Source organism: Cebidichthys violaceus, unplaced genomic scaffold (genome assembly GCF_023349555.1).
Source record: "Cebidichthys violaceus isolate CVI_PGR_0920_01 unplaced genomic scaffold, fCebVio1.0.p SCAF_6, whole genome shotgun sequence".
NCBI classification, from domain to species: domain Eukaryota; kingdom Metazoa; phylum Chordata; class Actinopteri; order Perciformes; family Stichaeidae; genus Cebidichthys; species Cebidichthys violaceus.
In genome coordinates, this window is record NW_027176816.1 from 19,157,087 (window position 1) to 19,229,175 (window position 72,089).

The window sequence follows — 72,089 nt, forward strand, 5'->3', positions numbered from 1 at the left end:
ACTATGGCTGTTTTCGACAAGCTATACTAAGACTGTTTTTGGACTTTTTTCGACATGCTATACTATGACCGTTTTTCACTTTTTTCGACAAACTATACTGTGACCGTTTTTCACTTTTTTCGACAGGCTATACTATGGCTGTTTTCGACAGGCTATACTATGATCTTTTTCGACATGCTATACTATGACTGTTTTTTGACTTTTTTCGACATGCTATACTATGACCGTTTTTCACTTTTTTTGACAGGCTATACTATGGCTGTTTTCGACAGGCTATATTATGACTGTTTTTGACATGCTATACTATGATTTTTATACACATATTATGTCAGTGGTTCTCAACTAGTGTCCGTGGCTAAGTGGAGAGCAGGGCTGTCTTTCAAGCAGAGGGTTGTCGGTTCAATCCCCGGCTCCTGCTCTAATAGTCTCATGTCAATTTGTCCTAAAGCAAGACACTTAACCCCTAAATAGTATTACTATGACTTTTTTTAGACATACTATACTATGACTGTTTTTTCCATTTTTTTCGACATGCTATACTGTGACCGTTTTTCACTTTTTTCGACAGGCTATACTATGGTTGTTTTCGACAAGCTATACTATGACAGTTTTTTTACTTTTTTCGACATGCTATACTATGTCCGTTTTCATTTTTTTCAACATGCTATACTATGACCGTTTTTCACTTTTTTCGACAGGCTATATTATGACTGTTTTCGACATGCTATACTATGACTGTTTTTTGACTTTTTTCGACATGCTATACTATGACCGTTTTCACTTTTTCAACATGCTATACTATGACCGTTTTTCACTTTTATTGACAGGCTATACTAGGGCTGTTTTCAACAGGCTATATTATGACTGTTTTCGACATGCTATACTATGACTGTTTTTTTACTTTTTTCGACATGCTATACTATGACTGTTTTTTCATTTTTTCGACATACTATACTATGACTGTTTTCTACATGCTATACTATGATTTTTTATACAGATACTATGCCAGTGGTTTTAAACTGGTGTCCGTGGTAAAGTGGAGAGCAGGGCTGCCTTTCAAGCAGACGGTCATTGGTTCAATCCCCAGCTCCTGCTCTTCTAGTCTCATGTCAATTTGTCCTAAAGCAAGACACTTAACCCCTAAATACTATTACTATGACTTTTTTCGACATAATATACTATGACTGTTTTTTGACTTTTTTCGACAGGCTATACTATGGCTGTTTTCGACAGCCTATATTATGACTGTTTTTGACATGCTATACTATGATTTTTTTATACACATACTATGTCAGTGGTTCTCAACTAGTGTCCGTGGCTAAGTGGAGAGCAGGGCTGTCTTTCAAGCAGAGGGTTGTCGGTTCAATCCCCGGCTCCTGCTCTAATAGTCTCATGTCAATTTGTCCTAAAGCAAGACACTTAACCCCTAAATAGTATTACTATGACTTTTTTTAGACATACTATACTATGACTGTTTTTTCCATTTTTTTCGACATGTTATACTGTGACCGTTTTTCACTTTTTTCGACAGGCTATACTATGGTTGTTTTCGACAAGCTATACTATGACTGTTTTTTTACTTTTTTCGACATGCTATACTCTGTCCGTTTTCACTTTTTTCAACATGCTATACTATGACCGTTTTTCACTTTTTTCGACAGGCTATACTATGACTGTTTTCAACATGCTATACTATGACTGCTTTCGACAGGCTATACTATGGATGTTTTCGACAAGCTATACTATGACTGTTTTTTGACTTTTTTCGACATGCTATACTATGACTATTTTTTGACTTTTTTCGACATGCTATACTATGACCGTTTTTCACTTTTTTCGACATGCTATACTATGACTGCTTTCGACAGGCGATAATATGGTTGTTTTCGACAATCTATACTATGACTGTTTTTTGACTTTTTTCGACATGCTATACTATGACCGTTTTCACTTTTTTTAGACATACTATACTTTGGCTGTTTTCAACAGGCTATACTATGACCTTTTTCGACATGCTTTCCTATGACTGTTTTTTGACTGTTTTCGACATGACTGTTTTTCACTTTTTTTGACATGCTATACTGTGACCGTTTTTCACTTTTTTCGACAGGCTGGCTGTTTTCGACAGGCTATAGTATGACCTTTTTCGACATGCTATACTATGACTGTTTTTTGACTTTTTTCGACATGCTATACTATGACCGTTTTCACTTTTTTCAACATGCTATACTATGACCGTTTTTCACTTTTTTTGACAGGCTCTACTATGGCTGTTTTCGACAGGCTATATTATGACTGTTTTCGACATGCTATACTATGATTTTTTTATACACATACTATGTCAGTGGTTTTCAACTGGTGTCTGTGGTTAAGTGGCGAGCAGGGCTGTCTTTCAAGCAGAGGGTTGTCGGTTCAATCCCCGGCTCCTGCTCTAATAGTCTCATGTCAATTTGTCCTAAAGCAAGACACTTAACCCCTAAATAGTATTACTATGACTTTTTTTAGACATACTATACTATGACTGTTTTTTCCATTTTTTTCGACATGCTATACTGTGACCGTTTTTCACTTTTTTCGACAGGCTATACTATGGTTGTTTTCGACATGCTATACTATGACAGTTTTTTTACTTTTTTCGACATGCTATACTATGTCCGTTTTCACTTTTTTCAACATGCTATACTATGACCGTTTTTCACTTTTTTCGACAGGCTATACTATGACTGTTTTTGACATGCTATACTATGACTGTTTTTTGACTTTTTTCGACATGCTATACTTTGACCGTTTTTCACTTTTTCGACATGCTATACTATGACCTTTTTTCACTTTTTTTGACATGCTATGACTGCTTTCAACAGGCTATACTATGGATGTTTTCGACAAGCTATACTATGACTGTTTTTTGACTTTTTTCGACATGCTATACTCTGACTGTTTTTTAACTTTTTTCGACATGCTATACTATGACCTTTTTCACTTTTTTTAGACATACTATACAAGGCTGTTTTCGACAGGCTATACTATGACCTTTTTCGACATGCTATACTATGACTGTTTTTTTACTTTTTTCGACATGACTGTTTTTCACTTTTTTTGACATGCTATACTATGACCGTTTTTCACTTTTTTCGACATGCTATACTATGACTGCTTTCGACAGGCTATACTATGGTTGTTTTCGACAAGCTATACTATGACTGTTTTTTGACTTTTTTCGACATGCTATTCTATGACCGTTTTCACTTTTTTCAACATGCTATACTATGACCGTTTTTCACTTTTTTCGACATGCTATACTATGACCGTTTTCACTTTTTTCAACATGCTATACTATGACCGTTTTTCACTTTTTTCGACAGGCTATACTATGGCTGTTTTCGACAGGCTATACTATGACTGTTTTCGACATGCTATACTATGACTATTTTTTTACTTTTTTTGACATGCTATACTATGACCGTTTTTCACTTTTTTTCGACATGCTATACTATGACCGTTTTTCACTTTTTTCGACATGCTATACTATGACTGCTTTCGACAGGCGATACTATGGTTGTTTTCGACAAGCTATACTATGACTGTTTTTTGACTTTTTTCGACATGCTATACTATGACCATTTTCACTTTTTTTAGACATACTATACTATGGCTGTTTTCAACAGGCTATACTATGACCTTTTTCGACATGCTTTCCTATGACTGTTTTTTGACTGTTTTCGACATGACTGTTTTTCACTTTTTTGACATGCTATACTGTGACCGTTTTTCACTTTTTTTGACAGGCTATACTATGGCTGTTTTCGACAGGCTATACTATGACCTTTTTCGACATGCTATACTATGACTGTTTTTTGACTTTTTTCGACATGCTATACTATGACCGTTTTTCACTTTTTTTGACAGGCTATACTATGGCTGTTTTCGACAGGCTATACTATGACCTTTTTCGACATGCTATACTATGACTGTTTTTTGACTTTTTTCGACATGCTATACTATGACCGTTTTTCACTTTTTTCGACATGCTATACTATGACCGTTTTTCACTTTTTTCGACATGCTATACTATGACTGCTTTCGACAAGCTATACTATGGTTGTTTTCGACAAGCTATACTATGACTGTTTTTTGACTTTTTTTGACATGCTATACTATGACCGTTTTCACTTTTTTCGACATGCTATACTATGACTGTTTTTCACTTTTTTCGACAGGCTATACTATGGCTGTTTTTCACTTTTTTCGACAGGCTATACTATGGCTGTTTTTGACATGCTAAATTATGACTGTTTTCGACATGCTATACTTTGACTGTTTTTTGACTTTTTTCAACATGCTATACTATGACCGTTTTTCACTTTTTTTGACAGGCTATAATATGACTGTTTTCGACATGCTATACTATGACCGTTTTTTACTTTTTTCGACATGCTATACTATGACTGCTTTCGACAGGCTATACTATGGTTGTTTTCAACAAGCTATACTATGACTGTTTTTTGACTTTTTTCGACATGCTATACTATGACCGTTTTCACTTTTTTCGACATGCTATTCTATGACTGTTTTTCACTTTTTTCGACAGGTTATACTGTGGCTGTTTTTGACATGCTATATTATGACTGTTTTCGACATGCTATACTATGACTGTTTTTAGACTTTTTTCAACATGCTATACTATGACCGTTTTTGACTTTTTTTGACAGGCTATACTATGGCTGTTTTCGACAGGCTATACTATGACCTTTTTTCACTTTTTTTGACAGGCTATACTATGGCTGTTTTCGACATGCTATACTATGACCTTTTTTCACTTTTTTTAGACATACTATACTATGGCTGTTTTCAACAGGCTATACTATGACTTTTTTCGACAGGCTATACTATGACTTTTTTCGACATGCTATACTATGACCGTTTTTCACTTTTTTTGACAGGCTATACTATGGTTGTTTTCGACAGGCTATACTATGACCTTTTTTCACTTTTTTTGACAGGCTATACTATGGCTGTTTTCGACATGCTATACTATGACCTTTTTCACTTTTTTTAGACATACTATACTATGGCTGTTTTCAACAGGCTATACTATGACTTTTTTCGACATGCTATACTATGACCGTTTTTCACTTTTTTCGACAGGCTATACCATGGCTGTTTTCGACAGGCTATACTATGACCTTTTTCGACATGCTATACTATGACTTTTTTTGACTTTTTTTGACATGCTATACTATGACCGTTTTTCACTTTTTTCGACATGCTATACTATGACTGCTTTCGACAGGTTTTCCTATGGTTGCTTTCGACAAGCTATACTATGACTGTTTTCGACATGCTATACTATGACCGTTTTTCACTTTTTTCGACATGCTATACTATGACCGTTTTTCACTTTTTTCGACAAGCTATACTATGACTGTTTTCTACATGCTATACTATGATTTTTTATACACATACTATGTCAGTGATTTTCAACTGGTGTCTGTGGTTATGTGGAGAGCAGGGCTGCCTTTCAAGCAGAGGGTCGTCGGTTCAATCTCCTGCTCTGCTAGTCTCATGTCATTTTGTCCTAAAGCAAGACACTTAACCCCTAAATACTATTACTATGACTTTTTTTAGACATACTATGCGATGACTGTTTTTTCCACTTTTTTCGACATGCAATATTATGACCGTTTTTCACTTTTTTCGACATTCTATGCTATGGCTGTTTTCGACAGGTTATACTATGACTGTTTTCGACATGCTATACTATGACTGTTTTTTTACTTTTTTCGACATGCTATACTATGACCGTTTTCACTTTTTTCGACAGGCTATACTATGGCTGCTTTTCACTTTTTTTGACAGGCTATACTATGGCTGCTTTCAACAGTCTATATTATGGTTGTTTTCGACAAGCTATACTTTGACTGTTTTTTGAGTTTTTTTGACATGCTATACTATGACCGTTTTTCACTTTTTTTGACAGGCTATACTCTGGCTGTTTTCGACAGGCTATACTATGACCTTTTTCGACATGCTATACTATGACCGTTTTTCACTTTTTTCGACATGCTATACTCTGACTGTTTTCTACATGCTATACAATGATTTTTTTATGCACATACTATGCCATTGGTTCTGAACTGGTGTCTGTGGTTAAGTGGAGAGCAGGGCTTCCTTTAAAGCAAAGGGTTGTCGGTTCAATCCCCGGCTCCTGCTCTGCTAGTCTCATGTCAATATGTTCTTAAGCAAGACACTTAACCCCTAAATACTATTAATATGACTTTTTTTTCCACTTTTTTCGACATGCAATACTATCACCGTTTTTCACTTTTTTTGACAGGCTATACTATGACCGTTTTTCCCTTTTTTCGACAGGCTATACTATGGCTGTTTTTTTACTTTTTTCGACATGCTATACTATGACCGTTTTTCACTTTTTTCGACATGCTATACTATGACCATTTTTCACTTTTTTCGACAGGCTATACTACGGCTGTTTTCAACAGGCTATACTATGACTGTTTTCGACATGCTATACTTTGACTGTTTTTTGTCTTTTTTCGACATGCTATACTATGACTGTTTTTTCTTTTTTTCGACATACTATATTATGACTGTTTTCTACATGCTATATTATGATTTTTTATACACATACTATGCCAGTAGTTCTCAACTGGTGTCCGTAGTTAAGTGGAGAGCAGGGCTGCCTTTCAAGCAGAGGGTCCTCGGTTCAATGCTCTGCTTTTTCACTTTTTTTGACAGGCTATACTATGGCTGTTTTCGACAAGCTATACTATGACTGTTTTTTGACTTTTTTCGACATGCTATACTATGACCGTTTTTCACTTTTTTTGACATGCTGTACTGTGACCGTTTTTCACTTTTTTCGACAGGCTATACTATGGCTGTTTTCGACAGGCTATACTGTGACCTTTTTCGACATGCTATACTATGACTGTTTTTTGACTTTTTTTGACATGCTATACTATGACCGTTTTTCACTTTTTTTGACAGGCTATACTATGGCTGTTTTCGACAGGCTATATTATGACTGTTTTCGACATGCTATACTATGATTTTTTTATACACATACTATGTCAGTGGTTCTCAATTGGTGTCTGTGGTTAAGTGGCGAGCTGGGCTGTCTTTTAAGCAGAGGGTTGTCGGTTAAATCCCCGGCTCCTGCTCTAATAGTCTCATTTCAATTCGTCCTAAAGCAAGACACTTAACCCCTAAATAGTATTACTATGACTTTTTTTAGACATACTATACTATGACTGTTTTTCACTTTTTTCGACAGGCTATACTATGACTGTTTTCAACATGCTATACTATGACTGTTTTTTGACTTTTTTCGACATGCTATACTATGACTGTTTTTCACTTTTTTCGACATCCTATACGATGACCGTTTTTCACTTTTTTCGACATGCTATACTATGACTGCTTTCGACAGGCTATACTATGGTTGTTTTTGACAAGCTATACTATGACTGTTTTTTGACTTTTTTCGACATGCTATACTATGACCGTTTTTCACTTTTTTTGACAGGCTATACTATGGCTGTTTTCGACAGGCTATACTATGACCTTTTTCAACATGCTATACTATGACTGTTTTTTGACTTTTTTCGACATGCTATACTATGACCGTTTTTTACTTTTTTCGACATGCTATACTATGACCGTTTTCACTTTTTTCGACAGGCTATACTGTGGCTGTTTTTGACATGCTATATTGTCACTGTTTTCGACATGCTATACTATGACCGTTTTTCACTTTTTTCGACATGCTATACGATGACCGTTTTTCACTTTTTTCGACATGCTATACTATGACTGCTTTCGACAGGCTATACTATGGTTGTTTTCGACAAGCTATAATATGACTGTTTTTTGACTTTTTTCGACATGCTATACTATGACCGTTTTTCACTTTTTTCGACAGGCTATACAATGGCTTTTTTCGACAGGCTATACTATGACCTTTTTCGACATGCTATACTATGACTGTTTTTTGACTTTTTTCGACAGGCTATACTATGACTGTTTTTAACATGCTATACTATGACTGTTTTTTGACTTTTTTTGACATGCTATACTATGACCGTTTTTCACTTTTTTCGACATGCTATACTATGACTGCTTTCGACAGGTTATACTATGGTTGCTTTCGACAAGCTATACTATGACTGTTTTCGACATGCTATACTATGACCGTTTTTCACTTTTTTTGACATGCTATACTATGACTGTTTTTCACTTTTTTCGACATGCTATACTATGACCGTTTTTTGACTGTTTTCTACATGCTATACTATGATTTTTTATACACATACTATGTCAGTGATTTTCAACTGGTGTCTGTGGTTATGTGGAGAGCAGGGCTGCCTTTCAAGCAGAGGGTCGTCGGTTCAGTCTCCTGCTCTGCTAGTCTCATGTCATTTTGTCCTAAAGCAAGACACTTAACCCCTAAATACTATTACTATGACTTTTTTTAGACATACTATGCGATGACTGTTTTTTCCACTTTTTTCGACATGCAATATTATGACCGTTTTTCACTTTTTTCGACATTCTATACTATGGCTGTTTTCGACAGGCTATACTATGACTGTTTTCGACATGCTATACTATGACTGTTTTTTTACTTTTTTCGACATGCTATACTATGACCGTTTTCACTTTTTTCGACAGGCTATACTATGGCTGCTTTCAACAGTCTATATTATGGTTGTTTTCGACAAGCTATACTTTGACTGTTTTTTGAATTTTTTCGACATGCTATACTATGACCGTTTTTCACTTTTTTTGACAGGCTATACTCTGGCTGTTTTCGACAGGCTATACTATGACCTTTTTCGACATGCTATACTATGACCGTTTTTCACTTTTTTCGACATGCTATACTCTGACTGTTTTCTACATGCTATACAATGATTTTTTTATGCACATACTATGCCATTGGTTCTGAACTGGCGTCTGTGGTTAAGTGGAGAGCAGGGCTTCCTTTAAAGCAGAGGGTTGTCGGTTCAATCCCTGGCTCCTGCTCTGCTAGTCTCATGTCAATATGTTCTTAAGCAAGACACTTAACCCCTAAATACTATTACTATGATTTTTTTTTCCACTTTTTTCGACATGCAATACTATCACCGTTTTTCACTTTTTTTGACAGGCTATACTATGACCGTTTTTCACTTTTTTCGACAGGCTATACTATGGCTGTTTTCGACAGGCTATACTATGACTGTTTTTTTACTTTTTTCGACATGCTATACTATGACTGTTTTTCACTTTTTTCGACATGCTATACTATGACCATTTTTCACTTTTTTCGACAGGCTATACTACGGCTGTTTTCGACATGCTATACTATGACTGTTTTTTCTTTTTTTCGACATACTATATTATGACTGTTTTCTACATGCTATATTATGATTTTTTTATACACATACTATGCCAGTAGTTCTCAACTGGTGTCCGTAGTTAAGTGGAGAGTAGGGCTGCCTTTCAAGCAGAGGGTCCTCGGTTCAATCCTGCTCTGCTAGTCTCATGTCAATATGTCCTAAAGCAAGACGCTCAACCCATAAATACTATTACTATGACTTTTTTTTAGACATACTATACTATGACTGTTTTTTCCACTTTTTTCGACATGCTATACTTTGACCGTTTTTCACTTTTTTCGACAGGCTATATAATGACTGTTTTCGACATGCACTACTATGACTGTTTTTTCATTTTTTTGACATATTATACTATGACTGTTTTCTACATGCTATACTGTTATTTTTTATACACATACTATGCCAGTGGTTCTCAACTGGTGTCCGTGGTTAAGTGGAAAGCAGGGCTGCCTTTCAAGCAGTTCTTTGTTGTCGGTTCAATCCCCAGGCCCTGCTCTGCTAGTCTCATGTCAATATGTCCTAAAGCAAGACACTTAACCCCTAAATACTATTACTATGACTTTTTTTAGACGTACTATGACTTTTTTTTTCACACTATGACCGTTTTTCATTTTTTTCGACAGGCTATACTATGGCTGTTTTCGACATGCTATACTATGACCGTTTTTCACTTTTTTTGACAAAAAAAAAAAAAAAAATATATATATATATATATATATATATATATATATATATATATATATATATATATATATATATATATATGACTGTGATCAGAGCAGAACAGACTATAAATGCTAACATTTTTCACTGCTGTCAAGGACCTGTATAAGTTCTCACTACAGTGCCCTTCAGCCTGCTGGAGAGCAAAACGAAGGCTGCCAAGAAAAAAGAAGGAGCAACGAGGGCATCCTTCAGAGCTTACAGAAGGTAGAGGGAAGAAGAGCAGCACAAAGAACACGGTGGACATTCTCCGCTTCATGCTAAGAAATAAACAAACGATCACAAACACAAACCAAGACACAGTTTTCTACGTGGGAGAAACATTCTCCTCCTAGGAAATATGTCATAGTTTTGAACAATTGTTGTTTAATATTTTCTACATTCTATATAATAATATTCATATATACATATAAAACACAAGTTTTACTTGTATATTGTTGTGTTCAATAAAATGAACATTGTAAGACTTTTTAAAGAATTTTCTTTGATATTTGTTTATTTATTTGTTTCCAGTGAGGTATTAATACATAACTGTTGTAAACATTACTGTTGATACAATATTTAGTTATATCTAAATTATTATAATAAATGATTATAAATTATAAATAACTTCTAATCCTTTTCTAAATGCGTTTGTTTTTAAAATTCAATATATGTTTTCAAGAAGACCCGAGTATTGATAAGAGTAGCTCCTAGCAGTTATACAATCCTAAAGATAACTGTCCATACCTGCAGGCCACCGTAGTTTTCTGACTCGCTTGGACAGAAAGGGGTTTGCGGAGGGTCAAGTTGTTGCTCGCAATCTGCCCCCTCACCACCAGATGTCACTAAATCTCACACACTGTTGCTTCAAATCATGTTCTTAAAATAAGTGAACTGACAAAAATACGTAGATTCTAGAAAAATATAATGTATTTATATTGTGAAATTATATTGTATGCATGATAAACTGAATCAATTGAGTGAGTTTATGTTGACACTTGCAGGATTTCTGCTAAATTCCCCATCATATGTTTCCACAAAAGCCCCTTTGCGTGATGATCAATGCTTTATAATGGTCAATGAAGCGTGTTGGTGTTCCTCCCAGGTTAGAACTCAACCTGAGAGGCACATTGTAGGTCAATACTTAATAATTCTGAAGTACAATAGGCCTTTTAACAGCACACAACAGCATTCAGGCAACATCATGCAAGCATGTCACCCCCGTGACCACATGGGGGCACTGTCTCCATGTGTCAGAACACAACCTGCAGAGTTGAGCCTTCAGTCCAATGCACTGAGAGTCTCCCTGGAACTTTTCTCTTTCAATACATCAATAGATTATGAATAGCTTTGGAGTTTTGGATAAGTGATGGTGGAGAGAAAATTATTACTATATACAAAGATCATGCAACAGTTTAAAATTGTACAGAACTTCCACTGGGTGCACCGTCAGTGTTATGAAGGAAGACTTGTCAGGCTCAGGTTAAGTCTGGTGAATGTGGATTAATCCACCACGGAACTTCTACATCTGTGCGTCTTCCGTTTGAGCGACGTCTGCTGAAGACTAGAGTTTCCAGCTGTTTAAGGAAATTATTTAGCTTTTTAATTTAGTTTTATTTATTTAAGATTTACATCTTCTAAAGCTTAATTAACAAACAGGCTGGAGAGGTCGGCACATATTGAGAGAGGCAGTTCTTTTTCACAGCCGACTTGGTTTTAATTTTGAAATTACTGTTCTTTTTACATAGCTAGTTTCAGGTTCATGGTATTGTGCATGCTGGCCCCCCTGGCATGACTTATAAGGACAATTGATGGAACCTAGCCAGCATTTATGAAATTGTAATTGTGCTTTTCCTACTTTGACAACTTCAAATGTCTGCCGTGAAAAGGGCACGCTGTTGGTTTTGGTCTGGAATGGGATTTTGGGGCAATTTGGGGACAATAACAAAAATATAGAATATTGCCAAACTGAGAAAGTCTCAGAGACCTGATGCAAACCTACACACAGTTTATATCTGCCAAGGCCCCCCCTTTCATTTAACTTCTTTTAGTAGATGTTTGTAGCCTACCTTTAGGATAGATTTGATAAATTACTGCACGATTTCAATCAAGGCCAATGAATCCAAAAGCAGGCTTGTAGAACATTTGGTCATGGATGCCAATTAAAAATAAAAAAACATGAAGCAGGACTACAATTTCAACATTGTTCTTCTGAAGTGTTTTGCGGTATAATTTCTTATGTTTCCGAGCCTGTTCATGTCTGTGAGATTGGTTCTTTGGGGATCACAGAATGTGAGCAGTACAAATCTTTAAGAGAAACGGGCAAAAGTCCACAGGTTCACAGGATTTAACCAGTATTTCCTTTTCATAGAACAAAGAGAATGTTTTATGAAACAGAAACACAGGCTAGCTACAGCTGCTACAAGCAGTAGTGTTAAATTAGGTTGTACAATTTCGGGTGTGGAAACTTTCAATGGGAATTAACAAGAATCTATGGTAATATAGGCGTTGTTTGCACAGACTGTACCTCATATGCAGATAGAAAGAAACCACATCATGAACAGACATAATCCATGAATTTGCCAAATAAATCCATCCATTTGTCAAACACATACAATGTGAAATGGGCCATGTGGTTATATCCAACTACAATAAAGTACCGTATATTACCAGGTCACTTTCTGCAGGGCCTCTGAACAGGGCCTTGTGGTTGGATTCGGACTCTTACATCCCCAGGACAATTACATATGACACTATAATAACAGACTTGTTTTAACACACTCTTAATTTGTTTGCTTATTATATTTTACTGTAGATTTTCACATTTTTCATTTGTATTCCTGCTACTTACTTTAAAACCACTACCACGTACTTCTGGGGGTAACTGGACTGCTGGATTACGCCGCAGGGGGGTCTCATGGTAAAACTGAGCTGTTGGCTTCTATTGATTTGCCCACACATTCTTCCCACTCTATTTGCACTGTGCACAATATGTACCCTGCTGCTCTACTCACCAGGAGCCGTGCACGGCCGCACCACAAACAAGCAATAAACTTGGAGTACCTTGCTTGGGATTTCTGTGTTATTTTTGCCCAGTTGGTAATTTAGCCGTGGGAAATTCATGAATCTCCATGTCTCCTGGCTAAAGGGATAGGTTGACATCTTTAAACAATACTCACATGGCCATATAGCTGATGTGAGACTTTTCATCATGTCCACGTTACACACAAAAAGTAAAAGACAAGAAGAACACTTTATATTTAACGTAACATGTATTGGAAAAATGATAAGCTATATCCGATCCATGATGAGTGTATAATAGGGAGTGACATCAGTTGATTTTTTTTACAGTATCATCATTTTCCAAGATTCATTTTGCCTGTATACAATAAAAAAAAACCTGAATACATGAATATAACAATAAAGCCGCATGTTGACGGTGAAGACCAGTGTGATGGAAAGTGCTAATCTCAAAGCAAACGGAAATACAGCATGCCCTGATGTCAACAGATGAATCTTTGTTGTGGAAAACTGCTCTAAGATCTGTGATAATCTTTTGGAAGCCTGAGTGATGTGATGTTACTCATCTTCATTTCTCAGAAAGGTATGTACATCCTGATTGGAAAAACATTGTTAATTCTTAATGATAATGATAATGTGACCCTGAGAAATATGAATAACTTCCCTCTTCCTCAAGAAATACTTGGCAGGAAAACACAGAGCCGCAGGGCCAAAGATTATTTTTAGATTATTTTTTGGTTGTGGGCCATAAAGACAAGTTGATTACCTGAACTGGCTTACAGTAAACTGTAAAATTGGCCCTTGTAAGATTGTAAACCAACATTTCCCAGGTTAACCTGCTTTATTTTGTAAGTCCTGTCGAACATCACGAGTCAGTCCTCACTCTGACCCTGGTTCTCTTATTTCTAAGAAATAGGTCACTGGACCAAAATCTAATGTAGAGTCTCAAGTGTTTGTTTTACAAGGTATTAGCATTGTGGTTTATTGCAGTGTACTGTGTTGCAGTATTTGTAGCTGTGAGCTCATATTTTCTAGGATAAAAATATCCCATTTAGCCCTAAACTGAACTCTTCTCTCTTGTTCCACTGAAATGTATTCCAGCCCTCCACATCTCACGCTTAGCATTTATTGGATGTGGGCTTTTTTTATTTATGTTCAAAAGTGACCTTCTCTCAGCTCCGGCGCCTCGAATGTTGACAGTAAAGAGAGGACGCAGGGAGGAAGTGTAGACATGCTATCTGCAAGTTTCAAAATTCACAAAAAGACTCCCTGACTCATATTCTCATCACCTCCCCAGAAGCCCTTTACATCACCATGTACCCATCGAAACATTGCATCCTAAACATCATGTCCCCCCCTGTGTTCACATATTTAGTCGCCTATATAAATCTAATATTCTGTTTATAATGTATAAGTAAAGACACGTGTGAACAGATCACCGACTGAAATACTAATGGAAATATGAATGTCTTCCACTGAAAAGGAGATCAATGTTTTCATTTTTGCAAAATGAAATTGACACTATTGTGGGTTTTTAAAAGAAATCTGAGACAAATAAAAATAAATTTAAAGTTTTAGATCAAAAGTTCAACTCCGGCTGGGGACCTTCGCTGCATGTCATAAATGTCTCTCTTGGTCCTCACATTTATTCTGTGCTCCATCAGTTGAAGGCAAAATGTTTAAAAGTTAGACTAAAAAAAAGTTTGTCCTCAGGTCAATGCTGGAGAATAAGTCAGAGCGCGGTTAAAATCATAAAGATGCATCTTTAGAGCAAAGTTCATAAAAAGACGACTAATACATTTCGATATATTGTGTATAAAGTTGACAGACGATGCAAGTAAAAAAAAAAAAGAAAAAGAGGTTATAGAGTGTCCAAAATGGAAAGAGTTGCTTCTCTGAGAACATGGACGTGCTCCGTAGATTATCGTGACAATGTAATTCAAAAACCTGAGGAATGTCTGGTTTGTAACCTGCTTTAGCTCATCTTTGTTTCCAAGGAAGCCATGTACATCCCACATAGATTGATAATTCTTTCCAAAAAATGTCATGTTTATAATGTGACCCAGAGCATAATGAATTAAACTTCCTTCTTCCTCGATAAAGACTTGGCAAGAAAACACAGAGAGCACTACAGTCCCAGCCGCAAGGCCAAAGATAATTTCCAGAATGTGACTGTTTTGCGGTTGTGGGTCATAAAGATAAGTCCATGACCTAAACTGGTTTACAGTAAACTGTAAAATAGACTGCTCAGTAGATTGTAAACCAATATTTCCCGTGTTTACCTGCTTTGTTTTCAAGTCCTTTTTCACCTCAACAGACGTCACCATGACCTCTGTTCTCTAAGAAATAGGTGACTGAACTAAAACGTAATACGTTCTACATCGTTTATTTTACAATTTATTAACATTGGGATTTATTGCAGTGCACATCTCACATAGAGATGCTCAATATAAAAGTACAGACAAGAGACTTCACTTTTCTGTGAGCTCAATTTACAGCATCTGCTCGTATTTGCAGCTCTTATATTTAATATCCCATTTACCCCAAAATGAAACTCTTCACTCTTGTTCTACTGAAAGTATTCCAACTCTCCACATCTCACCAGTAGCATGTTTTGGAGTGGGCTTTTTATTTAAGTTCAACAGTGACCTTCTCTCAGCTCTGGCACCTCGGTTGTTGACAGTAAAGAGAGGACGCAGGCAGAAGTGTAGACATGCTGGGTGAAAATTCACAAAAAGACTCCTTTTCAGAGGTTTTCACATTGGAAAAAAATGTACGTTATACTGCTGGTGGCTGCTGAGGTGTAGAGAAGCAGATAGGTGTTGGAAGGTGGAAAAGTACCTTGAAAAGTGTCATGGTTTCCTCATCTCCTCCCCAGAAGCCCTGTATATCAGCTAACATGTCCGGCAACAGCTAGCTTTAGCGTTTCATGCATTGTCACCGTCTATTATCGAAGCATCCTAAACATCATGTCCCTCTATTATATTATCATATCACGACACATATTCAGCAGCTTATGTAAATCTACAATTCTAGTAAAGACACATGAACAAATCACTTACTGAAATATGGCAATTTGATTATGTCATATACTGAAAAGGAAATTCTTGCTGATTACAATTGACACTGTTAAGGGTTTTTTAAACATTACATCACAATACTTTGCATTTTCATTCAATACGAATGTGGTCCGTTATGGGACACTAAACAAAGCTTTAAGTGGTAATCATATAAAACGAGTCTACGGCCATGTTAGCAGCTCTGTGAGGCCGTATTTACATGAAGGCACAGTGTCTAATGTAAGCATGCTAGCATGTTCACATTGACAATGCCAACAAGCTAATAATGCTTTGCATTATCATGTTCACCATCTTAGCTTAGCGTGTTAGCATGCTAACATTTGCTAGCTAGCACTAAATACAAAGTATGAGGCTGATGGGTCATTGGTATTGCAGGTATTTGGTCATAAACCAAAGTGTTAGAAATGTTAGAGTTTTGTCCTGGTGGTGATAGAGGAAAAGTTAAGTGGTCACCAAAGTCTTTTTTTTGTGTACGAGCAACAAAAACAACCAAACGGCCAAGCAGGCCCAGCTATATTGTGGTAGCGTCATCGTAGAAGTGTTCCTCACGCCCCTTGCTAACGTAGTCATATCGTTAAATAGCTCTGGGAACTGGCTTACATCATTTTTCATTGGAGTTTGACTTAGATTTTTGGCGCATCACGCCCATCCTGTAGCAACAAGTATCAGGCATCAGTTTATAGCTTCATGACACCTGCTTCCTTGTGACTTGTAGAAGGTGTCACTTGTGGTGTCAACACACCTTGAGGGATTCATTCTTAGGGGAACATGAATGTCTCTATAAAATATCATGCTAGTCAAGACGCTTGCGTGGCAAAAAAACTACAACTACAGCATTGCGAATAATAACTAGCATTATAATAGGCCCTTTTCGCAGCAGCCATTTTGACATGACATAGCAGGGTAAACACAGGTGTAATTGATCCCATTGGTCCCATTCTATTTAGTGTGTCACAGCCATTCCAGAGAGCTTGCATGCTTAATACCAGGGCACTGGGCCACCAAAATGAAACAGGGCAATAATTCATGTTATTAATTACGCCAGTGTTTAAGCTACAGTGACATGTCAAAATGGCTGCTGTGAAGAGGGCCTATTAAAGGCACGAGCATTTGTTTAGACAGCTAGAATTGTACTGATCGGTTCATGAAAATGTGATCAATCAAGAAAACATCATATCAAACGTAGACAAACCCTTCTAGATATTACAGTAAACACAAGGCATCATCAAGCCAGTGTACACAAACCCTACCGCTCATCCCACCAGCTGCCCCAGATGTACTGTATGTTTTACCCTGAACAAATGCAGGAGCACAGGTTCTGCCCTTGGTGGTCTTGACAATGTCATCTTTGCTCTCTAGTGTTGGAATAACTATCAGGCAGAGGGGGGAGACAGTCAATATTGAGTCATTTTACAGCCTGCTCACACACACTTCCGCTCATGTGTTTCCCACCCCCGACCTCAGCAGCAGCTTCACCCAACCCTCCATCCCACAAGATATCTTAGTGTAGCGTATTACTTTCACCTAGCTAGACATTAGGTCTTTGATGTGTTTATTACAAAGCCAAGTTCACAGATTCCAGGAAGGGGAGTAAAACAGCTGTTGATTGTATACCTTCTCTCTCCTCAAAGCACTCACAGCTCAATGCCCCATAAATTACGGCAGTATTTGTGTTTGGGTTACTAAATAACCGAGTCAGTTAGACAGCTGTGATTGCAGAGACATCCTAATGGCCCAGAGCCATTAGTCATTACCATAAAAAAAAAAATGAGTAGTCATATAAAAAGTTATGCCCTTTCTGTCTTGAACATGTTATTGAGCAGGACCCTCTTCCTGGTGGATGGACATCTGTATTTAAATATTGTATAAAAAAAATCTCTTCTACTTGAAGGTGATCTCATCATCTAAGATTAAACATTGTTCTTGTCATTACTGTCGTTTAATTTAAATAAAAAGTTAATACTACTGGGGAACAGCCTGGCTAGTGCTGATGTGTCACGCTGGCCAGCAACACTGTATGCCAGTAAGGAAGTGGAACAACGGGCTATTCACAGAGAGCGGTGCTCCGGTGGGAAGATAGTACTCTACGGCCACCTGTTATCTTATCTCTCACTCAATGGAAATGAATCCTTTATATGTATTGTGCAGCTTCGTGTCTTTTGTGTGTAATGTCCAGTGCAGTGGCGTTACATCGGCTGTCTCATCGAGTTTGTATTTTGTCATAAATAGATGCAGCCTGTAGAGTTTGTTTTTTTAAGAGTGCAGATGGGAGAAATTGTTGCTAAGCAATTAAATGCCGCTGTCAGTTGATGTCTATCACCCGGAATGTGTTTGTATATTGGGCTGGAGTTTTAGGGGTATTTGCATAACGTGTGTGTTAATTGTGAGGGTGGGGGGCACAGGAAGAAAGAGGTGAGGGGGAAAAGAGAAAGAGACACGAGGGGTTGGTGAAATGGCAATAATGTGTATTACTCACCTTGATGACTTCAGTCTTCCTCCTTCCTCCCCTCCTCCCTTCCTCCTCACCGCCTCAAGGCCGAGGCACTGCCTAAACTCATTTGCATAAAGTGCTAAAAAAGGGAACTGCCAGAGCAGGGCAGGTGATACCGGCCAACAGTCGCAGAGGAAGGAGGACTCAGAGCTGACACTCTCACAGCAAGCTATTACACAGCCTCTGAACAACCCCACACACACACACACACACACACACACACACACACACACACTTGAACACACCTGCGACTCCAGCAGAGTACTCAGAGCAGCAACAGAGGAGGACCTTGGCTCAGAAGGCAGTTGACTTTGTTGCCAGGGAAATGCATTTTAGAGTGCAAAGCGAGTGAGCTGAGCCCGGCCGAGCTGCGAGAGGTCCATCTGATATCTTCTTCAGTTGACAGGTAAACTGAACCTTTACTCTCAAGCCTTTGTGCCTTTTTTGCACCAGTTTGTGGCTTTCTGTTAGTTTTCATTGAAGCAGTTTATTTTAAAGTGGAGACCATAAATGACAAATTTATGACAAATTTTTCAAAAAACAACAAAACTTAACTCCTGACTGTTGCATTCATCCATAATAAATTGTGTATTTTCTTATTATTCCTTTACCTTTATTCAGTTACAAATAAATACGACTGTGCACATTAATTGCCACTGAACCCACAGAACCCCCGGTGGCAGCTGCTCCAGTCAGTAGTCACATTTCATGAGTAGCTTTCTTTATATGCAGTTAAGGATTGCCCGTGCCGTTTCCTGCTTTGTCTGTCTGTGTTTGCACATGTGCTATGCTCACGTTCAGTTAAACTGTCAGCAGCAGTTTAACCCCCCCTCCACCCCCCCCACCGCAGTTCAAACAGCAGGTAGATCATGTTTCATTTACTTTTCAAACTGAGAACAGGTAGGGCAGCATTGTGGATGACAGTTGAGCTAAAGATACACACAGCTGACACAAAGGGGTTAAAAAAGAAAAAAAAGAAGAAAAAAAAAGAAAAAAAAGCAATGTTACATGAAGCTTGAAAATAGTTCTTCAGTTTGGTGACCGACAAGCTGAGGTTTGTATTCCAATGGGTCAGTAGGACAGGTGAGGAAAACGTGCCGCTGATAGCGACGCAGGGCCATAAATGGAAGCACAACGCAGAATGCAGTCAAAGTATTTTGAGGACATAAGTCTTGAGTTAATATTTGACTCAGCTCTACATTTAGGGTTAGGGCTAACCCTTTAGTTTGGGCCCGAAGCCAGATGACCTGACAATCCCCTATCTTTGTTGTTGTTTTTTTAATGACAGCATTACTTCAATGTGCTTTTTTTTCATCTCACTTTAAAACAGTCTGTGGTTGCATAAGCAATTAGACCCACTCCACCTTATAGTGAGACTACATATGATAATTATGATGAATGCTAAAACATGCCGCAGCAGCTGCACTCGTTTGAAAATACAACAACTGCCAAGTCAGTGGACTAAATCAAGCTGAACTTTCTTTTAACAGGAGCCAACATTAGCTTGCATAAACTACTGGTCACACCAGTTCCATGTAAGGCTGTAGCAGCAAAACCCCCCCGAGCGTACTGAGCGGAGCAGGGTTTGCATTTCATTTCTCATGAATTCAACTTTTTCATTTTTAAAAACAAGAATGAGTTATTTCTTCTTTAAAAACGTACATAGGACCACAGGAGTTCGAGCTGTGGAACGTCTGTGGCGCGTTCCTTCTGAACAACCAGCTGATGAACAAACGGTGAACTTTTATATAAAATAGAAGTGAAATTTCTTACAAACAGAGATCTACATTTGACTTCACAATAGAGAGGTTGGACTGTGTTGTTGTTCAGTGCTGGTTGATTGACTTAGTGCTCATTCTACAGGTAACACGGCCTGGGGCTTTGGGAAACCATCGCTCCCGTTTAAAGGTGCAATGCGTAAATTATGGCTGGAATTTTTTGTTTAAAGCGTTAAAAAAAACGAAGTGATATTTTCAACAGAATGTGAAGAGGTTACGGCGTCGACGATGTGTCAATGTGTGTAGAAATATCTACTGAAATGAGCATGCTAACCAGCTAGCCCCGAACCCATCCTGTCTTGTAATACCACGTCTTCCTCTAGAGGCGACAGTGAGTTACTGTAGCTTTCAGTCTTGCCCTCAGTCAAACATAAGACGTTGTCAATTACTCACCCATGGCCCGTGTGCGTTTTGATAGTTTGTATTGGATTAAATCCAAAGTGGCGTCCATCTCAACTGAAGTAAAATGCAAAGTAGTGGATTTCAATTGCACTTGTTATAAGAGACTTTATTGATAACCATTTCAGATATCCAATTTAGGTATTTATTTGCTTGCATTTACTAGCAGCTGTACTTAGCACACTTCAGCAGCCTCATTTCAAAGGGATGTGAAACTGTATCAATATTTGAATCCTCAGACTTCTTCCGATTGTATCTGGATACACGATAGGAGGCTCCATGAAATGACAACACCAGATAACATAATTTCAATTTGAGCAATAAGGAAGTTTAGTGTGGATCAGTGATTAGCGGAGGCTTAAAACTGATAAAAATAGATGTCATTTTGCAGAACAAGCTGTCCTCATCCCGCTAAAGCATGTTTGGATTCAGAAGAGACGAAGAGAGAGAGAGAGAGTTGACGGAGCAGGAATTTCAAGGGTAGATGGAGCGATTAGACGGAGAACAAGTAGTGACTTTGTCTCGAGGCGAGTACTGGGGCAGGACTAGCCCTAGGGGCATACAGAGGAGAGCACCTGTGTTCTGACTATCCATCATCCCTAACACACACGGTCTACTTCACTTTATCGACCGCATACACCCGACCCACAGCTCGAGTAAGCAGGTTATCAACACGCAATATTATCATCGTAGATCTAGAAGAATTAGACAAGGAGACCATTCTCAGAAGAAAGTCGTAATTTGGCCCCAGAGACTTAACGGTCCAGGTGACCTGCAGTGACCCAAAACCTGGTCTAATGACGTCTGTAATGTCCCTGTGCTGTGCTGTCTTGACACACGGTACAGATTTGAACTCATGCTCAAAAAGTCACAATAACAAAGCAGCCTATTCTGTTCTGTTCTGTTCCGTCCCAGGTAAGCCTATTGGCTCATACTGACTCACCCAAAACAAGCTTTCATCAGCTGTGCGATGCGAGAAGGGTCCAAGGACTCCCTGACCCAGCTGGCTGTAGCTGACTACCACTATAGACAAACTAGACGAAAAATCCTAATATTAAAAGGTGGATTAATTCACAAAAGTATGGGGGCGGATAAGCCCCCAAAACAATGCATTGTACAGACTGTATCATTCCTCATCAATGACACAATGTACTGTGAAGACCAGAGAGCCCCCAGTGTCAACAACGTTTACAACGACCAGCTCGTTATTACTCGGCTCAATCGGCTGACCCATTTTAAACATCAGTGACATGACACTCAGCAAATGACTAGATGCAGCAGGGCCATTCACTGGTCAAACATTACAACACTAAACCAATGCCAGCAGGGTCTTATTCCTCAGAAATCCATGTTGCCAACACAACATACGGGGTGGACGTTTGTCCTTTACCTTCCCGTCTTGACATGTCATTGACTATTTGTGTTTGTTGGTGTTGCTTTACTAAATCCACAGAATAACTGGACTCCTTTTTCCCCGTTTTGCATCACCTTGTACCTTTTCCCAATTACTCATTGACAGACCAAAATCCTGTTAGCCCTGCAATATAATCTGTGCTCTGTGTGGGTCAAAACAGTTGAAAGGTTAACATTCCACTTGGCTGTATAAAACTGTTCACTGATTGACTGAAATCCTGTTAACTTGTTGTCATTATGGTCGTACGGTTTGTTTGTACCATCAGTAATATCTAAGCCGTACTTGTCGTTCTCTTTTCAGAACAATTCAGAAGTTAAGGACAGACCAAGAAGAGGAAAGAAAGGGCTTACGAGTCCACGGGAGACTGAAACAAAGAAGAGCTTCCATTTCTGAAGATGGAACAGTCTTCGCAGATTTGGCACATGCAGTTCGCCCCCCAGGACACTGCTGGAGAGCTGAAGAAGAAGGTGTCAGTCGCGAACCAGCCGGAGTGCTCCATCTGCTACAACACCTACGACAATGTCTTCAAAACACCCAAGTTGCTCGAGTGCACCCATACCTTCTGCCTGGAGTGCCTCTCCCGCCTCATGGCTGTCTCGCAGGACGAGCAGGACGGGAACGGCGCCAGCAAACGCCTCTCGTGTCCCTTCTGCCGCCACCCCACCACGCTGCCCGAGGACGGACCTCCGGCCTTGACGACCAGCCGCGAGGTTCTCTGCAAGCTGCCCAGCCACCAGCAGCAGGAGGAGCCAGTGTGGCTGGAGGGGGAGAAGCTGTGCTATAAAAGCTCCGTGCACGACATCGACACGGGCGCCCCCGAGAGTCCCATGGCCCTCTGCGTCTGCATAGACATTGGGGCCAACAAGACAGTGGACGCTCCGATCCAGACGCAGCCCCAAACGTTTGGCCTGCTGGACCGGCTGGCGGACTGGAAGAGGATGACGCTCTTCGTCGTGCTCATGGTGCTGCTTGTTGCAGTCGTGCTGTGGCCGTTGCAGTGCGTGTTCAGCACCGGGAACATGCGCTGCATGCGAGAACAGGTCGAACCCCAGTCCACCACGATACCTACCACTGCTTTCAGCCTGTTGACCAGACCACCTGGTCTGAAAGGGTAAATGTACAGGCTGACTGGACTTCACTGTAACTGTACATACTTTGTGCATACTCTTGTTTTTTTCTATAAAAGGTACATTGTAATTACCACACACAACTGTCAACACCTCCTATTTTAAGATTTAAAAAAAAAGACCCCACCAGGGGGCCGAGATGAAAGGGCTGAAGGAAAGAAACACTGCTCCAATTTTTCACTTTGTGTTAATGTGTCATATGGCTTGTCAAAAATCCACCACTGCATCCAAACCAAACTGATTTGATCTCTGCTTTGAAAGTATCTGGTTGGGTAAAAAAAATTGTTTGTATGTAAACCCAATGTGCCAACCACAAACTCAGCCTGATATGGTACATGAGATTTGTGCATTTTGATACGTCCTCGTTTACAGCACCATAATAAAAAAAAAAGTGAGGTACTGGCTCAGATCACGTTTCTGGGAAATAACAAAACATTTGTGCATGACAGCCTCATTATTTTGATTGATATCATTTTATTGTGATCCGTCACATTCGTGAATTTGTCTGCGTCTTAAAATCTAAATTTACTGCAGCATCAGTTAGCGGTTTAATCTCTGCGAACAGCAGGTGCATTAAATTCACCTCGAATAACACACAGCTCCTGACGTGCTTCAACGGAAATTAAAAAGCGGCGGTTGCGGCGGTCAACTTGCAAAGCGGTCGACCGCTGTTTGTTATTTCCTCCCCCATCTGACCCTTAAACCCATCACGACGAAACGGAAGCCCTCCTTCTCCTTGACGGGAACGTCGCCTTTATCTGTTCCTGGATTAGGTGATAAAAGATAAAGGAAACGTTTGGATGCAGGGTTTTCCAAGTAGCTCACATATGACACATATTTGACATTTACGCTAAATTCTAACAGTCATCCAGGAGTGGCCATAACTAAAGAGCTACTTCCTGGAGCACCACTGCCAGTAAACATGGTTTAGTTAACCAATAGAAGAAAAAGGCCCAGTAATGGCTTCAAACTGGGTCGCCCTATATTAATAAAAGTAATACATATTGTATGTAAAAGAATGAATAAAAGCATTTTGTTAGTTGGCCTCATTTCGCTCTAGGGAATTTAAATTCTCCATTTTCAAAATAGATGGTCGTGATGAAGTTGTCTCTTTAAGTTCTTCCTTCACTCGACTATAGCAGAATAAACAGCAACATAAAACGCTTTTATTCAAAACTTAATGTGGCTTGTGTTCAAATTTGAAAAATAACAGACAGACCCGCACCAACTTCAAACTCACTCTTGTTTTTACCCTTTTTTAACTTTATTGCGACCTCTGAAGCACAAGTTCGACAGGCCCCTTGAGCCATGAAACAATCCGTCGTTATCCTTTAAATTGGTGTTTTTCCGGAATGCATTTCCTGCCTCGCTTTTCAATTTTAATACTAGTTCACTTTTGTTCGTTGAGCAATATTCTCGGGTCGTCATTCAGTGCGGTACTTTTACTTCCAACGGAAGAGACAACCGTAGTGGATACGATGGAGTATCTTCATACCACACTGTCCCGTGTTATATATAAAATATATATATATATATAAATAAATAAATGTATAAATAAATAAATAAATGTATATATATATATATATATATATATATATTTGTGGATTTGTCTTCAACGAGTAGAAAATAAACTGTCCCAGGTTCACAAGCAAACTCAACAGAAACAAGCAAAATCCATGTGTAACTTAACATAGTGCCGTCGTAGATTTTTATTAAACTATATGATAATAAACCATTTTAATGCCATTTCTGGCAGCTCATTGCATCAGCAGTTGTAGCCTATACAGCAGAAGAAGGCGTCTGGGCAGAGCCAGTGCAAGAAGAGGGAAAAGGGGAAGAGTCTCCTGGACAACATGGGAGCACTCAGTACACCACTACTCACTTCAGGCATACTGCAAACCAACAGAGAAACAAGTCATCGAAAAACAAAAAGACATTATGTTCAAGTAAATGTAAGAGGACAAGCAGAGAGAAAATACCGTGTTACTACTGCATACCTCCAAGTATGCCGTTCAACTCCGAGCCAAAATGTACTTATCAATGGTGAGATTACACCAATAATAATAATAATAATAATAATTCAGACACAATACAAAATGCAAGAGTGGATAAAACATTCAATTAGAAAAAACTATTTTAAATGAAAGAAAAAAAACAAAAAAAAACATGAAAAGTCTAGTGCACTACCAAAAATACTCCCACAGCCAATGGACATCCAAACATAGCCTGAGGCCAAAGATTCAGCAGTTTCACACTTTCAAGTATTGATGTTTCATCATCATATCATGAAAAAAAAAACTAAAATTTGACCCATAGAGGCAAAGTGAAATACAGTAAAAATCTAAAATTATCTACAGCGCAAGATGGTTCAGAAACACAGAAACAGAACTACAAAAGTCATCCGTCATTCCTCGGACAAAGATCACAGTTCAGACAGGAAAAGGACAAAAACAAAAACAAAAACCAAAAAAAACGAACCTGAAGGATCCACACATCTCCACCGTCCAAATTCAACTGAAGTACATCAAGTGGTGCGGCACATATTTCCTTCACTGACACGGGGCATCAAGTCCTCACACTTCATAAAACAGCTTCTATTCACACAAGGAATCGACCATTAAAACACATTGGTAACAGTCCATACGGGGGGAACTCTGCTGACAGACAACGTGACAAAACCTCCACTGTGAGCCGAATAGAAATGACTGTGTGCCTTTAAACAGGGCGATATGGCTGCTGCAGGTTACACCATTGCTCTATATTAGTATCCCCCGCAGGGTCAACAGTATCAAACAACTGTTTATTAGAGTGCAACGACTGAGTACTGTTATTCCAGTACATTTTTGATTACACTTAGCGAGTCCTTGACCCGGTTAGTCAAACATTTCTGAGGAATGGTCTGAGCACAAAAACCACTAACAGGTGCTCCTTCATGCTTTAAAGGAGAAATGACATCTTCCTATTGTGAGAGACATTGTACATTTTAGGGACTTGAGGATATTACGTCATTACGTTTTTTTTTTTGTTTTTTTTAAAAGAGCTGGGTCAGATTTCACCGACACGTGTGCAATTGTATTCGAGTAGGATATTTTGGTGCTGATCCTGGAGGCTAAAAATAGCAAACAATCTGCCAGACAGTGCAAAGGGCTCAGCGCTCCGCCGTCTTCGTTATCGCATCAATGACGTGGGCTTACTCGCCCCACTATCGTCAAGCCTGGATTATGGCCATCTTCTAAATTACTTTTTGGAGTCAAATCTATTCTTCAATCTCAGGCAGATGGCCATCTGGCCCACTGTAATCGCCCCCGTTTCCCCCTTGTCTCCTTGTCTCCTTGTGACGATCTCCTCCCGACAGATGTTGAACTGCATCAGACCTGCTGATTAACGAGGACGGCCGGTCCAACGAGGCCGAGGGACGGCCGGTCCAACGAGGCCGAGGGACGGCTGTAAGCCACGCTAAACTCCAAACATCCATTCAGGAATCCTCTCCACCTGCTCCCTGTCAAACGTGAACTTGAAGCTACTTTTACAAATCTATCGGTAAATCAAACTGTGCTTTAACATGATCTTTTCCAATTTAGAAGACATACGTTTGTGTTAATCAACATCTAATATGTTGATGATGAAGAGTATCAATTAAAACCACAATACACTTTAAAAACAAGCTGATTAAAAAGGACAAAACAATACATTTTCATTAGTTTGTACTCAAAGTGGGACCAGCTGGAGACCATGTTCAGATGACAGACAGGACTGATGTGTATGTCTCAATAACCACAGGAAGTAACCAAAGAATGGACTCAAGTTCTGTGAAATTGTTGAGCTGATTTGCAGGAGATTACATACTTTACAATCCTTTAACAGAACTTTGACAATCAGTCACATCTTCAAAATATATATATAAAAAAAAAGAGACCACTTGTTCACCTGAAATTATTATGTTTTGAAGAAGAGACCGCTTGCCTTCCCTGTGCCTCAGTGTCCTGCAGCAGGTTACACAACTGCCCTTGGTATCACTCAGCAGCCACATTAATAACCGCCACAGCTGGAGAGTCTGAGGGTTTAGAGTTCAAATGAAAGACAGAGAAAGAGGGAAAGCAAACAGAGTGACTTCTGGCAACAAGCAGACGGAAAGCTTGGCTTCGACCTCTTCTATGGGTCCCGTACAGTTCTGTTCGGTTCAGGCTGGGACAGACTCCACCTTTCAACATCCCTCGTGTTTGTTTCTCCCGTTAAATTGGATTCCCAGGATTTGGAAAGTAACAGTAGCGATGTAACAGCAGGTTAGGGGAGGCGAGATTACAGACACATCCTGTGACAAGGCACTTGCGCTGGTTAAGAGAGGGAGAGGCTGGAGAGGTATAGGGGGAGTAAGGGGGAGGAGGGACAAGGGCCCTGAGCGAGAGCGCTATGCTGTAGAGTCATCCTCTCTATGGAGGGTAAGGTTTGACTCCAGACAGAGAGGTCCAGCGGGACGGCAGCAGGAGGGAGGGGTCAGCTCACCACACTTCAGCCCAGGCGGGGTCCACTGATGCGGGGTGCGGTCAGAGCGACACACTCCCTTCATGGGAGTTTCAGGCGCTGATGAAGCGACATCTCCGCTGGAACTGAAGCAAACACAAACAGACGGGCTGACAAGTGGAGATAATGGCTGGTGTCGCTTTGAATCATGAACACGAGGAGCTGATGTAATTCATGATACGCAGCTAAAGGCAGCGTTTACTGCACTTGCCAGGTTATCTCGAGACCAGTTTGAATTTTAAATGATTCTAGTTTATGGTTGGAAGTGCTTTCAACCAGTCAGAAATTCATCAACCTTTAGAAAACTTTTATACAAGCAAAACGGAATAAATGGGATTGAATTTTCTTTGGAATGGTACAATACTTTGAGGTTAGAGAGTCTTCTGCAGACTGCAGAGAGAGAAAAGGTCCTTCCCCAGCTTATCCGCTGATCAGACAGAGTTAATCTTGAGAGACAAACCCACGACAATATCAGACGTTTTGCTGCACATATTGCGAAGAAGGCCTTTGATTCCATAAGTTGGAGGTTTTTGTACAAGGTTCCGTGAAGACTTTATTAAAGATATTAGTACACTACACAATAATCCCGCTGCCTGGATATAAATAAATGTGTAGTTGTCACTATAACACTATTGAATTAGAAGGCAAGGCTGCAGAATGTCACCACTGCTCTTTGGCACAATGAGCAACAACATAAGATTTCACTGTATGCAGACGATGTTCTGGTATATTTAAGTTCTGATGCATTTTCTGCTTGAACGCTTTAAAAGGAGGAATATAAATGATGAGAAACCAGGAATAATTAGATGATGTGCCTATGATCCCAATTTCAAGCCTAATCAATTTGATCCTAGATTTAAAAACTAGAAGGCCAAAGGAACAACAACATTTAACTCAATAACATAAGGGACTATAAAAAGACTTACATTATTTGGACCAATGTAAAGAAATGACCCACCAGATATGGATGACCCACTTCTGAAAAATGTTTTAGGGGCCTATTCGTCAGCGTCATTATATCCAGACTGTATAAAACTCATTCCACAGAATATGTGAAAAATAAATGGGAAAACGAAACTTTGACATTTCAAAAGGAGAAATGGTACGACTATTGTGACTTTCAATGGAAGTGCACCAACTCTCATACATGTGGAGAATTTTGATGGAAGTGTCTAATTGGATTTTTTTATTTCCCTAAAGCAGAAAGCACGCTTTACAGGAGAGGATTCAAAGTGCTGGAGACTGTAGGAACCAGGAAAGAGACACACAGGAGAACTGAGAGATCTATAAACCAATACCAATCTGTATCGGTAGGTGCTATAATCTGAGTATTTCAACACACAAACAACTACGCAAAATGTGTAATCTTTTGTTGCTTTAAGGGGAGCTCATGTTTTCTTTTAGAGGAGCTCAGCCACTCCATAAATTGAACCATTCAAAAAAAGCATTACCCTTATACAATGAATTTGACTCACTGGAAGACACTGAACTCTCCGTCTTTCTGATTGTAGAAGCTTTAAGCACATTTCCTTCCACATAAAACATTTACAATACCATTAAAAAACTAAAATAGGGTCCAGTATTATTCCATGTTTACTAGCTTGCAATCTCCTTCTGAACCTTCGTCAAGATATTCATTTTTGCAGGAGAAAAATCTATGTATTTTTGCCGCAGCACACAGTGAGAAGCAAACTATTTGGAATGAAGTTCACAAAGTACTCACAGAGAGGCAGACGGAGAGACGCGGACAGCGTTTTATCTCCTGGTGTTGCTGCTGAAAGACGTCTGAGGGCTTTTAAAGTTAATGTTCTCGTACACACTCGACGAATCATCATTTGTCATCCTGCAACAACACACGGCAAAAAAGATTCACCGACGGAACAATTGAACAACTCCAACCCCATTTTCTACTCAACGTTCTGTGATCACACGTTCAATCATCGTGTCAGCCGCCACTCTATCGAGGCACGCATCACACTTACACAGAAGAAGAGCGCGACGACGTCATGTTGGGCTTGGACCTCGAGTTGGTCATCTGGGGGTATTTGATATTGGAATATTCCCTCTCCTTCAACTTATTCCTCTGCAAAGTGACAACATGACTCAGACTCACAAACTTTTATCTAGAAGACCTGGATTTATCTTTAAATAGTCCCATAACTGTGTCAAAAAACGTGTTATTTGACGTATTTTAATGTGGAAACGCCACCGTCTAATGTTGCCTTCTTGTGCGGTGCAGTACCTGCTGCTCCTCCTCCAGTCTCTTCTGAGCTTTGTCTATGTACTGCTGCACAGCCATGTAGATGAACTTATACTGGGCCTCCGTCTGCACCATGCCGGACCTCTGCTGCCGTACCCTCTGGATGGTCTTAGGGATGTCGATGTCACAATCTAGACCTAAACACGCACACAAAATTCAGAAAAACGAGCAGAGACACGGTACAAAGATTTTCAAAATAAAATGCGTGTAAAGTTTCATATTTCAGTCTCCCACCTTGGCGGTTAATCACGTCAATTAGGATGTCGACGACGATAATGGTGCCCGTCCTGCCGATGCCTGCACTGCAGGGGACAACGGAAAAGGAAAGCCAAGTCGAGTCAAACACTTTAAGAAAATAAGAGAAAGATCTAACTGCTTCTGAAGAGTGTTACATAAGCATCGAGACCTTTCCCAACCCATGGAAGCGACAATGGAAGTAACACATGAAGGTCTGAGGTTATGAAATATATGTTTTCACTTGCCAGCAGCAATAAACTTGAATTATTTGTTGTGTCACATATAAAACGCTGTCAGAGCCCCTCGAGGACTCCGCTCCACTCAGTGTTCTTTTCCCCCCCACAATAACATTCATCTATGAGCAGCTGACGGATCGAGTGAAGGTTATGACTCAAATGTGTTCTGTCAATCTGTCATCATGTTTGTAGTACATGTTGGCGGGGGGGGGGGGGGGGGGGGGGGGGGGGGGGGGGGGACTGGTATGGTGAAACACACGAAAGCACACCAAATGGACAAATCTATTGCAACATTCATTTCCTATTAACCGACAGAGGAAAAGAAAAGAACGGGAACAAGGGCAGAGGGAATGGAGACGCTTTGATGCTGCTGCAGTGTCTGTTGATGTATGTGAATGCTGCCACTGATCTTCATATTATCATCATTATTCAGTGGGTTTTATGTCCCAGCTAGTGTGGAGCATTCCATGTGTTCCATTTGATCTTATTTATATTGAATCAAGTGTGTGTTATTTTAAATTGATTCTTTTCCTTTATTGTAGAGCACTTGTGCTGCATTTATTGTATGAAATACAAATAAAGTGTATTATTATCATCATCAGTCACCCGTCTGCTGTGACATAAATGTCAATAAAAATACAAAAATCCTGACTACAGCACAACCAAAGCAGATTGTGCTATTTCTACATGGAGTAATGGAGTACTTTCTCTGACAGTTACTTAAAGTAACTTACAGTACAGCTGCAGGAGGTTACAGAGAAATTAAGAATGTGTTTGTACTACTTTACTGATAACCATGTCTTTATCATTAGTTTTGATGGTGCTAGTTTGGTGTCGACGTATCGCCAATAAGCCGGACAAAGTGTAATTATAGCACACCCAAGTGGCCAATTGAAACCATAATTCATGAAATCCTAACGTCATACATTCATTCATATAGCGAGCAAAGTTTCCAGAGTCCACAATCATTTTGCCATCTCGTGGAAAGTCAACACGAGGAAGAAGGACAAAAAGGAGAAGAGCAAACAGTGACCCAACAGAGGGGTTTACCCATATGGGAAATCCCCGCCTGGCGTGGACACATGGACATGTGTGTGTAGTGTACACACACCCGTCCATGTGCATGTGTGTGTACACAGATGGTTGCACACCAGTAAGTAATTGAACTTTTGAATCACTTCTCCTGTTTTTAACTAGAAGTCCAATGCGCCACACATCTCTTTACATACATGCTGAAGAGTCGTGTTGGCAGATCACCCTACAATAATGAACTTTATTCCCAATTCTGCGCTTCACACTGTGAGACCGGTTGTACCTGCAGTGGACGACAATGGGTCCAGTGTCTGGAATGGTACTCTGGGTGCGGTTGACCTCCGCTAGGAACCAGAGGACGCCGCTGGACTCATTGGGCACCCCGTGGTCCGGCCAACTCAGGTACTGGTAGTGCCAGATGTACCTCAGAGGCTCCCGCTACAAGAAAAATCACAGAAAAATGAAGATGAGCTGAAGTTGCTGTATTTTAAAATGTAATTATGTTGATTTTGGGACTCTGACATGTCCTCCTCCTGCGTCCTCTCCATAGTGGCTCTGCAGTGCTCGTTAAAAGGCTTACTGAAAGGAATAAGGGTCTAAGACCACAACACTCATTCCAAGCATGGTTTCAGAAGTTTAGCCAAAGCTAATATGATGCTTCAGTAGTTCGATTTAGCCAATTCAAGTGTTTTTTTTTCCTCCAAAATCACAGTCACTGTTTTTTTCCATCTTCGTGTTGGCTTGGACGTGCTGTACTGTAATGGAGGGACACTCTCTGGTGGCCGCATGCAGACTTTGTTGCTGTAACTGTTATTGTAGCAGCACTGCAACGATGCCAGTGCTATAATGAGTAGCCGTGAATGCCGGAATAGGTTTTTATGCAAAATGACAATTGTGGATTCTGTCCCTAATTTCTTACAGTGGTCTCATGCTGAGGGACTAACCAGTGTAAAGTGAAGGATTAAAACAGTACAAAGAGACAGCTTCTATACAGAGTTGATTGCAGACACTGTGCACACAACAACCCTTAGTTTGCTCCTTATTGTATTCATGTATGAAAGGACAATTTATATTTATTTTATTCACTGGAGTGCAAGATAATCTTGGCTACCTTGTCTTCTGCTATCTACCATTTCCTCTATTTGCTTTTCATGAGATCCGTGCAGTCGGTCCTCTAGTAAACACAAGCACGTGCTGTAGGATTGTGTGTGTGTGTGTGTGTGTGTGTGTGTGTGTGTGTGTGTGTGTGTGTGTGTGTGTGTGTGTGTGTGTGTGTGTGTGATGGGTTAGATAATCTGACCGCAGGTCAGTGGGTCAACTCTGATTGAGCACACAGCTTTCCCCTACCCCGTCCAGACGGGTCACCTCCAGCTTCCTCAGGATGTAGTCTTGTGCCGGCTGCTCGTCCACGTTCCTCACCAGCACCTTCCCAAACTCCTTGGCGTCGTGGAGGTTGGGCCAGTAACGGACGCATTTGTTCTAAATCGGAGGAAAAACAGAGAGAGAGGAAGACGGAGAGGGCGGAGAGAGGTTGGTGGGTATTAGACAATCAAAAAAAGAAAAGAAAGAAAAAGCAGCTCAAGCAGCTTTCCAATCAGCTTAACTGTCATACTATCCTTGTCTGACACACACACACACACACACACACACACACACACACACACAGCATCATCCCCATTGCACGTATCCCCCCCTTCTCTCTCTCTCAGAATCAGCTAATGCCATCAACTACTGTCCTTTAACTGAGACTGTAGGAACAAAATGGTTGACAAGCAGAGCAACAGTGATTTGGAACGGTCAACACCAGGTCTCAATACCTCGTCGTTAAATTGAAACAACTGGGACTCTTTGTGTCCCCTAGTGTCCCTGAAACAGCCTTCATGAGACTCTAAAACCGTCCACCGCTTGTTCCCATTCGTCCCGTTATCTCCTGCTGCTCTGCAAAGCACAATCTGGTTGTGACGGCACCTTCTGGATTAACTACACTTGACCAGTGTAATGGATTTCATGTTATAGAAGTGGGGCGTTCCCTTGAGTTCCAGCATTAGAAGCAATCAACAGCAGTGGAGTACGGAGTGCAACAGAGTAAACGCTTGAGAAAGCACACATGAAGGAGTTGGGGAGAGAAAAATAGAATGCATAGAAACATTTTGACTTCATTGATTGACCTTTCTAGTACGACATAATGTACATGAACTATAATAACGCGCGTTAGCGCCAGTTGCTCACCCGTCCTCGCTCTAGCTCCTTTGTGGTCATGACGATGACGTGCGTGTTCTCCTGGTACACCATCTTCCAGAAGTCGACGATCGTATTCTGTAGGCACCCTTGGGTGGCGATGAAGACTTTGCCCTCGTCCACGTGGCGCCCCTCTTCATGCATACTCTGTACAGCACGGGCAACGGTACATCGCATTGAGTGCCGAGTCACATTCACCGAAAATATAACCAATTCAAAAACAACAACAAAAAGGTTTTAAATTGTTACTTTTAAAAGAGGTGGTTTGTTTTACCGTATGTGTAACTTTGGTACTATTGTCCGTTGACAATTATTTAGTTACCCGTCTTGCCTGTTTACTGAACATTGTGCGTTACTGCCATCTTTTGGTAATCTACAGTTGTTGATGAATGGCCTTGCATGCTGCTAAGAGAAGACTCACTCTGATGTAGTTGGCATTGATGTAGTCTGAACCAGGAACATCTGGATCCATCTCCCGGAGCTCAACCCGAGTTGTGTCGACTGAAAACACAAAGTCAAACTGTCAATAACGCACGACAAAATGTCTACATGTTTCCTCTGCTTTTCTTTTTCCAAACTAATGTCAATCGATAAGGCTGTGAGCTATCAAAGCGACGTCTCCACGCTCTGCCGAGGCCTCTAACGGTGTCTGATGTACATTTGTGTCACTCTTTCCACAGGAAGTTGGAGAGACAGGAAATGGCAGGTTGCTGCGTGACTCACAGGGGAGGATATTCTTGTATCTGTTTTTACTCTTGTTTTCTGGCTTCTGGCCTTCTTTCCGGGAATACAGCAGCTTGCACTCCTGCTGCTGAAGTACCTGGCAGTTGAAGACAAAGGAAAAAATGTTTAGAAAGTTAAGACGTTTTTATGTGGATACAGACCTATGGAGTCGACATTCCTGATCAACAGGTGGCTGCAATTCAGTAGGATATACCGCAATGCACCAACGACGACTGAGAAGAACACGAAACACACAATTGCGCTTTGGTTTGGAGAAACAATGAATTACATAACATCATTTTGCTTCATTTAAAATGCTGTGTTTGAAAAGTGTAATGGGCATTTAATGCAGTAGGGGTCACCCTGGAGTGTGAGAGCAGACACACACTGCATGTACTAGTGTTCAGGTTGCAGACTTAAGAGAAAGTGTTTCAGCATGGACTGTCAAAAGCTCTCCTTTCTTACCTTCTACATTAATTCATTTTGGATGCATTTATCTACAGTCGTTTAGCTCTAATAACACAAACAGTCATTCGCCCTAAATACAAAGCCAGATAGACCAGTTAATGGCTCATCTATCGACGCATAATATTGTGTACGTCATGCATGTGAGGATGCAGTAAGTAATTTAAATTCATTGGAAATGATTCGCACCTCAATACAGTTGACTGTTATGGAAATACGGTTTCCAATGCCATCAAAGTTGGAATTAAAACTTCCCAGGGCATCAAAATCAAAAGAGTGATTTCCTCATTTTCCTCAGTTATGACTGACTCGTGTCATCCAGCACTGAACTTCATTTAATAAAGCTGTTGAACGCAGAGCATCTACAGCCGACCTGCAGATATTTCAAAAAATTCAGATTCTGGCGCTGGTACTTCTGAGGCTACATACCTCAAATTCTTCCCAGAATCCTTGTTTGTGTTTTTCAGAGTTGTCCGCTACTTTGTTGAGCTCTCGTACCCGGTTCTCAATGTTGGCTGCGTTTATCCTCGTGGCGTTAAAGGGCTGTCGTCGTCGTCGTCACGTTGGGACACGGAAATGGAATTAGCCGACAGAGCAAAAACAAGTTCTGAATTTAAAAAGTGTGAAAATAGTGTTTTCATGTGGTTTGAATTAACCACCACCGTCATCATCATCACACCCGATGCTTTTGTCCTCTTCCATACCTGTTTGAGGTGCACTACGATGCCGCTTTTCTCCACCATGGGGTTCTTCTTGTAGTGCTCCACCAGGTCAGCCAGAGTGTCGAACCTCTCGCCGCCACCCACGTCGTATTTACCGTCCTGCTGGAGGGAAACATCAACAGTTCCAGCTACAGTAACAGCTGGTCTGAGGAGTTCCTAGAGCGCATAAACACACCAGGACCTGCTTGAAGTTTGCGGAGTTACTCTGAGAGGGGAGGGAGCGTTATCTCACCTGGAAGCGGATCATGACGTGGGTGACCTTGGTCTTGCGGTCCACGTTCTCGTGTTTCTCCTCGTTGGTGAGAACCGAGAGAACAAAGTCGCCCGGTTTACTCTGGCTCTCCCGTACCAGGAAGCTACCGGCTTTGCCTTTGTCTGTGAGCAGCTTCTCTGCATCTCGTCCAGACAGGTGCCCATGGTACCACCTGGCCAGGAGGGAGAGAACGGACTTTGACGTAACAACACACCAACCCCCGAAACACGAGTCATGTTTCTGGCCAACGGTTCTGATTTTAGGTCTGTTTTTGGTTTCTAAAAAAGGTCCTGAGGGAAATATCTGGCCCCTTTAGCTGCTAAACGCTTCACTATGTTTACCAGCTGCTCTCTGACTGCGTCCGTCTGATGATTGGTGCTGAGCACATTGGGTTTTTAAAAGCTTTTTAGCTGAAAACATCTGCCTGTGTGGCCGACAAAAACGCAGGTAGGACAGCCAAGCAATGAGCCGAAGCTCACCGTGAAGCCGATGTAGAGATCGAGAAGCTCAGCCTGAAGCTAGATGCTGTTGCAGAGCAGGCAAATTGTTGAGACAAGGAACAAGAGTTGAGAAGGAAACTTGACCAACTGAGGGGGAGGATTAGCGGTACACTTCCTGCCTTAAGGGGAAAAGGTCCCATATTGTCGCGTTAGGGTTTAAGATAACGTCCGTCTGCAAGTGCGTCGTGAGCGTACACTCCTACTCGAGAACGAAAGTGTCTCTTAAGTCGCTGCAGCCTCACTCAGCCGCTGATGCTACAGTAAGATGAACGTCCTGCATGTGTGCATGTGTGGTGAGCAAGAATGTGTAGGAGGCTCTGACAAGAGACGCAGGTAGAATGGAGAAACCACACGAACCATAGACCGCAAGTTGTTCTTAGACCTAAATGGAAACATAGATGTACACATTGCAATGTGCAGATGTGTACAAAAACAAAAATATAAGGTTTACATAACCTGCTCAGTATGAGAGGATGCGTGCGTGTGTGTGTGTGCGTGTGTGTGTGATGAAGTGTATAGCTACTGTCCAACATTTGTATTGTCTCTAGAAGGACGATAGCGTGTGGATACTTTATGAGCAAAAACAAAAACAGCAGCGCCATAGGTTGTTTGAAAATGCATTTGGGTATTTGCCACTATTCATGCATGCGGACAGAATAATGCATCATCCCTACAAACTGTGTGTGTGTGTGTGTGTGTGTGTGTGTGTGTGTGTGTGTGTGTGTGTGAACACATGTATGTATCGGTACATAGATAATAATCTAATGGCTGATTCTTTCCTATTCCCCTTCTCTTAAACAGTGAACTGGTGATGTGTGTTTGTATGTACGCCAATTTACAAATTCAGTTTCTAAAATTGTTGATTCTAACCAAACTGTATGTATAAAAGAATTCAATAATTTGTTTAAAGCTGCACTGACTAATATCTTTATAGTTACAATGGATCAAGTGATCATTTTTGATTTTTTTGTTGTTGATTTAAAAAAAAAAATTGGACTGGAATTTGAATCTCAGCGTCATGAATGAAGCTTCAAAGCTTGGAACTATTCGGTGCAGCCTTAGTTTAAGAGGAAGGCAGTCCGTTTGCTCGCTGTGTACTGACGGGGGTTGCAGCCTGGCGCTGCCGGAGAGGCGGTGAGTAATGCGCGAAGACATCAGCTTTAAAAAAAAAAAACGCCACCGGGGGAGCGGGCCCGCGAACTTTGAAGTAGCCCACTACCAGACTCTCTCACACACACACACACACACACACACACACACACACACACACAAGGAGATGGTGTGTGTGCACCGTCCACACGAGGCATAAAAACAGCACTCCTTGACTCATCAGTGACACATTTTGTAAGAAGAACAACTGTGTGGGGTGAGTATCCTCGTGTGTGACAGAGGATTCTGTGTTTCTCCTAAATAGAAACATTTCCACCAGAAATTGGTGCATAAAAATACATTTTAAAAAAACAGGAAATTCGGTGTTTGACGCAAAAATGTTGTTGTGAACCCTCCTATGATGAAGGCAAATCTTAACATACGAAGTAACTGCCCTTTAAATAGCAGGAAAATACTGAGGCGTTGACTTTAGATTCGTTTTTTGTTGGTCAATCACTTCCTACTGCCTCTAGATAGCGATGTTCCTATGGGTTAATGTACGATCGTGACAAAATGTTCTGGATGTTTAACTGATGTTAGAATAAGTTTGCTTTCTGTACATGTATTGTTCTGGTAGTGGCTCTCCCTGCAGACCTTTATTGCTCAAGATCTCAAACCGGCCTTCAGGGTGCTAAAATGTGATGCACAATATCAAACGTCAACTCATTTCGCACGTCTGAGCTGTCGGCGTTTTGCCGGCTACCTCTCGGAGGTCGGGTCCTTGCAGTTAAGCGGGTACTTGAGCTCGATGACATGGCCGTTCCTCTCGCGCAGGAGATCCTGCTGTTCGGTGTAGTACTGCACCAGCTCGGCCAGCGTGGCGAACTTCTCGCCTCCGTACAGGTCGTAGTAGTCGCCCGAGTTCTGGATCTTGATGTGGGTCACCTCATCGCTGCGCCTGAGTGGGAGGAAGCGCAGCGGGAATTCATTCACTCAAGTTAGTAAACAGAGGTGGACTCTCGCTCCGAAAGAAGCGCTCAGAATTTTTCCTCTTTGTGTTTTCCTCTTGTTCACTTGCACCCTGCAGATAACAGTGAACACACACACACACACACACACACACACACACACAAACAGCCACCCACACACATGTTCTCATGCTCACGCATACAAAATCAAGACCGTACTGTACACACTTTGTCGCCCACACGTACTCGCAGAGCATAAATTCATATACAATACAAAATGGCAAGCTTTAACAGGCCATCTGCTCCCATTTTTAGAACTTTGCACCTCGTTTTCTTAAAAGCACGTTGAATAATCTGCAGATGTGGCGACATCATTCCGTCTCGTCTCTTTTCTTACACTGATCTACCGTGCTCTTTGTGTGCGACGCAATCAATTCCCTGCAATACTGGAGCATTTCTTGCAAAGCTGAACACGCTGTATAAATAATTACAATAAAAAGGAGATAACGGTTAAATATAAAGGAGTAACTGTGCCAACGCTGGAATGATAAAATGAGCCACAAGCTACTAGAGGACGGAAAAATGGAAGGCGTCGAAGCCGCGGTGATTTAAAAACACTGATCCATTTTTATCACCAAATATTTTTCCCTTTGACTTCTATAAACAAAACAAATCTTCTCACAAGGGATCATCCCTTCTTCTTAATACTCTGTAGTTTCCACATCTAATGTATTTGGAGGAAGGCTGCGTCGTGATTGCGGAATAATACAACAGAGAGATGCATGCAGCTGCCGAGCTCAAAGACCGATAAGCCAGAAAACATTTGGTAGGCTTCCACTTTGCATATTCAAAGTCCTCCGACTGGTTCGAATAGATGCACACAAATCCGACACACGCGCACACACACACACACACACACACACACACACACACACACACACACACGCACACACACACACACACACAGTTCTACTCTGTACAGATAGTTGCCTGGAAGCAAGTGAAGAACGAGATGCGGCTCAAGCTCGATTGCTAAATGTACTTGTTTTTTGGTCCGACGTGTTTCTTCAGCGAAGGCAAACAAAACATCCTGTAAACATATTGAGTGTGATGACACACCAACGACAAACTGACAGGAAGTCAGTATATATATATAACTTTGTCAATACAATAGTTTCTCTCTCTCTCTCTCTCTCTGCAAACTGATTATCAGCTAATGGTCATATCAAATGGCTCAAGTTATATTTCGCTCCACCACTTTTCTCAATTTCACTTTTCCTTCTTCCCACTCAACATACTGTAATCTCTCTCTCTCGCTCTCGCTCGCTCTCGCTCGCTCGCTCTCGCTCGCTCGCTCTCGCTCTCTCTCTCTCTCTCTCTCTCTCTCGCTCGCTCGCGCTCTCTCTCTCTCTCTCTCTCTCTCTCTCTCTCTCTCTCTCTCTCTCTCTCTCTCTCTCTCTCTCTCTCTCTGGCTGTTGGCAGGGTGCCACAGGTCTCTGGCCCCTCCTCAACTCTCGGACCAAAGCCCCCTTTTCTCTCTCTCAGAGTTTAACACCATTAACTCTGGAATGAGCCAAACGCGTCCGATATTAGATTTTCATTCACTTCCCTGCTCCGCCTCTTTTGGACAGATAACATTTATGGATTTATTATGATATGGCAGCATCATGTCTGCTCAGCTCTGGCTCACTAGCTTTCTAGTTCAAAAGACAGATTTCTGGTTTGTCCTCCATGTTTTAGTGAAGAAGAGTAAGAGGCAGAACTGCGATTAGATGGCGTCCTTCATCAGGACACAATCTATTATCCTACTAACCCACACCAAAAAAAACCAACTAATTCAACGCATCTGTTCACATCTGCTTTATCTGGCACACACAACAGTCATTGACGCCACAGTGGCAGTCCATGGCTAATGAAAAATAATACAAAAAATACACAAAGATAAAGCGCCTGTTGTGGTTATGTGCATTCATTCAGGAAATAGTTTTGTAGTCTCATTGACGTTCACTCAGAACCCTTGTTGTTGATTCCTCCTGTGTCAGTAGCCTCATATTCAGGCTCCTCCTTCAGCAAAATTGCGGCGGATGTTTACAAGTCATTATCACACATTTAATTAAAACGAGACAGAAACCATCTAATCCCATTCATTACGCAAAATTCAAGCTTCAAAGATTCAAAGGCTGTAATGTAATTCACGTCGGAGATTAACTGGCTGAGGATCCAAGCAAAGAAATTAAGACAACATTTCTTTGCACAAGCAGAAAGTCTTGCTGACAGGTGCGTAGGATCCAAAAGCCACTTCATCACCAGCGCTAAGATCCTGAGACCTTTTTCACCGTTGAGGCTTCGGCACCAAACTGTGGTAATATACGTCTAAGAGAAGTACAATCGACTTCCCATCACTGACCGAAGTTCTGTATTTTCAAAATCGGTGTGCCTGTTCTCAGCAACATCCCGTATGACGATGAGGAACAACAATGTGTGGGATTCACCGATAACAACGCCCTAGCAAAAGAAGAAGAATACCAAGGGCACACATACAGTACGTCCTAGGAATTAAGACTCTCTTTACGACGCATCTATTTCGACGATACGACGGCGCCCTGCTTTACTGGAAAGACAAATGCAGCAGACGCACGCGAGACAATTTTGTCCCCCGAGTATCCTGTGGAGTGGTTCGCAGTGGCGGGGCTGACTGACTGAGCAGAAGCACAAAACGTATAAATAACGTCACACAGTGTGAACGGAGCGCCGCCGTTCAGCTGCAGCTTAACGGACCGCATCTGTGTGCAGGATTAAGTGTTAAAAAACGTCCACGAATTCTAGACGCAACGTTGGATCAGACTGACTAAACTAACTATATGCAGCGATAAGATGAGGCACACACACACACACACACACACACACACACACACACACACACACACACACACACACACACACACAGAGAGAGAGACAACTGGGGAATGCAAATAGTTAGGCCCTGAATATACAAATTATTGCTTGCTTTGCCCTGAAGCTATATATCGAGCAATATTGTTGAGGGCGATGAAGTTTTCTCTCTATTTCAATTCCCCCTTTTTAGCGCCTCTACAGACGACTTCACCGGTTTTTAACCCAAATCCTAAAGGAGGCGTGTCCAAGTCTGATATCAAATGTGAGCCGCTCCATCAGGTAAATGTGCTCCGTGTCTCAAGAGCTTACCCTGAGGCGTAACACCAAACGCATCATACCTCGACTCACTGGGCTCACTTTCTGAAGGTTAGGCAATTTGAGCCACGAGGCGTGTGCAATATTCAGACAAGCGGGGGGGGGGGATCTTTTGGGCGCCATCGAAAATGACGACGACAGGCGTCATGGGGTTAAACTGCTGCACGACAGCTTCGTATCGTGCCGATTGGGGAGGTTCGGTCGAAAACAACAAACCCCAGATTAGCTCTGCTACTTAACTGCTATTGGCAGCTAGTCACATAACAGCTGTTGTTGGCTGTATGAACACACTTATGTGACATTTGGAATGTATTCTTGAAAGTTCCCCCCCCCCCCCCCGAGCGGTATTATCAAGAATGTGGAAGTTGGATGTGGGGAATCAGACACAGAGGAAGGAGTTTAAAACATGAATGGATTGTCCCTCAAGAGGGGAGTAGACGGAGGAAGAGCTTCTGTATCCTAATGCTGTCTTTGTGCATCACAAATACAAAGATATTTGTTATCAGCTAGCCTACTTAGAAAAACACTGACGCACACCTTTGAACGTCATAGATGCATGGTTGACCTACGGATCTCCAGTGGGCTCGCGTCACGGTTCTGGAACTACGACGTTAGAATGTTCACATTCAACATATGAATTCAGAATATGTTGGAACATGCTAATGAAGGCTTGTGGAAGAGGTAGCTCAAATACGGTCAACACTCATGGACTAGCATTCACAATAATGACCGTGAAATGTTTTATGTATCCAAGTAAACTCAAGCTGGCGTTATATAATACAGAGGCTACGAGAAAATCCATTTGCTGTCTGTGGTAAGTTGCCCTGCGAAAATTCTCTCTTAAGATTCCCCTTAAAATGTCTCCTCTGGGTCTTTAGAGTGAATAAAGAGCATGAAAAATGAGGGAACTTGACCAGACTGCTCTCCGCACGGAGTTGGACTTGGATATAAATTCTGGTCAAAACTTCTTCTGCTTCAAACTTTCTCCTTTTTATTTTTAGTTTTATGAAACTCTGAATTGATTACATTTTCAAAACCCCTCAAAAAGCTCTCATTAGCATCTCTGCCTTCAGTTCGCTTTTCCGTCCGACCCCTCCTTCTTCCCCTTCACCTCGTGGAGCGGAGAAGAAGAGAGGAGGTGGTGGAGATAAGAAAAGAGGAGAGGCAGAGAGAGGCAGATAAGACGAGCGGAGAGAGAGAGAGGGGGGGGGGGGGGGGAAACGGACAACAGACTCCCTCAGCGTCCATTACAATCTGAACATTCACAGCGGCCATCGCGCTCATAATGGCCTCGGTAAGATGAAACCTGGCTAATGACTGGCTAATTAGCCTCTCCTCTGCTCTGATAAGACACTGTGTGTGTGTGTGTGTGTGTGTGTGTGTGTGTGTGTGTGCGTGTAATAGAGATCGAGTTAGAAAGCAGGATATGCGAGCTAAGAATAGCTTCTGTAGATACAGAATAATTGAGTAATTATCTTCCGTATGTTCCAATATTTCCTACATTTCACAGACTGTATTTGTCGCAGCACAACCGGTGAAAAGCCTCCAAAGCCAAAGCCCCTGAACATTTGATTAGAAAAGATCAAAAAGAGATTAGGCTATAGAATTGTATGACATATTCATAGAATTTACACTTTGGTACCATTTCTATTTTGCACTGATGGCGGAGCTGTAGAACACGTTGGTTTGCCGATAGCTCCAGGTTGAGTTGATCTATGTCACTTTTACAGTTTGGAGGTTACAGTGTTTAGGTTTGAGTTTAGAGGGGCATAAGTTTATGTTGGCCGTTTGTTCTAATATCAACGAAAATGTCATTTGAACAACAATATCTATCCTGCTAACTTTAGCTCACATTAGTCACCGCGGTCATACCAAACCTGCCCCTGAGTGGACTGCACTGAGCATGGGTACATCTCATTACTTGAATTATGAATTATACTTTTCATTTGTAAGAGGAACATCGTCTCCCAGTTGTGTTATTTCTGACTTCTCTTTAATATCAAATCTACGTGCCTCCTCCTTCCTCTTAGCTCAATGTGACCTACCTTCTCCAGCAGGTGGTGAGGCTCTGCACGCCAGCCACTTGACCTGTGTGTGTGTGTGTGTGTGTGTGTGTGTGTGTGTGTGTGTGTGTGTGTTTAAGTCCGTCACGGGCACAAACTGTGGCTGGAACCGACCCCACCAACCTTCCTGCGGTGTAGGTGTGTGTGTGTGTGTGTGTGTGTGTGTGTGTGTGTGTGTGTGTGTGTGTGTCAGATTTACGACACACACACACACACACACACACACACACACACACACACACACACACACACACACACACACACACACACAGGCAGTGAAGGTCAAAGCATTAACAGGTCCCTCACTCTTTAACATTATTTAAAAGCTAGCAGCTGCCGGTCGAACTTCACTGTTTCCTTTTCCTTTTTTGTGTCACCGTTTCTTTTACAAACACACACACACGCACACGCACACACACACACACACACACACACACACACACACACACACACTCTCTCACAAACAGCCTCTCCCTGCCCATGCCAGCCGCGGCTACAGTCACAGAGTAACAAATGTGTTTGGGCTTTCTTCCAGGCCCTTGGCTGGAGTGATGTATCTCTTAAAAGCTTCCGTTGTCAGGGAAGTGCCACTCTTCAAACTCCCTCTTCTTCTATCTCAGTTGGTTTCCTGCTCTCTCCGTAATCACCACAGCATGCAGTGCCCAGGTCCTCCTACTTACCAGAAATTCCACATTTGCTGCAACACACCGGGGCTGGAAATTATAGAGATGAGAGAAATACGTTTGAGGACGTGAATGGCACCCGGCTGTGCTTTTACTCACCTCAGTGCCACCCCGCCGCCCGATTTATGATTTTCTGGCCAATTTGTGTCACGACGTTACCAAATCGCATATTCCAGATCCGCTATCCAACACGTCCCTTGAAACACTGGCGCACAACAACTTCTGTTTCGAACCGCATCTATTTAAACGTTACGTCACTCGCTTGAGCCGCGGGGTAGGAAACCTCACCGACTCCGAGGCCTCGCACTCTTCCCCACTTCTGCCGAAGCAGCGCCGGTCGCTCCTCATCCTCAGACTGAGAACAACAGAGGATCGGACGACAACAAGAAGAAGACTGGAATAAAGGAAGCGAAAGGGAGCGTTAGGTGAGGCCTCACCTGACAGAGAGGGTGAAATCCCCCGGATTGCTCTTGCTTGGTCGGGCCAGGAAACTGCCGTGGACGCCCCGGGTCAACAGGAGCTGCTCTGCCTCGATTCCGGTGATGTTGGGGTGGAACCACCTAAAAAAAATAAAAAATTGCCAAAATGATCCATGTGTCCCCGTGTTGGAAGAATGTATACAATCTGTCTCCCGTCGCCCGCCATCTTTCTTTTCCTGTCGAGACTAAACCGACCCCAACACAATAGATCTGAGTTTAAAAGAGTCATTTCTTTTGTTTAATGCCAGTTTTACATCGTTGAGCTATCTTATGTAAAAGACCTGCAAGACTGATTTGACATATTTTCATAAGCAGCCGTCGTGACGGATGACATGTGTCATCTTTCATATGTGTCGTGTAAAACTGGCTTTACTTCAGTGTAGATGGAGACATTAGATGAATCGATAACAATACAGAATAAAGTATTTGGACGGCGACACACTATTTGTTTGGCTCTGGACTCCAGTTCATCGAACTTTAAATGACTCGATGACTAAGTTTAAGTTCCCACATTCAGCTTCAATTTGAGGTTGTTCACATTCATGTCGGGCCGACGCTGTAAGAAGCGTGTCCCCTTTTACACAAGTCTCGGCTCTATGCAAGAGCAGAACTTGCACAGCTCTAACTGGCCTTTGCCTGTCAGTTTCACTTAGCGCACCCTAATTAGCTAGTCCTGAGACTTGCCCTAGATTCTCAAGAGGGGGAGTGTACCTCCGTTACATCTGATCGGCTCACAACGCTGGATTTCATGAACACGGTTCGAGGTTTCGGCCCAAAGACCGAGGAAGAAAAATAGCTGAGGTACTTAAGGCAATTTACTGTTGCGTGTTCACGGCTGGTTTAGTCATTTCTGCTGAATCACTTTCTTTGCAATAGAACGACGACAACGTTCATCTTTTTGTCTTTCTTTAAACGTTTTCCATAATCTCATCATCTACCAAGAATTTGAAAGCCGGTTACTTTTAATGTGTAATAAATTATATCTCAGGGCTCACATCGGCTGCATGCCGCTGTTGACGCTTAAGAGTAAAACGTCATCAATAAATAAATGGAGTGCTCCTCAATAGCACTTTAGCATGAACTAATGCATGGTGAACGCCGGTCTGACTAGCGCACTGCTGCAAAAAGTGACTCGTATGAAGAAAAAAAAAGAAAGAAAGTTATCCCACGACATCAATGCTGTTACTCCTGAAGAACATCTGTAACCACGATTCTGGTGGCGCGTTAGTACAAAGTGCACCTTTGAAGTAAAGCACGCGTTTAGGAATCAAGTGATCACGTATAAACTGTGTTGTCCTGGTGCGAGAGGGAAGAACACTCTGGTTTACAGTACTGCAAAAGCCAAAGCTAATGATTACATGTTACTTCCTCTGTTGCAAAACCCCAGTAGGCAAATATTTATCCCATCCACTTCTCAGGTATGTCGACCGATTATCTGGGTTGTGCACTCTCACTTGGAGTGTTTTGACAGCGCCACTTATCCAAAAACCAAACCATAGTCCCTTTGAGACTGTGTTAAAAAAGGGAGAATAAGTGCGTTCGTGTTGAGGAAGCAGTGAGTAGGTTACAGCAGCCCCGGTGGATGGCTGGACCTCAGCTGTGTGGATTTAAAGCTCATGTTTAAGCAGGGATCATTGGGTTAAACCTCCCTAACTACTGTGTGCCATTGCTGGCTAATCCGACGCACCATTAGCCACCCGGGGGCCCCCGTCGGTGCGCCAAGGAACACGTACAGTGTACAGGAAGTGGTGCATCAGTGGCGACAGAACAAAAACGTGCAATAAAAATAAGAAATACAGTACATTACAGTCATTTAGCAGACGCTTTTATCCAAAGCGACTTACAATTCAGTATCTATCTACACACCGTAGACGCAGCAATTTTGGGGTTAAGTGTCTTGCTCAAGGACACATTGACATGAGACTAGTAGAGCAAAAGCCGGGGATCGAACCGCCAACCCTCTGATTGAAAGGCGGCCCTGCTCTCCACACGGTCACCCCCATGAAATACAGAAAGGATTTTCACATTAGCATCACACCAACGTTTTAAAGACAACGCTCTGGATCTACGCCAGCTGGTTCGCCGCCGAGTTGTCTTTCAAAGCTGGACTGCAGAGACGAATCTCCTCCAGACCGTCTTCCTCCGTTGTGTCTTCAGACTACGCTGTCCAACGAAGTTAGTCGAATTATTAAGTTTTTTTTAAAAAATCTCTCCTCAAGATGACCTGTTTTATTCTACTAATGAGTTGGTTTTTTTAAGTCAGGCTTATAATAAGAATGTTTGGGTGTAGACTCTACAGTAGAATTCATCATAGGCAGTTAGAGTACAGCCCAGGCATTGAGGTGCATTATGAAAATATGTAGATTACTACAGAATCTCGATGGGATTATCCTGGATGAAAAAAGGTTAAATAAAAATAATCAGAAAATGAAATAAAAAGTGTTGGATGAGTTGAAAATGAGTCACCTGATAGATTTTTCAAAAATAACAACCTTTAGTTGCTTCTCTTGACTTTTTCCTTGGAAAGACAAATGCACGTTTAAATGTCAATGATTCAACAAGAAGGGGGGAAAAAAACCTGTTTTAGGATTGTGACATATAGACCAAAATGAGTCATGGAAAATCGTGCATTTCACATCCTAAATCATAGCCTTTCACCAGCACCCCCGGCGCATTACAAAAGGCTTATTATTGATTAATATAATCCAGCGGAGAGCAGGCAGATGGTGACACAATAGCGCCTTCATGAAGCCCATTGCCGAGGAGATAATATCGGAAAAGCTTCAACAGTGGGCGAGCATTTAGGCGCTTCTCTCCTCGTACGCTGTATGACACAAACCCATGACGGTGAGATAAAAATAAGACCCATGCGTCCGCTCAGCAGATCTTGTGTCACTTCAGAGCGGGCGAACGCCGGGGCGGAATACTGTTGTAGTGGCTGCAAAAAGGTCTGAATCTCAGTTCATATCGATGTCCTCCAATAAGTCATATAAACACCAAAAAACATCAATATTCCCACTGCGTAACGAGGACATCTAAGCCTGACATTCTCATTGTTCAATGTTGGAGTTTCATTCAGGGACATTTACTACCACTAAATTGGAAAAAAAAAAAAAGAAGAAGCTTGAAATTGCCTTTTTGGTAGCTGAACACAAATGTCAAGACATCCCGTCTCCGTTTTTTGCCTTCAACGGATGAATCAAAGTGACGCTGCCTGCTTGTCAATCACCTGACCTGTTTCTATGACACGAGAGGAAACGGGAGACGAGTGAAAGAAGAGACGGGTGAGGCGAGAGACAAGAGGCGCTGCATGAGGGTGCTAAACGTGTGACGGGGTTCGTACAGGAGGGAGTGATACATGATACGTGTTAGAAGTTACACCGCCGCTGTGGCCGTCCAGGATCCTCTATTGTTGGAGGTTAACCACAGGATTAGCTCAGCGTTAAATTAAAAGCCAAATAGATGCAAATATCCGTCCAGCCGTGCGAGTCTCGACTAGACCAGAGATCTGACCCAGACTGCCCCTGACCCCCTTATCCTCAGCAGGGGGCAAACCCGATCTGCTGCGCTTTCTCTCATTCCGCGATCCCAGGGAGCGGCTTATAGGTGGAACTTTACAAAATGATAAATACTAACCGATTACGAGGGGATTAGTCCTAAAAAACATGGAAGAGCGGAGGGCGACTTGGACAATGCCCTCCCTGTTACAATGGAAATATCCCTGGAAGTCTGGCAGGGAGCCACAGACAGGAAATGACATCACAGGGACGGAAAGAAAGTGTGAACTATATAATCCAGAGGACTTAAACAATGTGATCCTGGTGCATTTCTTTTATTAAACACATAACATACACAAACATGGATCAATATTGGGATTCATATATAAAAGTGACTTCGCTGTTTTGAGAACTTACTTGAACTTATTTTGATTTTGTTTTTCCTGACCAATAGCCAACCCTCGTTAACCTCGTTAACACGATTAGTGCCTTGCTCAGGGGAGTGCTGCGGTGCCAACAAGCCATCGGGCATTTTCTCCTTTATTTGACTGTATTTTTCCACTTGTCACGGCGCTCTTATTACAATAAAACTCAAAACTGGCCTCATTTAGGTTCCTGGACTGAGGAGCCAGCTGACAAGTCATGGCTTGTCAGCTGGTGGACAGATTGCTCCTGGTATTGTTTTTTTTTTTGTTTTGTTTTTTAAAATCCTACACAGATTCGAACGGAAAAATAATAGCAGTGGGGCAAAAATGCCTTATGTCACTAATCCATAACTAATCCCTCATCACGGCGCTGCTGTCACTCGTCAAATTTTCGAAAACCAGTGGAGACGGGCCGGAACCGGGGAGCAAACACTGAAGCAATGCTTCAAACGCACAACGGCAGCAAGTACCCCCCCCACCCCCCACCACCACCACCACCCACCAGGGTGTCTTTGCACGCAGACAACCCTTTCAGCCTTCTTAATTACAGCATACCCCTAGCTCCTTTGTAACCACACATCCTGGAACGCCCACCTTAACAGCAACACACACACACACGCACAAAGCACTGTGCATTATGAACACACACACACACACACACACACACACACACACACACACAGACACTTCTGCACTGGATTAGGTGCATTCAATATACAGCAGGAGTGTGAGGGCTGTCGAAAAAGCAGAACAATACGCCGACGTCGACTGGTCTCGCTCGCGCCCTACCCTCACCATTGTGGTGGAAGTCTGGACACAGAACACTTCAGCAGCCTCAGAGCTCAGTAATCCAGCACTGGGCCCTGTTACACAAGAGAGGCCAGGAGGGAGCGAGGGAGATAGAGAGACGTAAGGCATAGAGACGGGGGGGGGGGGGGGGGGGGTTACTGGGTTAGATAGAGTGAGACAGAGACAGTAAGAGAAAAGACAGAAGTAGAGGGGGGTGGGGCTTTGTAGGAGTGTTAGAGAGAGAGAGAGAGAGAGAGAGAGAGAGAGAGAGAGAGAGAGAGAGAGAGAGAGAGAGAGAGAGAGAGAGAGAGTGTACAGGAGGGAGAGCAAGGGGGCGGGAACCTTTTAATCTGGGATTTGGAGGAGCGTGAGGCCCGATACCAGCACCCATCAGCGCTATCAGTGTCCCCCCCCCCCCCCGCATTCCCTCCTGTCCCACCTCAGACGAACGTGACCGGGGGGGGGGGCGCCGGCGGACTGGTCCAGCCACCCTCCCGCTCTCCCCTCCCCTCCTCTCCTCTCCTCTCCTCTCCTCCCCTTTAGCCTCACCTACTCGCCCCTCCTCTAAAACGGCAGCCTGACGGCTTAGCTCCAAACCCCCCCCCCACCCCCACCCCCTCGCTCTGTGATCCGAAAGCTACCGGAGCTTTCTCTGGCTGCGACACGGAGCAGACCGGGCCAGCTACGAGGTCCCCGCTATCTTGTCAGAGGCTAAATGCAACAGCTGCGCTGCCCGTGCCTGGAGATTACACCTAATCGTGCATGGCGTAGTTACACCGGATCATAGTTAGCTCTCGCCAAGCTAAATCCCCCCCCCCCACCTCTCAATCCAGCCAATTCAGCAGTATGCCATTAGGCTATTAATGTTGCAGCTTGCAGATGAGTTGGAATATAGATGCAGGGAACAAAAGCATGGCAGTATTAGACTCCAGTGTAATGTCCAACGACCTCACAATGACCACAGTGCTGAGCCTATCTGAGAGCACAGGCACAGCTTGATTAACTGCATTTGAACATCTGAACAAAGGTTACTCATTATTGGTGAAATACATCCTTAAGAGGAGTCCACAAACTTTTTTTTGTTGAGATTTTTGGCTCCGATTCCAGCGCTGTCCTTTGTACAAAGCAGATCAAACAAGAAATCGCATTTTTTTTCAATTATGGAACCCAACATTCTCAAAAAGTCAATCCAGGCTGCAAGGCTCTTGATAGACTTCCTGGAAGCCTCTACGTGCGTTTGGCCTTTCTCTTTCGCTGCATTTAATGATAAGACGTCGAGGCCGTCACTGGACAGGAAATGCTTGGAAAACCCGACTTGCTTATTGGGAACCGGCGATAAAGAGCTTGCAAATGTCTTATTAATAAACACCCACCATTGGCTAATATGACCTGAAGCCTTTGAATCCAACTGAAAAGGGTTTCTCTGTGTCGTCCTGTAGAGTCTTCAGCAGCATGGCCTTCCTATAAAACCACGTCCTCATCCTCATCCTCCCCCTCCCCCTCCTCAGATCATGACTGCGGGAGCCGGAGTGACTCAGGGCTTTCCAAGAATAGGATTCCCTTTGACAACCACCAGGCGCCCCATTTCCCTGTATCTGGCCTTGGGCAGTGAGCGAGCGAGAGAGAGAGAGAGAGAGACAAGACAAAAGAGAACAAGGTTTCAAGCAGCCGGGCTTTATCTGACGAGACGTTGACAGGAAAGGAGACAACACGCTGAATGTAGGCAGCTGGGAGACGCAGGTGAGGCCTTGGGGCTGGTTGAGGGGAAACAGGCCCAGCGTGCATCATCCAGCCACCGCTCTGTCCTCTTACATAACGTCTCCGCTTCAATATAGCCCCGGTCGGGCTATTTAAAGCGCGGCCGTCTAGGCCCGCTGACAAAAAGGTGATATACTTAGTAGCCGCAGCGCAGCATGAAAGCCTCCGCTCGAGCTATATTGGTCGCAGACAAGCCCGGAGGGGGGGTGGATTTTGGTAATGTCGCAGATATTTATAGCCCAGCTGATGATCCGGGGTATTTACATGAGGTGCAAAACTCGCACCAACCCCCCCCCCCCCCCCCCCCCCCCCACCCCACCTATTCACTGGATGCTTCATTTCTCTGTGTAGCACCAGGCAGTCGGCTTAGCAGAATTGGCTAATTGACAATCGCTGCGCATGCAGTTTGCTTTCAAACACTTCCATATATATATATATATATATATATATATATATATATATATATATATATATGACAAATGGTTAGAAGCTTTCAGGTTAGTTAGGCAGTTCTTTAATCATGCAAAGAAAAAAGCTATTAGCAGTTCTTTAATCATGCAAAGAAAAAAGCTATTAGCACAGGGCCTCCATAGTTTGTGGCTCTTTGTATTTACATGGAATAAACAGTGCTCGTCAAACAAAGAGTAAAAGTGGCTCCAGGCATTAATGGTTAATAAATAACTACAATGGTTTTTTTTCACAGATACATCAAACCTTTTTTTTTTTTTTAAACAGATAACATGGAAATGGAACTTTCTGGGGAGCAGAAACGGGTTAATACACAAAACTAACAATGTATCACTGACACTCTTTAATACGACACTCTTTAATACAACACTCTTTAATAAGACACTCTTTAATACGACACTCTTTAATACGACACTCTGAAATTATTTGCAGACTTCTGTATAAAAATGCATCAGGGAGCAAAAGATTAAAACAATGGAATAATCCCCTTTTCAATTTGGATTAAATAATAACAACAGGCAGAAATTAAACTAATGTTTCATAGTGTCATATTTTCTTCTTCTTTTTTTTTTAAACATGATGACTAAGGTTTTATGTGCTCTCTCTCTCTCTCTCTCTCTTTTTTTTCCACTCACAGATCTTTCCAAATGAGCGTCTTAATGGAACTATTTGAACTATTTGTCACAGAAGCGGCTCAGTTAGGCGTCGAGTCCAGTTTCCAATCCAATGACACCGATCGCAATCTTGTTATTGAAAGCAAAACGTGCGACGATACCAAGATTTTCCGCAAAGCATTTCACTATGCAAATCTATAAAGAGCAAGCTAGTTTGAATGTAGTTTCACCTCATCAGAGAATGAAGATCTGGTGGGGGGTTTTTTGGACCATTGAAAGTGATGGAGAGAGATATCAAACAACAGATCCTATTTTAGGCAAAGTACCTCTTTCCTGTAACACACTAGCCTGTTCACATCAGTGGCTGGTGAAGAGAAGTCAAACGGTACATATCAGCCGCTGGATGTTCCTCTTTCCACGCCGGCCAAAGAACTAAACTTCTCGATCGTGACATTTACAAAACCACATCAGTTACCGGAGAAGAGCCAGAAACAACGGACGGTGTGGCTCCATTAACCCGAGATTTGATTTAAACACCACTCAATAAAAGCCTGGTGTATGTTAAACATCAGCTCTTTGACAAACACCTAGAATAACACTTTTAAAAGCATCCAACTGCACACTTAAGGATTATACGCATGTGGAGCAGAGTCTTCATTGTTCTGGAAAACAGTGGGCTCAGAGCGCTCCTGGAAACGTGTGCGGCGCTATCTTATTCCTCCACATGTTCTGTTGTTTTCCTGTCGGCTTATCGACAAAAACTGACTCACTGCTCTCAGCCGCTCAAATGAGCTCCAGTGACAGACGAGGTCTCCTCTTTAAACAAAAGGGGGCCAGAGGTGCTTTCCAATAGCGGAAAGCGTGTAATACTAACACACCATCGACTCGCTGGAATTTAAAAAAAAATAAAGAAAAATTTGGAACAGTTGTACTTGAACTCATCGCCGCGCTTAATCACGGCAACAGCAACAGGTCGATGGCACGATCACAATGAGGAACGGTGTCAGAAGTGAACCACTGCAGCTCTTCCCTGCAGAGACAATAATGTCAAAGCACGTGGAAACTCCAGCCCCCCCCACCCCACCCCCCCACCGCCCACCCAGTTGGTGTGATGAACTACAACCCTTCCTGAATGGGGAGTGTGAGTGATGCCATCGTCAACAGCAGAGCAGGTCTGTCTGATCGAGATGGCATTGTTCCGCTGTGGTGTTTCAGCTCAGGAAGCGCAGAACGAGCAAACAGTCAGACGCTACGATTACAAACAGCTTTTAATAACTCTGTCCCAGTGTTACCCTGCTATCGCTGGCTGCCCCCCCCTCCCCCCCCTTCCCGGGGGCAACTGAACGCTTGGCCCTCTGTCAACTCACAAGTGTTTCTTGTAAATGTCTGAGAAAGACGTCACGAATGTCTGAAAAAATGTCCACGATTGGTGGCACCAATAGTTCTTATTTTCACAGTCCGTCACAACCGATCATATCTGGTGACAACTCACCGGTGGAACCACACGCAAGTACTTGGAAGTGAAAAGCAAGTTCACCAGGGTTCAGGTTTTACTTGATCGCTCATGCAAAGTTGAGCCACACTCGGTAGCACCACTATAAACTAAATAGTACAGGTATACGTCCTCGTAAGGTGAACCAGGAAGCACACAAGCGATGCAATGGTCGATGTATATAAAGGTTGTGTGTTGCAACTAGCCAGCGTAGCAGCGTTACCGTTTCCAAGCTCACCTCGATGCACCACGGTCTCCTCTAAGCCCTATCCAGCTAGATTCTATTGTCATAGAACAGCCAGAATTCTGGTTCTGTCAGAGGAGAAGTAAAGAGTTGGATTCTGTAAAAACAGTCGACTGGCCTTAGTCTGCACCCTTATTTCACCATCGCATCTTTACCGCCCAAAGGCCTCCAGGCCTCGACAGCCACACGTCAAACACCCTTGCTGTAGCCACACATCTGCGGTCCTTTCCACCCACATATATATATATATATATACACACAGCGGGAGGCTTTCTGTATCAACTATAAACTCCCCGATTTTTGCCAACATTGCATTTTCCTTGAGTCCACAACAGTCATAATGGTCGAGAGACGAGCCGAGTGCTTGAGTCAACATTTCAGAGGTCACCTTGCGTAGAATGTGCAGCAGGAAGAACGGTTGTTACACTCAGAGCTTAGACAGAACGCGAGCGAACGGCGAGCTATGCAACATTTCACCAAACAACCCAGAACAAAACAAAGCAAGTTGGGTCGTTAGAAGTCGTACTCGCTGCACGATAATATCAGCTTACTGTGTGTACTGTAGACCACCTAAACTCACGTTATATAAATCAATAATGCAAAATCTAAATAACTGCTACATACAGTCATGTTGACGGCGTTCAGCATAGCTCTTAATTCCACACAGAAGCTAAGCCGGTCACTGTTTCAGAGAGAACTACAAATCATTACTAGTGTGCATAATAAGTAGGAGAATATACACACTGTACACAATAATAATAAGCAGTCCTGAATTTAAAATTTGTGATTATATATTTTATTACTACAGGTATGCATTTGGTATTAGTATTGACTTTGTTCTACTATTATCATGTAGTTTCTGGTGTTTTATAGTTATTGATTTTAAGCTCCAGTGACTAATTTCACTCACAATTGTTTTTGCGGTTCTTGACAATACATTATGTGGAGACCTGGTATAGATAATACAGATAATATTCTCATATATAAATTTCATTTGTTTTCTTTTTCTGGGGTTTTACTTAAAGAGCCCTTTTTGAGATGTGCTATACATTTACTTTAATGGCTCTCTGATTGACAGGAAGCTGTAAGTCAATGTCCTGCCCTGTGAGAGACAGAGACAGAGACAGACACAGCTCACTCCACTGGACCAGACCGGTGAGGACTAAACGTGTGCGCTGCATCAACACAAACAAGTGTAACGAGTTCATATCGGTCTGACTTACAGCTCAGGAACAAAATCACACCGCTGACAAATAACGTTGCACGCGCACGCAATGCAAATGACAGTTAAAAACATGACAACCAGAGCAGCCTGAGGTTGATTTGATTCCACCGTTATTTCACTTTGCAGCGGCTAATGTGTTTATCAAAGCTTTCCACGTCGCCACCACCTTTTGCTTCCACCATTACTTCAAGCAGAGACGAGTTATATAAACTCGTGTGCAAATTCACAATTGACACTGCAAACGTATAATGGAGATTCTTTTTGGGAGAAATGTAGGATATGAGGCGTCAAGTGCGTGTGTTGCAGAAGGTCCCGTAGCACGAAAAAAGTTGAGGCGCCCCTGCTTTCTTTTGCTGGCAGCTTTAGTTCAGTCTCGCGCGTACAGTCTGTGGCCGCTCGCGCGGAGTAGACAGGCTGTTAAATATCACGGAGCGGTAAGTGACAGTTTTAAAAAACGAACACACTCGACTTTACCTGCGAGATGTCATAGCAGTCTCTGAAAGCTGTCAAGTGTCCACAAACGTTCCCCCTTTCGCCTCTGCCGAGTCGCTGTGAAGAGTGCGAGCGAGCTGTTGAACCTGCGCGTGCAGCTGCATAGAACTACCGACACGTCTTCCGGTTAGCGCCTTCAAAACAAGGGCCTCGTGTGTAGGAGGTGGATTGTATGTTAGATTTGACCACCCAACTGAGAAGTTCCTGTCGATAACATCGTTTCATATTATTTTATTGTCGATTTATGTTTCCTGTATTTGCGGCAGTATTCTGACTTTTGTCTGTCTTTATTGAGATTAAAAAAAAATAAAAAATTTCGAGTTAAAAATAAAAAGTAATGATGAAATACAATGTTTGATTACAGTATTTAAAAAAGGCTAATTCATTTGAATAATTCTGAGGCTATTTGGCTTCGCCTCCTTCCTATTTTATCAAACGTGTGACTTTTATTTTGCACGACGAGCTTCTTTTCCTGTCCTGTTCAGACTCACCCTAGCTACCTTGATGCGCCTAGAAAACACTGTGAAAAGTCCCTGCCATTTCTAAGTCAACATCAGGGGCCTCATAAACTTTCACTATAAGGGCCCTTGAAAAATATGCGTAGACAGATCGTTAAAATCCTCATCTCCAATCCTCTCGGTCATCGTCGAAGCTGAAAACAGGGCCAAAACAGGGCCACACCCCCAAACCGCACACCTGTGACAGTACAGCTGTTAATTATTGAAGGAGCTAAAACACATGCGCACAGCCATATTGTTAAGCTGCTGTCCATGCCGGAAGAATGGACTTTGCTTATGCTAAAAGTTAACTATGACGAGTTGCAAAAATGAAATACCTATTGAGCTAAGTTTTTAGTATTTGCTATGATAATGTCCTTTAAAAGTCTGCCTATTTGTAGTGTAGAGTACTAGAAAATAAAGGCTGGCTCTCAGTATTATTCACAATTTTTTGCCCATTGATATATATATATATATATATATATATATATATATATATACACACACACAGTATATTGCTATTGTAAAGCTCTGCTATTGCCTTCTGAAAGATAAGGCGGGTCTATATACCTCCTCTTGTGTTGTGCCCTCATGATGGGACAGCCTCCCGGCTCTGGACTTGGTGGTGTGGGAGAGGAGCAGGATAGAGAGAGAGAGAGAGAGAGAGAGAGAGAGAGAGAGAGAGAGAGAGAGAGGCAGAGCAGCATTGACGTCACCAGCCTGCGGTTATCAGTGGAGGTTAATCTACTGGGGGATGGATGGGCTTATGCAATTGTCTGTGAGCTCACCGGCTTCACATCTATGGATTTGCTTTTCCACTGTTTGACCCAGTGTGCTGCTGCAGCCTACATACAAACATCCGAGATGATGGAGAGGGAATTGTCTTCTCTCCGTGGCATTTCTGTTGCCCGGAGTAGCTGTTTTCCTCTGCCAGATGATGAAATGCGCTTCAGGCAGGACACACGGGTTTGAACATAGGGGTTTATTGTTCGGGTCTCATGAGCAGTTAAAACAATCGTGTCGCACAATGGAAGGGCATTAGTCTCTGATCGATACAAAGTGGAAATTGATGAGGAGGGTGAGAAATGGCTGAATATTGGGATAACACTGAGTGCACGTTAAGTGTTTAGTACTAACCGTGATTGATACGCGACTGAGGGCCTCGAAAAAACAAAGTCATTCCCATTTATTGGCTGGTTGAGATGCCCCTTCTATGTCTTGTGTTGGCTTTAAGGACGATGGGAAACTATTTCAGCGCTGCGCCGACAGGAGATAACTGGGCTGAATTAGCTCACTTTGGCTTCAGCACACGTCTTAGAAAAAAAGGTCAATCCAGCTTGTGCTTTACTGTTTTGTTTGCGTTGTTGTGTTGGGAGTGCGATTCCGAGTGGTCATGACCTTTAAACGTTGTATTTTGTGGCCCATTAAACAGGGTCCATTGTCTGCAATGGAAAAGTAATCCAGATGTAATAGCATTAACCCCCCCGAAGCTGCTGCTTTGAGGTGAAGTTTTGAAGCGGCCTTGTAGGACTGAGCAAAGCGAAACGACCTCGAGGTACGTTGTGTCGTTTTTCATTTTTTTTGCTGGATATTTCCAAATGCATGCTTTACATTTCAATTATCTGTTACAAGTGTTCCATGTCCCGTTTGAAAAGACCACACCGCATCACAACAGTAAATAAACGCATTTCTACACCATACAGAAATGAAAAGAATACATTTCTGGAAGAAGAATTTTACTAAAATAAAATAGTGGGGTTTGCTAAATGATTAACTGATTTAAAGAATATATATATATATATATTAAATATATATATAAGCTGTGACAGGGTTCCTGGTCTAAAACGTTTCACCTTTTAACAGCATGCAGACTGACGTCCTGTTGAGTCTAGGGGGGGGGGGGGCAAAAAGACTCAAGAGCACAAAGCCTGGTTTCCCCACCCAGGGGAATGGAAAACCAGGATGTCCCATCTACCCCGAGGTGGCTGCTTCTATAGGCTTGTGGCCTTTGACCTCTTTCGCCTTGAGACTTGCAATTCTGCCCGTCCCAAGATTGAAAAAAATAAAAATCGGGACCGGGGGGAAACAAAGAGGACTTATATACTGAGAGTGACGCAGCTGGACAGCTGGGGTCTTTTATTACCGTGGGGACATTAAAAGCTGTGAGAGAGGAACTTCGTCTAACAAAAAAGGGGGCGAAATGTAGCAAGCGAGAGACTTTCACTTCTGGGGAGCAACCGCCCGACGTCTTCAGAAAACATTCGTGGAAGTTCATTAAGTGGTTTTCTGAAAACAGTTGTCGACTTCGACAGACGACGTCGCGGACTCTCGGGCCTGTGTTTGGCTCAGGTTGGCAAGCCTCTGATGAAATTTCATCCCAAGAGGGCCGGAGTTCGTTGCATAATTCATAACTCCACTTTGACCTTTGGACAAACTGCATTCCCCAACTCGTGTTGAAACCGCACATCTTTCCTGGCTGCTCTTCCTTCTGCAGCTCCTCTCGACACATGAATATAACCCCCGGGCCGTCTCAACCGTCTAGCTCCACTGGGGGGGGGGCGCCCGAGCAGCGATCCTCTATTTCATTATTCGGTTCTATAAATGCAGCTCGGATTTTTCTTCCCGATTAGAATTCCTGGAAAACCCTTTAATCAAACTACTTATGCTTATTAACTAGTAAACAATCTTTCCCCAGCACTAAGCAACACTATTTCATATAGTATTAATTAACACAACACATGCGGTGTCCTCTGTCATTAGCGAGGAATACATTAATCTCATTAATGTGCGATAGTTGTTTGATTTCTCTTGAATTCCAGAGCTTTTAATTAGCAGCAGGGCACCGCAGATTGTTGAAGGTGATTTGAATTATAAGAGGTAAATATCAATGTTGCCAGAAATATTGTTTATTGATGTGTGAGCGAAGGAGACTTCACGTTTCTTTTGACTTGTAGAAACACTGTTTCTCTTGGACTTTTTAATCAAAATGTGAGCAGAAACCTCTCATTAAGACAGACCGGAGATTTAAAGGTACAGTAAACGTTCAAAGACAAACGGGCCTTCTGTTGAGCCAGTGTTTGTTCTAACACGATTAGTTTCAGGTGATTATACACTAAGGAAAACATTGTTATGAATATCATAACTTCCATTTTTGCTAATAGCTTTACGTAGATTCTACACACTGGCCCTTTTTATTTTGAATTAATTAATATTAACTGATGTTAACATGGAGATGTATAGTATGTAGTGCGCTCTCTTCATTTCCACATTTCACGTTCTTCCCAAGCAGGTTGAAAGCTCCGGAAAAAAAAGTTTGTAAGTAGGCCTTGATGATAATTTACAAAATCAAGATTAAAATTTCAACTGGGGCTCTGTAGTTTATTATGAGTCACTACCACATACACCATGCTGGTGAGATTACTACTCAAACCACACCCAAATGTGTATTTATCCACACCTCAAAATACACTATTCACTCCTGTTTGAGTAACATTTGTTAAAGCTTCTGCTTCAGGAAATGACTGAGTCAGGATTTACAGTATTTTTTACATTTAGGAGGACTTCAGGAGGAACGATTGGGCCGACAGGACCGAGAAGTTGGAGAGCATTGATCTTTTTTCACAGGATTTGTTGACAATTCTGAAAATACAGAGCAGCATCTAAAGAGTCGTGGAAATGCAAAATCAACATCCAGACTGTGACAAAATCAAAAGACGTCCGACAAGAGCGGGGCTCCATTGGTTGACATTTTATTTCATGGTGGTAGGAACACAAGACAAAGGTCATAAAGTTAGTAATGTTCAGGTCATGCCACTCTTACTCGGTGCACTGCCCTTTGAGGAGGTTTGCGCAGTCAGACAGTAGTTTACAGAGGCCAGACATGGAGGGAAATCCACATGTAGACATAAATAAGGAACAGAAAATAGATTCAAAAACAGTAAATAGAAGATTTTTTGTAAAAAGCCAGAGGGGATATTCGCAGAGGCCCCCTGGGATTTTTTTTTTTGTGTATGAGCATTATTACTAATATAATTATCATAATTATTATTATTATGTATTACTCCTTTACATTATGGGGATGAGGCTAATACACTGGCTAAAATAAGGAAACGGTTATATGGATGACGTCTTTAGTCACCTGCTCAGGGTCCAGGTGACCGCTTTTTTTTTTTTTTTTAACATTTTTTTTTTAAGGCAAATAGTTTCCACCCAAACCATAGACTGCAATTGTGTTTATTGTTCTCGAGTCCGTCCAAAAAAACACCGGGATCTCTGCTTTTGTTATGTGTCACCACCTGATCGGATCAAATTCAAAGAACGCCGTGGTGAAATGAGACCCGGTCTAAGGTCTACAGAGTGCTGGAATTTCAATGTGTCTTTTTTTTGGGGGGGGGGGGGGAACACACACCAGGAAGAGGCTTTCCCGGTCCAGTGTGGACACTCGGAGCGTGATTACACACAACACAGTCGTAGCTTTAGGGCTGGGGGGGGGGGTGTGAGCGGACGGGTCAGATATGGTTCCAGTGTATATTACTAAAAAACATAAACCTCCACAGATAACACAATTGCTAAATTTACACTTAAAAATTGCAGGGCTGTACAAAAAAAAACAGGTTGTTTGATGATTTAAGAAGGAAAACATAATTAAGAACTTAAGAAAAGAAAAAAGAAAAACAGCACAAGACCATTTGATACTCAACCACGAACAGGCATGATCTCGTCTCAGAATATTGCCAAAGTTCTCATATCAAAACAAAGTGTCCTTAAGTCGGTCATCGCAGCTTATTGTGGGTTCAGCAAAGACGACTCGGCGTTTGCATCAGTTCACCGAAGGTTACAGAATTCGCACTAGTAATACAAACCCATGCGTTGCTATGTTAATTTGCAAAGTACTGTAGGATTATGCATCTCCTCCCGTTTTTGCGGCTGTTATGGCTTCAAAAAGGTCACAACAACGTCACAGTCTCTCTCTCTCTCTCTCTCTCTCTCTCTCTCAACAGCCGGGGGGGGACAAAAAAAAGCGTCCTCCAGGAACGCTCCTGGGTCAAATAGGAAAAGAAATGAAGTCTCAGGCAGAGTTTATTTTGAAGCTTTTTTGTTTGTGTTGACTGATTGTTTGACAGGATGTCCCCACGGGTAGCATCTCTCCCCCCGTGATAAGACCTCCCCTCGCCTCCTTCCTGTCTGTCCTTCTTCTTCTTCTTCTTCTTCAGTCTTTGCTTTCAGCACCTCCTTAAGGTCAGATATGGTAACAACTCTTCCCCTTTATGCACCAGTCTGCAGAAAGTCCTGCGAAACTAACTGCTAACCCAAGAAGAAAAAAACACAAAATAAAAGACCAAAAAAAAAAAAAATTAAGAAATATAAAACATTATTCTGAACTCTGTAGTTTCTGAAATCACATCAGTGGAAATAAGAGGGAAAAAAAGAAAGCAATCTTTTTATAGTCATTGCAAAAAAAACAAAAACAAACCCCCCAAACAGTGACAATTTTCCAAATTAGAACGTTGTTTTTTTTCTCTTCTTTTTTTTTTTTTGGAACAAAAATGTAAATGAAACAAACCAGATTCAAACCAACACTGCAGAAGTGCATGCATTTATAGTGGTCATCATTAGTTACATCTGCGGCTTGTAAAAACAGAACGCACAACAGTACATGAGAAGCACAACTCTCTGAGGACAACCCACCTTACATATTCACAGTCTCAGGTAATATTTATATACTCTATATTTATAACATTTATTCATGTCTTGACTTATGACTAATGATAATGCGAGTCCTCGTGGAACGTAGCGCTCTCTCCATCATGTCGGCTTGCAGTGTAAGTGAGTCATATTTCAAAACTAAAGGCTCTGATGGGATTCAGATTGAGTGGAGAGTTTTTTTTTCTTTTTTCTTTCTTTTTTGTCCGCGCTGTGAGATGGGGGGTGTGTGTGTGTGTGTGTGTGTGTGTGTGTGTGTGTGTGTGTGTGTGTGATGGAGTGGGGGTTTGACTGTGTACTTTCTCACTGTAGCAGCTTGACTGATATGAAAGAAAAGTCCCATTATACTGAAAATACAGCGGGCTAGCGGGGCTGATTGTAGAGTTTCTTGACTGGAGACGCCAGCTGGCTGCAGCATCAAAAGAGCTGCTCACACCGGCCACAGCGCACACCGCCTGCAGCTCCCACAGGGGGAATGTATTGGTCTATGTACTCATGGATGTATAGGCCGTGCATGGGGAATGTGGACGATATACATATATACATATATACATATATATATATATATATATATATATATATGTATATATGTATATATATATGTATATATGTATATATGGCACCAAGACAAGGCAGTAACCAGAGATCTTCGGCGAGGTCCACCAGCGTTCAAGTAATGAGCGAGGAAAAGGAGCAGGCGACTCTTCTTCTTTTCTTTTCTTTTTTTAAAGTTGGCGTTTGTTTTAAAACAACAAAACTGACAAGAATAAAATATCTCTTTTTCACAGAGATGCCTGCGGTTCTTTTTTTGTTGTTGAAAACGATGAAGGGCCAGGGCGGTTAAGAATAAAGAAAGTGTGTTCTGTTGATGGAGGTGCAGATTAAAAAAAAAAGAACAAAAAAAAAAAAAAGAACAAAATATATCAAACAAAAAAAAATAAAAATCAAAAACAAACGTATTCATTTTCTTTCCATATAAAAAGCGATGAAAAGTATACAAAAATAGAAAATAATTACAGCAGGAGACACGGGCGCTGTGGAGGGAGCGAGTGGGAGGGTTTCTTTCTTTTCCGTTTCTCTCGATATTCTGTCTCTGCTGGTTTATTTGGCGGCGGAGCAGTGTAGTATTTTGGGGCTGTTTAAGGCGTCTTCCACCAGGTGGAGCTCCACGCCGTCCACCACCACGTCCTTGATGCAGCCGACGAAGCTGGTGCTGTAGGCCTTGGGCAACCGACGGGCCACCGCCAGCTCCTCCAGACCACCTGAGGGGAGACGGAGGCGGAGCTTAACGCAGCGACAAATCAGCTGTACCTAAACACTCCTATTTACCATTAGTCAAGCTCCCAAAAACATAGTTCCTACAGTTCCCATAATGCACCGATAGCAGTGACCTCTCAGTCTGTGACGCAGGCTTTCTGTTACAGATTTTCATGAATCGAAGCCCGAGCCAAGATATACATCCCCTGATGACGTTACACGGCTGAAGTCGCACATGACTCGTGAACTCACCTTCCTGTGAAAGAATGCATGCAGTGTCCCTTTAAAAGACCACACACCAGGATAAAGACTTGGATTTCTGAACAAAATTAGACCGTTTGAATGCCATCAAAAGGCCCGTACCGGAAGGATGTTTGGTAGAATAATGTATTTTTGGTCCTTTTTTTGCACGGTGACGCCAGCCGACGCACACGACAGGTCGACACTTTATTTGTCAAACCGCCACGATCAAAGGCGGAGAGGCAGAGAGGGCCTGCATGCCAGCCAGACGAGAGAGAGGGCTCTGTTCATTTCACACGCCGCTTAAAAGGGTTCAGAAATGACGACAGAGTGTAAAATTACGAATACCCGACGCCCTCATTATTTTTCATTGGCTCCCACCTTTAGCGCTAAGCGCTCGCTGCCGCGCTGTGAACCGCCCCGAGAGGTGCTGCCCTTTTCTTTGGCTGTTGGTCCTCGTTGGACCCCACCGCTAACCAACGACCCACTTCTTCCTCGATTCGTTTCATTTTGTTAAAGTCAAACGTTTCAGTGCAAACCAAATTGCGTTCCCCTCCGTTGTAGCGGGGCGGAGGCAAGAACTGCATGGCTGGACACCAGAGATAAGTAGTTAGAGGTACAAAACAAAACTTTCCCTATTTGTCAAAATGACCCTGTGAACCGGATATAAATGAACTCATGTAAGGGTTTATCTATCAGTCACAGAAAGTTTAAAAATGGAAACTTCTAAATATGAAAACATCATGGATTTGTACTTCAAAGCAAACGTTTCAGCCCCTTGTACTTTCCATTTCGCTTTAACTTCCCCTCAACTTCACTTCTATTTCAAATCATCCAAAGCTCTTTTAAAAAAAAAAAAAAAAAAATAAAGTCTCCTAACGTCCTTTTGTGGAGGCTTGATGACCTAATTGCCGGTTGTGTGGCTGCGTCCTTTTCCCCCCTTTTGATCATGTTTTGAGCTGCTCGTTTGAGCCGGCACACCCAAAGTAGTCATTAGTGTCTTTCTCAATAAATCAGCATGAAAAAAACGTCTTTATTCAGGATTTCATGAGATCTGTTCTTACTGGGAGAGAGGCTGACCCTAGCGTTTGATATTTTACCTGGCTGCCATCCCTTCTCTCTCTCTCTCTCTCTCTCTCTCTCTCTCTCTCTCCTTCTCTGTTATCTACACTCTCAGAAACCTCCTGCCTCCTCTTTTTCCCCTCTTCGCTTCATGTCAGTCCAACTCCATTCCCCTGCCTCCCCCACATTCTCCATCCATCTCTTCCCTGTTTTCTCCTTCTTCTTTTTTTTTTGGTGTTAATTTTGAGAAGCTGAGAGTTCACATCACCCGTCGAGCCTTTCACATCCCCCTGTCCCTGCCCCCTTTAATCGGATTGCGTGCCTCAGAATCGGGGATCGACGGGGCTAATTTCATGCAAGTTACAGATGAATTAATGATGAACAGCGAAAAGGGGGATTTAAAGAGGAGCAGGGCTCTCGACGGGAGGGCTTGTGTGAGGATTATGTAGTCTTGCTGCGGGGCTCGCTCAGCACCTGTTCCACTGTGCTGCCTTCAACCTGTGTGTGTGTGTGTGTGTGTGTGTGTGTGTGCGTTTGTAGTGCGCCTCTACATGCGGCGTGTCTCTTTAAATGTCACTCGGGCCGCTTCTCCTCTCAAACCTGCCTCTGCGCTGTACATTTTACAGAAAAGTCGGGACTTTATTTCGCCTTCAGTGTTATTTTCCTCAGAATGTTCAATCCCACCACGCGGCGCGTGTTCTTTGAAAAACCATTTCTCCGAGTCGAGTTCGGACCAAATTGAAGAGGTAGATAACGGGCCGACTTTGGTCATTTTCAATTCAGGGGCGCAGACAACTTTTGAATTAGTCAGATAGCCTTTCATTTCTCAACTCAATACCTCAATAGGCTAGGAGCAATTTTTCTTTTTTTTTTTTGCCCAAAACCGCAATCTTTTTCCCCGTCAGAGACTCTTCCTCTGCAATGCCAATGAGTTCATTTCAGTAGCACAGAATTACAAGCATTCCCTCGACTTGATGTACATTCGAAGACACATCTTTAATTATCGTTTTCACATGCGCGGGCACCTACCCAACCACAGCGCTCCGTCCGTGTCCAGCTGCGTCGCTGCCAAAGGCGATGACCCCGTTACCGCCGCCTCATTGCCGACCTGTAGAGAGCCGTCTCTCAGCGCTCTGAGCAGGAGAAAGGGAAAAAAAAAAAAGAAGAGTTAGAAGTCGGGCCCGTCACGGTGAACGGCTGTAAATTAGCAGTTTTCGTTTTAATCTGAATCATCGAGACACACTGAGACTCTAAATGCGCCTGTCTACCGGCTAACAGATGCCGTTAGAGCGCCGTTCGTTTTAGGTGGCTCTGCATTAGCACACTTGTGTGACTTGTGACGAGGGGGGGGGGGGGGTAATTTGCACCCATTAAAGTGTGTTACTGACAGAGAGAGAGAGAGAGAGAGAGAGAGAGAGAGAGAGAGAGAGAGAGAGAGAGCATCATTCAAAGAAAGGCAAGCCGCGAACACAGATATTCGTGTAACTATGTGAGCTGTACGCCCTCATCAACATCTTCCAGCAGCCCCCCCCCCCCCCCCACCCACCCCTCCGTAAAAAAACCTGGGATTGTGAGGGTTCGGAACGGGCGCGGCGTGCTTCTCGAGGATCGATTAATCTCGCCTTGCGCGATGAGGCGATAAAGCGGACGGTCGCGTGGAAGGTGTTAAGAGGGTCAAAGATCAAAGCAGTTAATCCGTCTCTAATGGAGGACGATACAACGTCATGTATAAGTCATCACATGGGATCCATGTCCGTCCACTGTGTGTGTGTACGGTGTATGTGTTACACAGGATATTTCCTGGATACATTTGTTCTTGTGTGTTGGGGATGTTGCCGCGCGTTCTTCCCTTTTTTTTTTCTTTTTTTTTGAACGTTCATCGATGCGTCTAAGCAATTCGATGCTCGATGCGTCACACTCATGCATGACCGGGCGTGAAAATAACCTTAATCTGAAACTAATCAGAGTCATCTCGTTGCAGGGGGGGGGGGGGGGGGGGGATCACCGAGGAGCATACAATTCATGCAAGAGATCACCACGGTTTGCAGCAAACCCAAATACAATACGGATTAAGTCTAATCCCAGGTCTAACTGTTCCCGGCTTTCACTCGCTGATCCCCGGCTCCCCCGCCGTCTTCCCACCTCACCTGCTGGCCTTGATGCGTATCCAGCGGTTGGTGTTGACGCGCACAGAGGAGCGCAGCACCACGGGCTTGGAGCCCAGGTCGTAGGTCATCTGGACGCGTCCGTCCACGACGGCCAGGGCGATGTAGTCGGAGCGCTCCACGCCCTTCCCGCTCCACAGCACCAGGCCCTGGGTCGCCTCCGTCCGGATGCTCAGCTCAAACTTGTTCACCAGCAGAGCCTTCTCACTAGGAGAAGAGGAAACGCGGCGATTAGATTTTTACAGAACGCTTTGTAGCTCGGCCTCTACGACCTCACGCTAACGGTGATCTTTAAGGATGCACACTGAGTTTAATAAGAGTAGCAGGGGGCTGCTTTAACATTAGCCTCCCAACATCCTACTGAGCCTGATCTGCTACTCAGTGCTTCCTGTGTTGCTCTGTATGTGTGTGTGTGTGTGTGTGTGTGTGTGTGTGTGTTGTTTGGGCAGCTGTTTGTTCACCAGTGTCTTGACACCTGCGGGGGCGATGTGGATGCAGAGACTTGGGCGGCGTCCACCTATCCCCGAGACGCACTGTATGTGCGCTCCACATACACAAACACATCCACTCCTGCACACAGACACACTTACAAAGCCCCGTGTGGTCTGTGTGAGTCCAGCAGCGACATGGTCGACGTCCACAGAGTCACCCCCTCAGTTTGCGCGTCCGTGTGTGTGTGTGTGTGTGTGTGTGTGTGTGTACGACCGTGTGTGCAATGTCATCAATCAGCACCTGTGCAATTGTCTGCACATCTGCCAAATGGATCTACTACCACCTTCTTCAAAGGGTATTTAGACACAAAGACAAAAGACAAGGTGAGGACACAGTACGACAGAGAACCAATGACAACGTGGGGTTAAAAAACGGCAGCACAGAGCTGGAGACAAAGATTAGACAAGACAGACGACAAGACAAAGGAGTCAGCGTAGCAAAACAAAGAGGCTCATGGGAGTACAAACAGGACAGGAAATGGGAAGGGGGTAAAGAGAAAGTGAGTATGGCAACTTCTCCTCACGCCGGAAGAAGTATCCAATCGTTTTCTCCCGAGCGTTTTTTCTTTTCATTTATGAGCGAGAATGAAAAGAACGTCGGGCAAACACGCAATGGGATGATGTTTATCAGCCGCCGGCCCGAGGTAAGGCCAACGGCAACGCAGGTCCACCTCAGCGGAAGCGGGGAAAGAATCAGAGAGTCAAATTAAAAAAACAAAACAAAAACATGCTTAGTTTGGAGACTTTGACCCCCTTGATAAACTAAATCCGCTGAGGTAAACATGAAGAAAATGATTCAAGAGAATCTTTTTTTTCCTCCAGAGAGAGAGAAAAAGACTCAGTGAAGCCTCTCCTGGCAAAACCTCAAAGAGCCGATCCAACTGACTTCACAGATCGCTGGCGTCTCATCACTGAATTTGTATTATTATTATTTATTTTTTTATCTCCTTTTTACATGTATTCAAATGATCTGAGGGCTCTCCAGAGTGCTGTCCTCTGATTCGGCTCCAGGTGGCAGTAGCGGTTAGAATAATACAAAAAGAAAAAAAGCCATCAGGGAGGACGGCTGCCGCAAAGAGCAGCTCTGGCTGGTTTTGTGCCGTTATCACAGCTCCGAACTTCAGCATTAATTGAAGCAGAGGCTCTTTGGTAACTCTATCTCAATAATGGAAACAGTGTTTTGTCTCCGCGGACGAGGGTTTAGCCCGGTGAGGGGCTGTCTGGAGAGGAGGGGGAGGATGAGGAGGCGAGTGGACGGTACCAAAGTCTAAAAGCTTTTGAGAGACTCACCTCTGGTCAGATGGGTTCTCCAGAGACTCGGGACTTAAAAGGGAGCAGGGGGGGGAGAAAGTCAACGGCATGCAGTGTAAGCGGCACGAGGCCAGGAGGAAAGAAGGAAGGAAAGAAGGAAGGAAGGAAGGAAGGACGTTGTGAGCCCACTGGGAGACTCACAGGAGGTCTGGGTTTGGACCTGGAGCTGCAAAAAGCATAACTTGTCTGCTGTAGCACACTATCGACCGTGTCAACAGTCGATAACAGCTGTTGTGTGATCGCAGGAAGTGCGCAGCCTAGCCCCGGTCACACCACAAGGAGGTCCTCAAGGGAACTAGTCGGATCAAGATGGAAGACTAATGCACCAAAACGCCCTGGGATAAAGCATTTTTCTTCTTGTTTCTTTTTAATGTGAGCATCAAGATTAAGTACACTCATGGTCGATGTCCACGCAGGTAAAAGAGTACTTTAAGTCAGCGTCCTCTATATTTATGGCGCGGCCCGCCACGGCGCAGCGGCCATTACCGCCTGTCTAGAGATGGATGCCGTGGATGAGGAAAAAAAAAAATTGGGCAATTGTCAAAAAATGGGGTCAAGCGCCATATCGGTCGAGTCACTGAAATAACGGGGCTTAGAGCAAATCGACCCGAGCCTTCAGATACGGGCGGAGGGGTGAGGCGGAGGGGTGAGGCATCAAACAACGCCGTAAATAGCAACGCCTACAATAACCCAAGGTGAGCGTTTGACTTGTTTGGCCTCTTAATGGCGCTCTGGAGAAATGTTGTTGTTTTTTTTTCATTCCCTTTACAAAACCGAATCGCGCTGAAATTGATCGGCACGCCTTCGGAGCGCTGCGCCGGGGCTCCTCCGCTTTGCTTAGATTCGCCCTCGTCGTGGCTCTTAGTAAATGTGACATCCATTAAACTTTTGACAGTCTGGCTCCAAGGACCACTGTCCCCCCTCCTGCTAAGTGAGATTGATGCCCCCCCGGCCCCCCCCCCCCGGGCTGCACACTGCGCAGAGCTCTCAATCGGAGGTCTAATCTACAAAAAGGGAGACAAATCTGTGATTAACATGTCACTGCCTCTCTGTAGGACTCGGTAATTATTCACAATTTACAGTTGGAGATCTGGCAAAAAAAAAGAAAGAAGTAAATGACAGAAGCCCTGGCACGGATTGGAACACTGGGTCGATTCCAGTCAGCTTAATTTGAGCTGAATTCAGCTTTGTCGATTTTTGTATTTCTTTACTTTAAAAAGGAGGTTACTTACGAAGCTAATGAGCTGGAAGAAAAACCCTTAATAACTAAGTCATGACTGAGGGCTTTCCCCCAGACTCTACAGGCACCAGAATCTAGGTTAAGGGCTATTTAGTACATCCTCCTCCTGCAGTTTTCAAGGGGTCTCGTTTCATTTCCCTCATCGCAGACTCAGCGTAAAGAGCAGTTCATTTTGCTTATATATAAAAAAAAAAACGAGTTACAACCATGCATCAAATAATGCACATTCTTAGTACAGCAATTCATTTTTTTCTCTGGAGGGGTTGAGCACAATGCTTATCATGCACACATTCATGCTTCCCTTTGCACTGGAAGAAAAGAAAAGCGAGGATCTAATGACGCTGCAAAACGCGTTTAGGATAATGGAATCTGTCAAATTAAATCATGGATATGGAGCTTGAGTGTAAAGTCCGACTTAAAACGGTAAAGATGATTTTCTGTGTGGAAATTATGACTGGAAACCGAATGTGCTTTAATCTCTTCACTTGGGTTAACTATCAAATATTTTACTGGGGTTGCTGTTAGTTGGGCTTGATTGGAAGCTGGGCAAAGACCCAGTCATGAAGTCTACTTACTCTGGGATCTCATTGGTCAGTTGGCTTGAGTGAAAAGGGAAAGACAGCGAAGGACATTCATGTGAGACAACACGTGTGTGGACAACGACAGACTGAAGGACAGGACAAGAGGTCAAACGGCTAGAACGCTGAGATCACGGACAAAGAAACACATAGCGACGCACGCGCACGCACACGCACACGCACACACACACACACACACACACACACACACACACACACAGCCAGCTGTTCCTGAGTGGGCTGGGAGAGTGTGATGATCTGCAGGCTGCGGCCCCGCTCTTCACACCTGAGTGTTTTGTGTGAAGAGCTGTGAGACGGAGATATAGAGCCGTATGCTTGATGTCTTTTTCAGGTTCGTCACATCAACGTTTTTCTTTTTTGTTGGTTTATGCCAACCTGGAGGCGCACTCTTGCCAACCTTGTAGATGGATGGAAGAGTAAAAATGTCTCATCAGCTGCCTAAAGGGAGAGGACTTCTTTTGTTTTCATTTTTAACACCCGGTTCCAAAAAAAAAAAAAAAAAAAGCATTTTACGCTCACTTTACAGATGCCAGTTTTCACAGAAAACAGTCACACACACACACACACACACACACACACACACACACACACACACACACATTTAAAATACAGTGGAAAGTTGAATCATCCCGATTGTCCGGGAGCGAGCAGGAGGCCGCAGAGCGAACTGAGCGTGCTCGGGGCAACGCTGCGATTGTTAACCGTCTCGCTAATTAGCCAAATCCTGTCAAAAGGGGAAGCAGGACTGTCACGGACGGGGTGTGTGTGTGTGTGTGTGTGTGTGTGTGTGGGGGGGGAGGATGAGCTATTAGCCAAGCGCCTAGTTCACCCTGAAGCCTCAGCACTGATGATATCATCAACGCTGTCATCACGCCTCACCGAGGGAGGGGATGGATAGGCGGAGGGGGTTATTTGGCTAATAGCTACTGCGATGGGCGACGCCGAATAAACGAGGACGCTCCCCCCTTGTCCTCTTCCTTACCTCTTCGTAACGGCGTTGTGGTACTCGATGAACGTCCGCCCGTCAAAGGCGATGGCCTCGGTCTCTCCGGCGGCCTTCTCGTAGACGGCTGTGAAAGAGAGGGAGGGGTCGGGGGGGTTAGGAAGAGGATGAGATCACGCCAATCAATCAGACAGAGGGCTCAGTTATCAGAGCTGAAGGCAATGGAGTGTGAGCAAATGGGACAGGGTGGGGAGGTAAAAGGGGGGTGGGGGGGGGCGTTTTGTAGTTTTAATTAACGTGAAAGGGACAGCCGGCCAGCCGCGCAAGGTTAATGGCGAAAGGCAGTGACTGAGTGTGTAAGAAAGATCAGGCCAGAGTGGGTATCTGTCTGGCAGGGTGACGTGGGGGGGGGGGGGGGGAGATGATGAAAGGGATGTGCAACTCCTGAAAAAGAGCATTTCATGAATATTCAATTGGCGCGC

At 42.8% G+C, this 72,089-nt stretch overlaps 3 protein-coding genes across 4 annotated transcripts in view; 1 reads left to right on the forward strand and 2 right to left on the reverse strand.

Annotated features, from left to right (window-relative positions):
- The first annotated feature begins 18,831 nt into the window (after positions 1-18,831).
- LOC137889385 (RING finger protein 223-like) lies at positions 18,832-24,327 on the forward strand. Its single transcript, XM_068733226.1, has 2 exons — positions 18,832-19,104; positions 22,590-24,327. Exon 2 carries the CDS (start codon positions 22,685-22,687, stop codon positions 23,402-23,404), a length of 720 nt encoding a protein of 239 aa, XP_068589327.1. The 5' UTR covers positions 18,832-19,104; positions 22,590-22,684; the 3' UTR covers positions 23,405-24,327.
- A 770-nt stretch (positions 24,328-25,097) lies between these two features.
- ptpn11b (protein tyrosine phosphatase non-receptor type 11b) lies at positions 25,098-56,168 on the reverse strand. Of its 2 annotated transcripts, none has more exons than XM_068733045.1 (16): positions 56,082-56,168; positions 45,054-45,176; positions 38,456-38,650; positions 36,083-36,275; positions 35,833-35,949; positions 35,558-35,671; positions 34,664-34,760; positions 34,362-34,441; positions 33,932-34,087; positions 33,050-33,181; positions 31,986-32,140; positions 30,432-30,499; positions 30,180-30,334; positions 29,920-30,020; positions 29,661-29,780; positions 25,098-28,023 (listed from the first exon to the last, which is right to left on the reverse strand). In XM_068733045.1, exons 1-15 carry the CDS (start codon positions 56,093-56,095, stop codon positions 29,693-29,695), a joined length of 1,788 nt encoding a protein of 595 aa, XP_068589146.1. In that variant the 5' UTR covers positions 56,096-56,168; the 3' UTR covers positions 25,098-28,023; positions 29,661-29,692. The 2 variants fall into 2 exon arrangements, with proteins under 2 accessions (XP_068589146.1, XP_068589145.1); XM_068733044.1 differs by having other exon boundaries at positions 35,833-35,952.
- A 4,161-nt stretch (positions 56,169-60,329) lies between these two features.
- The window catches only part of LOC137889008 (agrin-like), a 15,967-nt gene continuing 4,207 nt past the window's right edge, over positions 60,330-72,089 (reverse strand). The window contains exons 3-6 of the mRNA XM_068732558.1: positions 71,647-71,734; positions 67,006-67,230; positions 65,888-65,991; positions 60,330-63,561 (exon numbers count right to left, since the gene is read on the reverse strand). Coding sequence (XP_068588659.1) covers positions 63,401-63,561; positions 65,888-65,991; positions 67,006-67,230; positions 71,647-71,734 — 578 coding nt within the window. The 3' untranslated portion in view covers positions 60,330-63,400. The remainder of the gene's footprint in view (positions 63,562-65,887; positions 65,992-67,005; positions 67,231-71,646; positions 71,735-72,089) is intronic.

Bases quoted from the DNA above. Each gene is read 5' to 3' on its own strand.
- LOC137889385 (XM_068733226.1), top strand. From the start codon at position 22,685: ATGGAACAGTCTTCGCAGATTTGGCACATGCAGTTCGCCCCCCAGGAC.
- ptpn11b (XM_068733044.1), bottom strand. The intron at 33,182-33,931 runs GTGAGCAACTGG...CCTCCGATTTAG, and splicing joins AGGAGCTAGAGCGAGGACGG to AACAAATGCGTCCGTTACTG. The intron at 30,335-30,431 runs GTGGGAGACTGA...GTGCGTGTTTAG, and splicing joins TGACGTGATTAACCGCCAAG to GTCTAGATTGTGACATCGAC.